Source organism: Borostomias antarcticus, assembly GCF_949987555.1.
Source record: "Borostomias antarcticus genome assembly, chromosome: 15".
In the NCBI taxonomy this organism is placed as follows: domain Eukaryota; kingdom Metazoa; phylum Chordata; class Actinopteri; order Stomiiformes; family Stomiidae; genus Borostomias; species Borostomias antarcticus.
In genome coordinates, this window is record NC_140248.1 from 11,681,817 (window position 1) to 11,753,905 (window position 72,089).

The 72,089-nt window shown below is 47.8% G+C and overlaps 3 protein-coding genes across 3 annotated transcripts in view; 2 read left to right on the forward strand and 1 right to left on the reverse strand.

Annotated features, from left to right (window-relative positions):
• Nucleotides 1-1,901: 1,901 nt before the first annotated feature.
• stk32a (serine/threonine kinase 32A) lies at nt 1,902-57,361 on the reverse strand (the record flags this gene model as incomplete). Its single annotated transcript, XM_084449509.1, has 12 exons — nt 1,902-2,019; nt 2,624-2,688; nt 7,926-8,054; nt 8,864-8,989; nt 9,958-10,074; nt 11,875-11,978; nt 13,253-13,342; nt 17,334-17,371; nt 37,907-38,080; nt 51,936-52,087; nt 52,725-52,780; nt 57,310-57,361. The coding sequence occupies 12 exons, from the start codon at nt 57,359-57,361 to the stop codon at nt 1,902-1,904; spliced, it is 1,221 nt and encodes a 406-aa protein (XP_084305635.1).
• A 3,254-nt stretch (nt 57,362-60,615) lies between these two features.
• On the forward strand, nt 60,616-62,269 carry cytl1 (cytokine like 1; the record flags this gene model as incomplete). Its single annotated transcript, XM_084450231.1, has 3 exons — nt 60,616-60,771; nt 61,556-61,672; nt 62,228-62,269. 3 exons carry the CDS (start codon nt 60,616-60,618, stop codon nt 62,267-62,269), a joined length of 315 nt encoding a protein of 104 aa, XP_084306357.1.
• Nucleotides 62,270-63,257: 988 nt separating this feature from the next.
• Nucleotides 63,258-72,089, forward strand: part of stk10 (serine/threonine kinase 10) — a 42,399-nt gene continuing 33,567 nt past the window's right edge. The window contains exon 1 of the mRNA XM_084449661.1: nt 63,258-63,710. Coding sequence (XP_084305787.1) covers nt 63,552-63,710 — 159 coding nt within the window. The 5' untranslated portion in view covers nt 63,258-63,551. The remainder of the gene's footprint in view (nt 63,711-72,089) is intronic.

Sequence of the window (72,089 nt, forward strand, 5' to 3'; positions counted from 1 at the left end):
CCCCCCCCCCCACCCACCCCTGCAGTGGAGAGCACCTGTAAAAGATGGGCCACGTTTTGAAATGATCACTCTCTCTGCTCTGAAAAGAGCTACACTGGAAAGCAACACAGTTACAGTACGAAGCACGGGCTGTGGTGAGGCTCCAAAGAAACATTGTTTTAAGGCACCTTTATAATCGCTGCTCGACCACGTTCACAGACAACACACACGGTGACAACTAATGACAAAGGAACACGTGTAACAAACCACACAACTCATATAGCTGACACCTCCACTGGGCCCGTGAAACTTCTCCATTTACACAAGAGCTAAAACATCATTTACAGTAGAGAATATTTGAACCCACAATTGTTGTTTAAAAAAGTGCCCGTAGTAGATTAGAGGGTGAATGAAGATCTGATATTGTTATTATGAACACTAAAGATAAAGTGGATGTGTATTGCAGAGAAGGTCAAAATATGATAAAGCTATTGCACTGTAATAAGCACATGAAACTTAAGAATAAGGAAACAGTTCCATCTAATTCTAGGAATATCATTGTCTATATACCCACTATCAGTGTGCCGCAGGTCTAAGGCACCCATGTAGGATCTTTATCGAGGTCTAGGGTTGAGTTTAGGACTCCAAACACAGACAAAACCACAACCATGTACAGAACTGAAAAAGAGATTTCCCATTAAAAGTCATGTTCATGACGGTCAGGTCTACAGAATTAGGATTCACTCACATCTTTATACGCCTGTGCATGAATGCTACATTAATGTTGAAAGCGTGTGCAATTAAGCAAGTTTCTGTGCAGAACAGACAATATTTAGCCATCTACCTACTGTCTATAAAGCTCCCATTGAAATTGGATAGGGATAAAAGGCAATAGTTCACAGCATGGCCATGTTGCCTTAGAGCAGTAAACCTTTTTCAAATCGACAACCCCCTCAAAAATGCTTTGAGTAGAACAGTGTTCTGCGTGGCTCCACCAGATGGTTTTGCCTGTATAAGTGATTGAATTGCTACCCCAATAAGTATCCATTTCCACATTGGCGTGGTACCCATCATCCATCTTTGCTTCAGTGACATGGCAAGTCCTAACCTAATCGTAAAGAGGATGGCGGTTGGTAAAATCGCAGAATGGAGCAGCTCATGCCCAAAGCCTACAGTTGAACTCTTATCTCTTCCTGTATTTCTGTGAAGAGGAGTCTGTGGTTGCTGTCTTATAAACAAAGGACTCTGTATCACAAGTCTAATCTCATATTTGATTTGTTGAGCGTGACGTCACTCCTCCTAACCCTCGGCCAATTGCGAGCCTGCGTGGTGTGGTGCGGTTTTGCATACAATCTCGATTTGTCAACAGGCTTAATTTGCTGTTGTGAGTGAGCTGGTGAGGTGTCTGTCTTTCCTGTCCTCCTAACTGGACTGGTAGGGAGGTGAATTCCTCTCGTGCTGCTGGGCTTGGCCTGCGAGTGGTGCTCCGGAGGTCCATGAAGGCGCACCAGGTCAGGGAAGGACAGCGTGGGCTGAGGGATGCCCAGAAGGAGTCTGGCTCCTGGGGGTGCAGGGGGAGGGAGCGAGGGTCCGCCTGGCTACTCCAGATTCCCCTCACTCAGCAGTCTATGAGCTCTAGTGGTCTGGGAGTGCTAACATGAGGTGTAGGAGGGTGTGTTCCTGCATTGGGTATGAATGTGTGAGTGTGTTGTGTGCGTATGCACACGTGTGTGTGTGTATGAGTGTAATAGCGTATTTGTGCCAGGGTGAGCGAATGTACTTTATGTGTGTGTGTGTGTGTGTGTGTGTGTGTGTGTGTTTGCGTGCGTGTATGCATGTACGTGTGTGTGTGTGTGTGTGTGTGTGTGTGTGTGTGTGTGTGTGTAGGCTGGGATGACAGGGGGAGGGTAAAGAATCAGTTCCTATCCTGACAGGTAGTCTGTAGATTCCATGTTATTGTTCTGTCCATCCTCTATGGCCTTGTTCTTCTCTGACCCAGACAGGTCTGTGGCCTCAGTGTCCACCACAGTTCTCCTTGCCCTGAAACACACACACAATGGTCTTTGTTGACAGCCTGTCGTGAAGCATACATTGGAAATGCTAAATTTGGGGGAGCCCTTCCAGAGGGATCACGGTGAAGACCTTTGTTGTAAATGTGTTTTGTTGCTTGTGGCTCAGTACAGTTACAGCTTCTCTGAAATACGCCAAGTCCCTCCAGTGAACTTTATTGAATGGATGTGACACAATCTTGGCAACTGACTGTGCAACTTGTAGCAAATAAACATTACAGAGCCTACCGGCGAGCAGTGGGCTTAACCACACCTGAGTCCTGTCTCTGGATAGCGATATGACGCGATATGTGGTATATCAGACTATAAGATAATACTCCTGAAATATTGAAGTGTTTTATTGCATCGGAGTCTTGTAATCCTGTGTGGGATGGGCCCTGTGTGTGGCATGACACGTAAATAAAATAAAATATAAAATTAATGAATTAATTAATTAATTAATTAATTCACTCACGCACTCACTCACTCACTCACTCACTCACTCACTCACTCACTCACTCACTCACTCACTCACTCACTCACTCATTCATTCATGCATTCATTCATTTACACGTGTGAAGGAAGGAGGCTCTCACTTCTCTCTGTTGAAGATGAGGAAGTCCCTCTGGACGTTCTCCAGTCGCTGCTGCATCTGTCCGTTCTGCACAGTCAGAGAGAGGTCAGGGAGTATGAGACTGGCTTACGAACACACGTGCGCGCGCACACACGCACGCACGCACGCAAATGAAATCGTTTTAGACATCCAAAGACTTTTCAATGTTGTGACCTATATAATCGCTGGGAGTGCAGTGTAAAAGTGGGGAGTGGAGAGGGAGAGGGAGAGGGAGTGAGCTTCTGCCAACTTTAAAGGGCAGACGCCGTCCGATCCGCACGGACCCCGCGCGGACGCGCCCTTCGGCGGCGCTAATCACGCCGTGACAGCGGCAGTTTCTCCACGCCCCCCTGTCCTCCCGGGCTTGGCGGGTGCCCTCAGATCAGCCGCCAGACAACCCCCCTCCCTAACCCCCCCCCCCCCCCTCAGAAAAGTTCCTTGAGGGAGTGGGGGTACAGGTGCTGTCACAGAGGAGAGGCAGACGCGGGCATCTGGCCAGGGAAAGTAGAGCAGCTGACGAGGGGTGGAGAGGGGCAGGGTGTGTGTGTGTGTGTGTGTGTGTGTGCATGCAGAGAGAGGGAGAGGGAGAGGGATAGAATACTTTAATAATCCCCAATGGGGAAATTCCCTAGACAGAGAGGGATAGGGAGAGAGATGTGTGTGTGTGTGTGTGTGTGTGTGTGTGTGTGTGTGTGTGTGTGTGTGTGTGTGTGTGTGGAAGGGAGACAGATGGAGAGGGCAAGAGATAGAAAGACAGAGAGAGAGAGAGAGAGAGAGAGACAGACAGAGAGAGAGAGAGGGGAGACAGATAATGCGATCTGAACAGGTGAGACTATATTTCACATTCTGGCGGGCAGACGCCAGACGGCTCGTTGGTTGTGCTCTGCTCCTTCCGATGGGGTCCGTCTGGCAGCAGGACGCCTGCTGTGCAGCTCAGACAGGGACTCCAGACCGCCGCGCTCCTTGATTGTCCTTCCACTCTCCACGCCAGAGAGCTCTTCAGGAAGGGCTTACATCAGGCGCTGTGCTGTCACTGGATCTCACTGGCACTGCATTATGGGTCTCTTGATTGCTTACTCTCCTGGACCGAGGCCAAACCTTAGTGTGCATACGCAGGCAGGTACACGCACGCACACACGCACGAACACACACACACACACGCACGAACACACACACACACATGCTAGGGCGCTTTCCAACCTCACAAGGAGGCAGCAAGGTGGTCAGGGTAAGCGCGCCGGAATGGACTGGTGGAGAGACAGCCAAAGAAGCTTTCTGCCTGCCAAGGACAGAGTCTGCAATAACAATGCTCTAACCCCTCCCATCTCTCTAACACCACCCATATCTCTGGCTTCAAACAAGGGTTCAGGAGTTAATTATGTCCCTCTGTTAAATTAAACTTCCCATTTAACACATGGGATCTAAAGGAAGCTCAGTTGGCCGCGTGCCAAACCAGGGCACTTAGCGTCATTTTCTTTCCAATTTTATGATGCATGTTTCCATTGTGTAATACTGTAACATGGTTCTGTCTAATGATGCTACACTGAAGTAATATCTAATACGTGTGATATTATAGCTTGGTTGGGATGATGCCTTTCTCTCCATCATAGCTGCAACCGTCACATGTATAACAAACTAGAAATGGTGCTCAGAGAGCATGTGTTTTGTGGCTCTTTGCGCGCCAAAGTTGAATGGGTTCTAAATTGGCCCATGCTGCATCCCTCCACCAAGTTTCATAGAAATCAGTCTGGTAGTTTTTGTGTAATCCTGGTCCAAAAAATGAATGGTGGTGAATGGCCGGCTGTGTTTGGGTGACTCGAGGACCCGCTGCGTAATTTGGATCTGCTCCAAACCTTAATGGGTTCTAGGCTGACCGCTGCTACACCCTTCCACTGAGTTTCATGAAAATCGGTGCAGTAGTTTTTGCGCAAGTCTGCTAGCAGACGTACGGACATACGGACCTACGTACAGACGCCACCGAAAACATTACCACTCGCCCTGCGCTGTCGCTGGGGCGGAGGTAACAAAAGCACTCTTAGCTGGATGAATGTAGCTAGCCTTAGCCAGGTGAATGTGTTTGTATAGAGCCTTAGCCAGGTGAATGTGTTTGAATAGAGCCTTAGCCAGGTGAATGTGTTTGTATAGAGCAAGGTGAAAGTGTTTGAATAGAGCCTTAGCCAGGTGAATGTGTTTGTATAGAGCAAGGTGAAAGTGTTTGAATAGAGCCTTAGCCAGGTGAATGTGTTTGTATAGAGCAAGGTGAAAGTGTTTGAATAGAGCCTTAGCCAGGTGAATGTGTTTGTATAGAGCAAGGTGAAAGTGTTTGAATAGAGCCTTAGCAAGATGAATGTGTTTGAATAGTGCTGCTAAATAGCCTTAACTGATGAATGCGTTTGTATCGAGCTGCTACAGTAGCTAGCCTAAGCAAGGTGAATGTGTTTGTATAGAGCTGCTTCTGTTGCTAGCATTTGCAGGATAAATTCAACTGTCCATTATGAACAGCCTGCAACCAGAGAGAGGGTACTGAGGAAGACAGGATTGATCGCTGGACAGAAAGAAAGAGAGAGATAGAGAGAGAGAGAGAGAGAGAGAGAGAGAGAGAGAGAGAGAGAGAGAAAGAAATGGAATAAGAGATGGGGAGAAAAGAGGGAGGTGTAAAGACAGGGATAGAACGAGAGAGAGAGGAGGCCATGGCAGAGGATTCCCAGTATCACTGAGTCAGAGGCACACATGGCCAGACTTTAGGGCAGCAGGCTCCGCTCATACAATATTGATTTTCTCTGCTTTAGAAATGCTAAGCGTTGTATAACCCCCCCCTCCTCTCTCTCTGTCCCTCTCCACCCCACTCAGGGAATGAGAGGCACACATCCTCCTGCTCCACAAGTGGTCCCGCATGTCCCTTTTAAGTCAGCACACGTACAGTACACACACACACACACACAGGTTTGTTTTCATGTCCTTGTGGGGCCCCCTAAACCTAAACGTAGACAAAACGTAAACCTAACCCTAAACATAACCATTGACCTCTAACTCTAACCTTAACCCATAACCACCTCACCACCAAAATGCTCAAACTTAACCAGACCCTAAAATCTAAACCTAACCATAGACAAAATATTTGACCCCTAACCCTAATTGTAAAGTAAGCCCTAAACCCTAACCTTTTGATTGATTGATTGATTTTATTTGACAATAAAAAAAAAAAAGACAACCGTGTATCTGAAACAAATTCAGACCCACATTATTGCTTAAACGAAAACTGCCAAGGATAAAGCTGACAGCATATTTCCATTGTCGGCAGCAGGTGTGTAAACAGGCAACACAAAAAATTCAACACATCTAGCATTCGACTAATACCACAACATTAGATCAACCATACAATAGAATAAAACATCCTAGCGACCCTTCTAATCCCCAAAAGTTCTATCTACTCTTCCTCATCTGTTCTATCCATCATGGTTCCCCTCTAAGCCATTTTCACACATGTCTTGAATCTATTAGCTTTGACCCTACAATTAAGCCCCCCCCCACACACACAGGCCCACACGCACTCAGTCATTGTATTCCCCTTTCAGAGGCCTGTTTCAAAAAACAGCTGCATATAGCTGATGTTGTTTACACTCAGTATTTAATTAAATGCTTTATAATCAAGGAGCCCAGCATATCATGAAATATGTCGCATTAATTCCAGGTACATATTGTACTCTTAAGCTAAAGTGTTTTATGGAAGCTGGCTGGCGCTATAATATATGAGATTATATAATTATATAAGAGGTTCACCCGTCTATTAAATGTGAAAGGTGCTTCTAGAGACAACTATCACCATAACAATTCATTAGGATAAAAAGCTTTCTGTTAGTGTGAATACTCTTATTACATTAGCCTGGGAATGAACAATACTGCCTGCACTGTGTCTGTCTAAAGTTACTGTAGATACACACGGCCAAGTTCCACAGGCCGCCATGGGGCTCCATAAAACATTGCCTAATTTGGGCCAGCTCTGGCTATTATTGCCGGCGAGCAAGATTTGTGCCTATGGCCCACGGAATGTTTACCTCTATTGGAAAAGAGTCCCATAAAGCTCCTTAATGCAGCCAATATTGGAGAGCAACCAAAATAAGAAACAACATTTGATTTACTTTGTAATCCCGTCGCGCGCTGACTTCAGACATGTGGCGACTGGAGTTTAGTCGATAGACTCTGATTAGCCTATAAAGGCTCTGATTGGTCTATAAAAGCTCTCCCTCGTTGGTTCGTTCGTCGCTCCCTCCATCCCTCCCCAGAGCGGACTCACGTGAACACACTCATCCTGGGTAAACACATTTTAGTAACTGAACACGGGCCGCTCTAACTCACAGTGAGATGGCTAGGAGGCAGGCGGGAGAGGGAGGTCTGGGAGGGGAGGGAGGAGGAGGGAAGAGGGGAAGGGCAAACGGAGAAGGGAGAGGTGGCAGTGGACGACGGATGAGAGGGGGAGCCGGAGGAGGAGGAGAGGGGAGGACTGGGTAGATGACCGAGCTGATAGGGGCTCGCTGATTGGCTGTTTGTCTTTGTGTCAGCTGGACCGGGCAGGGCGGCCGGCGGTGGCCTGCGGTGGATGAGCAGCTTGGTTAAGTGTCGCCACACCGAACCTCCCCTTTCACAAGCGCAGCCCTTTGAAGCAGAGGAGGAAACGGAACAAATGCCTACTGCCACAAAAAATGCCTACTGCCATTTAATAAAATCACTGACGCAAACATACCCAGCTCCTTCCATTAACACAAGGAATATGTGTGTGTATGCATTTGTGTGTGTGTGTGTGTGTGTGTGTGTGTTTGTGTGTGTGTGTGTGTGTGTGTGTGTGTGTGCGTGCGTGTGTATGTTCTAGCTATCGCTCGTCAGACCTACTTTACAAGGGCATCAAGTTAACTTTAAGGTGCTATCCAAAAGCGCAAACACCCGGAGGACTCTGCCTGATTTATGTGGATGGAGAGAGAGAGACAGAGAGAGAGAGAGAGAGAGACAGAGAGAGAGAGAGAGAAAGAGAGAGACAAAAAAGAAGGCGGTTGCTTTCTTCACCTTGATGAACTGTGATTCATTCCGGTGACGCTGAAGCCCGATTCATTTCCAAAATGGGTACCATTTGTTACAGCGGCTAAAACAAACTAAAGAGATACTCATCTCCTGATACTGAGCCAAATAGCCACGGTCAAGCGGCCTGTACGTCTCTACGAGTCATGAGAGCCACCCAGGGAGGGGCGGAACCAACGCCAGACCGGCGTTTGTTGCGGAGGGGGAAGCCTTACCTGGGGGGACCCGTCGCTGCCCTGCTCTCTGGTCTTCCTGGCCAGCCTCTTCTTCTTCTTGTGGAGCGGCTTGGTCTCCAGGATCATCTCCTCCAGCTCGAAGGTGGGGTCACAGTTGAGTCTCCGTCTCTGGAACGCGGACAGGACGGGGGGGGGGGGGGATTAAGCTTTAATCGTCCGCGGGGGACCGGGGGTCAATGCGATCGATGAGCTCGGCTCGCGTCGGCTCCGCTCCGGTAACTTACTCTCTATCACGGGGCTTAATTAAACACGGCCCCTCTGCCAGGTATTATCACGCTCATCCAATCACGTCTGCCTATGCTGGGAGCCCCTAGCTTCCCCCGGTGCTGTCGGTCTGGTTTGATGACTAACGGCATAGCAAGGGGTCGCAGAGACAGATTGAAGGTGACCCAGATTGGCTTCGTAGCCATCCCCTTGAATTCAGGCCTCCGTTCCTTCTAGACTTCTAGACTGTTCTGCCTGTCAGCTCCGGAGCTGCACGTCGTACATCAACCCGCCGCTTCCTGGTGCCGGACGACCGACTCTGCCGCTGCTGCGCTAGCGGAGCGGCTCGACCACCCGCGTGGCGTGGCGGGCCGTGACATCATTTCCTGCAGGCGGCACATTGGCCTGCCAGACATGATTCCCACCACCTGTGTGGAGGAGGACAGACAGCGTCTTTCTCTGCGACCATGGGAGTGTGCCTGAAGCCCTGTAGTGCCCTCTCAGGCCAGCACGGGGCAGTCTAGGTAGTTTCTTTTTAGGGGTAAAAGTAGAGGAAAGTATAGGACAGAACAAAGTTATTTTCTATATCCTATTCTATTCAATTCCATCCTATCCTACTCTATGCTACATCATTCTGTTCTATTGTAGGGAAATGTTATGGTAACGTTGTGGTTATGCTGTGCTGATGTTAGAGTAACGTCGGGAGATCTCACGTTCGGGATGAAGCCGGGGGGCAGCTGTTTGCTGAGCACGGCGTCCCAGTTGACGTCAGACATGTAGTCCAGATCCTGCAGTTCTGCTAGGCAGGAGACACGCTTCTGCACATCGATGAACAGAAGCTAGGAGAGAGGAAGACAGGAGGAGAATAGAGGAGAGGAGAAGAGAAGAGAGGAGAGGAGAGGAGAGGAGAGGAGAGGAGAGGAGAGGAGAAGAGAAGAGAAGAGAAGAGAAGAGAAGAGAAGAGAAGAGAAGAGAAGAGAAGAGAAGAGAGGAGAAGAGAGGAGAAGAGAGGAGAGGAGAGGAGAGGAGAGGAGAAGAGAAGAGAAGAGAAGAGAGAAGAGAAGAGAAGAGAAGAGAGGAGAGGAGAGGAGAGGAGAGGAGAGGAGAAGAGAGGAGAGGAGAGGAGAGGAGAAGAGAGGAGAGGAGAGGAGAGGAGAGGAGAGGAGAGGAGAGGAGAGGAGAGGAGAGGAGAAGAGAGGAGAGGAGAGGAGAGGAGAGGAGAGGAGAGGAGAGGAGAAGAGAAGAGAAGAGAAGAGAAGAGAAGAGAAGAGAAGAGAGGAGAAGAGAAGAGAACAGAACAGAACCGAAGAGAAGAGAAGAGAAGAGAAGAGAAGAGAAGAGAAGAGAAGAGAAGAGAAGAGAAGAGAAGAGAAGAGAAGAGAAGAGAGGAGAAGAGAGGAGAGGAGAAGAGAAGAGAAGAGAAGAGAACAGAACAGAACAGAACAGAACAGAAGAGAAGAGAAGAGAAGAGAAGAGAGGAGATGAGAGATATAAAGTTTTATAACTCCCCCCACACACATCACATCACACACACACACACACACACACACACACACACACACCAGTGGAATGCTGATATGGGCTCAGGAGTAATGCAAACAGTTTAACTGCAGTGAAGCACTGCCATGAATAGCCCCACAAAGGAAATTGATACATTCATACTGTAATGTTTGCATGTACTGTATTCACAAAACAGATACTAAGGAATACGAATACAAATGGTAGCAATTCAAGCAAGTAACAACCTCAGCCCTGCTCCAGACCTCCACACACAAACACACACACACACACACACACAACTACCCACCTTTCTGAGCAGGGACTTGATCTCCACTGACCAGGCCACAGGGTAACTGGGGTGGACCTTGTGGAACGTCTGAAGGATCTCATTGGCCGGTGTGCTGGACCTCATTACGTACGGCCTCTGGGCAGGAGAGAGAGTGAGGGGAGGGGGGTAGGGGGGGGTGGGGGTGTCAAAGGTTATACATCAACATTATTGCTCTTCTACTCACAGTACGCACCGAGAGACAAGAGGAGGAAGCTAGTCTAGACTGTTGAGACACGCCCAAAGCGAGCCGACCAATCAGAGCATCTCTGTGCAGACCTGGGCTGATGTGAGCTCCCTCTCTCAGGGGGAAGGTTAATGTCCTGCTTTTAGAGGATAAGAGAGGTGTGCATGCGTGCGCGCGTGTGTGTGCGTGTCTGTGTGCGGTGTGTGTGTGACAGTGATTGATGGATGCTTCTGGGATCCTGGACCTGGATAACACCGGGGGTTATACCCAGCAGGGAGGGCTCAGAGGGGGTAAATGGGGGGGAGCAGAGGAGCGGAGACAGACACCGCAGCACCTCACCCTGAGATCATTCACCAAACCGCAGGGAACCGGACGCCGACTGGAGTTAAGGTTCCCTGCTTCCCTGTGGGCCCAGCACATACACCGTACCCAACACGTCCAGAACCAGGGCTGGCTTGAAAGAGGGGACGATATTTAGTAGAAAAATCCCAAGGTCGTACGGGGGCCAGATCTGACAGATGGAGGGATGGTGTTCGTTCTCCTACTTAGAGGGCTATTCTAGGGGGAGATGGAGATGTAGGATGTATTATTCACAAGGTACTGTACTGTGGCTGTGCTGTGTTATGTTGGAGCTGTGTTGTGTTGTGGTAGGGCTGTGTTGTGGTGTGTTGTGTTGTGGTGGGGCTGTGTTGTGTTGTGTTGTGGTAGGGCTGTGTTGTGGTGTGTTGTGTTGTGTTTTGGTGGGGCTGTGTTGTGTTTTGGTAGGGCTGTGTTGTGTTGTGTTGTGGTAGGGCTGTGTTGTGGTGTGTTGTGTTGTGTTTTGGTGGGGCTGTGTTGTGTTTTGGTAGGGCTGTGTTGTGTTGTGTTGTGTTGTGTTGTGGTAGGGCTGTGTTGTGTTGTGTTGTGGTGGGGCTGTGTTGTGTTGTGTTGTGTTGTCGTGGGGCTGTGTTGTGTTGTGTTGTGTTGTGTTGTCGTGGGGCTGTGTTGCGTTGTGTTGTGGCAGGGCTGTGTTGCGTTGTGTTGTCGTGGGGCTGTGTTGCGTTGTGTTGTGGTGGGGCTGTGTTGTGTTGTGTTGTGGTAGGGCTGTGTTGTGTTGTGTTGTGTTGTGGTGGGGCTGTGTTGTGTTGTGTTGTGGTGGGGCTGTGTTGTGTTGTGTTGTGTTGTGGTGGGGCTGTGTTGTGTTGTGTTGTGTTGTGGTAGGGCTGTGTTGTGTTGTGTTGTGGTGGGGCTGTGTTGTGTTGTGTTCTGGTAGGGCTGTGTTGTGTTGTGTTGTGGTAGGGCTGTGTTGTGTTGTGTTGTGGTGGGGCTGTGTTGTGTTGTGGTGGGGCTGTGTTGTGTTGTGGTAGGGCTGTGTTGTGTTGTCGTGGGGCTGTGTTGTGTTGTGTTGTCGTGGGGCTGTGTTGTGTTGTGGTAGGGCTGTGTTGTGTTGTGTTGTGGTAGGGCTGTGTTGTGTTGTGTTGTGTTGTGGTAGGGCTGTGTTGTGTTGTGTTGTGGTGGGGCTGTGTTGTGTTGTGTTGTGTTGTGGTAGGGCTGTGTTGTGTTGTGTTGTGGTGGGGCTGTGTTGTGTTGTGTTCTGGTAGGGCTGTGTTGTGTTGTGTTGTGGTAGGGCTGTGTTGTGTTGTGTTGTGGTAGGGCTGTGTTGTGTTGTGTTGTGTTGTCGTGGGGCTGTGTTGTGTTGTGGTAGGGCTGTGTTGTGTTGTCGTGGGGCCTACCTGTCCTCGGAGCAGCTCGTAGGCCGTGATGCCCAGAGACCACCAGTCCACTGAGAAGGAGTAGCCAGGGTGAGGCCCCTCGAAGGGCTGGAACAGCTCTGGGGCTGGGGAGAGGCACAACCAGGCGAGGTCAATACAACTTCTACACACACACACACACACACACACATACATACTGTACACACACACACACACTTTTAAAAAACTATAAAATTGAAGTCTACAATAGAACAAAGCACCACATCCGACTTCTCTAATGGACTCAAAAAATTAAATATACATACATCTCGATAAGGGGTCTCAGAGGATGGTGAATATGGAAGTACGTTTTACTGTTGAATATTAAATTATCTTGTACCTGTCTGAAATCTAGACCCAAAAGATCAAAATACATTTTCATCACACACGCACACACACACACACACACACACACACACACACACACACAGACTTTATCCACCTCCAATGCTGCCGTTTCCTGCTTCCTCCCTGTCTCTCCTGCTAAACTGACACATCAGTCACGTTCTGTAATCATGTTGGACACAGAGTCCCGGGGTCCTCTCCAGTGGTAATCCTATTGCTTCACATCCGATCCCTCAGAACCAAACTCAGTTTGATCCAACTGACCCCATCAACTTGATAAGGCTGGCTCTCTGCTGACTTTATGCATACGGAAAAGGATATGCTGTAAATCATAGGACAGCATAGTTTGTTTTCATTCAAACTTGAGGTGCACACGGTGAACCAAAAACCTTAAAGGATAAGGTCGCTATTTTGGGCCTGTTCTCAGTCTTTCTAGCCTGATACCTAGAGTCTATAATTCACCTGCCTCACCTCACTGTTGAGCTAGCTACAGTTGTTCTGCAGGCGTCCATTTGGCTGCAATGGAAGTCAACGGTGCCAGTGAAACGTTGGTAAAAGTATGATAAATGTGCTTATCTGAGACGGGAAGCACAGCGCGCTCTCCTGTGAAATAGGGTAGCTGTCACAAACCGAATGCTAAAACAAAAGTTCAATTTGAAACAACTATTTTGCAGTAAACTTTATTTTGCTTTAGTTTTTACTGCAGTACTGAGGCAATCAGGAAAATTATACTCTCTGTGTGTCAGGTTCATGTACATTAAGACAGACTGAGAATAGGCCCTGAAGTCCAAAATAGTGAACTTATCCTTTAAGGTGCACTTGGCAAGTGTGATCGAGCCAATGGAATGATCCCAATGGCATGCCAGGCGAGGTGAATCAAATCGGCCATAATATACTGTATATGACATTAAACATGATTTCCCTTTGGGTCTGGTGTTTGTGCTCTAAGCTACAGTAGCGCACAGTATACAGTAGGTTTAGCTGAGGGGTCTACGATAATGAACATCCCATTTACCCATGTATGGCTTTGTCCCTGCGATAGAGGTGGCTCTCAAGTCCTCTTTGACGATGGCAGCGATGTTGAAGTCCGTCAGATGGACGTGACCTGGGTGACAGGAGGAAAGCCAAGGTTGTCTCACTGTACAGTCGGCTATTCTGAAACCAGAACAATAGTCATGACAGAATTCCAAGGAGCTTCCTTGACCTTCCTCTTCTGGGCCGGTTGTTGTGCTTGACGCTTAGCACAGAGCTGCACCTGGAGCTGTAGAGGGCTGCGTTCAGAGTGAGCCGGTTTCAAGCGGCAGTTAGCGTTTGGACGGCCGGATCCTGGGGGAACAGCGGTCCCAGTGCCCTCCGCAGGCTCTGGTTCACCTTGCTGTGTGATGGCCCGGAGCCTTGGCCAGGCACACTGAGCCCCCTACTTTATTAGCTGATGATAAGAGTGTGTGCGTGTGCGCAAATGTGTGTGTGTGTGTGTGTGTGTGTGTGTACTGCAGAGCAATTGTTCGGTTGAATGGGCGTCCTAATAACCCTCGATCATACTGTTCAGGAGCACATGTGCATACACACACGCACACACACACGCACACACTTTAAAACCCTGAGTGAATGTATAAGTAGACCACAGCTGGACATAGCAAGGGTTTATTAAGTGTGTATTTGTTTACACAGAGATGCTGCGGCTCGCAGATAAGAAGGAAACCAGAGAGAAGCCAGGACAGAGCTGAGGAAGGTGCCATCTCTCTCCCTCTCTCTTCCAATCCCCCCCTTTCTCCCTCTCTCTCTTTCCCTCTCTCTCTCCCTCTCTCTCTCTTTCCCCTCTCTCTTCTTTGTCTCTGGTCCTTTGCTACACTCTCCATCCTCCTCCCCCTCCCTCTAACCTTCTCCTTCTTTTTAGCCTCCCTCTCTCCCTCCCTCAGGGGACAGTGGAAGGCAGCAGAACCATCTAGGCGTCACCACTTCATCGAAGACCCCGCAGACGTCCCTGGCCAGTACCTGCCGCGGAAGCAGTGGACAACCCTCAATCGCCTGAGGACAGGCGTTGGGCGCTTCGGCGGAGCAATGCAGAGGTGGGGCCTCGTGGACAGTGCCCACTGTGAACGTGGAGACCCCCTACAGACTGTGGAACACGTCATGACCAGCTGCCCCAAACACCGGCCACCGAATGGCGATCTAGGTCTAATTAACCTGGACGATGAAACACTGGACTGGCTTGCTGCAACAGAGCTGAAGGTCTAAAGGACATACGCAAGAAGCCTCCCTCTAGCTGTTTCCATTCTTATCTTTCCATTCGTATCCCCTCCTGCATCTCTACTCTCCAGCTACGCCTCTCATATATTCGGCACAGCCCCTCTCTCCCTGCTTAGAACATAGAGCGTAGGCCTGTTGTGGTTTTTAGGCTGTGCGCATGCGTGCTGGAGCAAGTGGGGAAGCTATTTCGTTCCGAAAGACGTTTCTAAAGATCATATTACAGAGGCATGGGAACAACCACAACAGGCCTACGCTCTATGTAAGCACAACTAGCGATTCATAAAGACAGATTGATGAAAACAACCGTTTCGCGGCAGAAAATTTTTTAGAAACTGCATTCTCGGTGCCCCCACCACCGCCATTACATGGATATACTGGCTCTCGCTGGATTTTACATTTCTTCTACATGCCTCCGAACTACACCAAAGTGATCTCGGTGAGTCAAACGTCTTATAATATGTCGTAAATAAGGTCCAGGTTGTCAAAAACGAGCATTGTCCCTTTAAGCTAAGATAAGTTGAGGGAATGTTAACGTTGGGAAGGAGGCAACGGATAGTTGGATCGTTTTCAGCACTTTGAGATTGTCTCAATGAAAAGTGCGTTATAAGTATAATGAATAACAACAATAATAACAATAAATATTATTGCTATAACAATAATAGTTATCAGTATTGATATAATAATAATAGTAATAATAATAATAATAGTAATAATAATAATAATAGTAATAATAATAATAATATTATTACTATATTACAATTACTATATTATTATTATTATTATTAGGTGCTACTGTATAGAAATACACTTTACTTTCACTCTCTCACCACTCATACATTGTGTATGTATGTATGTGTGTGTGTGTGTGTGTGTGTGTGTGCACCTGCACAATGCATATTCACATGCAGAAACACTGGAGTGCTACTTAGCTAGCTTCTAATGACGTTGCCAATGGCAACGTGCCGTTTGGCGAATGCTCTTCGGATAAAAGGCTCTTCTTGGTCTTCTTGGAGAAAAGTACTCCGGGCTCCCAAAGTCCATTAAAAGGCCTTTACTTTAAGTGGCCTCGTTAGGAGGAGCGTCCTCTGGGGTGAGATGAGAGAGGCGGTTCAGTGCGATGTTCTCCAGCCCCGCTGGTCTCTCCGCTTGTTTGTCTCCCCTGTGTAGCCTACAGGATGCAGCATTAGGCAGGGAGCTGGGCTCATCTCTCAGGGCCCCCGACGGAGCCTAAACCTCGCTGGAGCGTTTGACACGTCTGATACAGCGCGTTCTACACCGGAGGCCAACCAGCAGCGGCGGGCGAGCCGGGCCCCGGGGCGTTCTGTCACTCGCAAGACTGCTGCACTGTGCATGTGTAAGTGTGTGTAAGTGTGTGTGTGTGTGTGTGTGTGGGTGGATGTGTGTGTGAGAGAGAGAAAGAGAGAGAGAGAGAGAGAGAGAGAGAGAGAGGGTGTGTGTGTGTGTGTGTGTGCGTGTTGGAGAGAGAGGGAGAGACAGCTACATCGACATCTACGCACGCTCAAATGTGTGTGCATTTAATTGTGTGAGCGTTTTTTTTTTTTTATTCTCTTTTCCTATTCGAGGGTGTGGGAGGAGGAAGGAGGACCACACGCATCTACGGGGGTACATGAAGGGTACCCAGAGGGACCGTCTCCCTGAGCTGAGAGATTCAGCCGGAGGGCCCGTCGCCAGCTCACCATTGCGTGAGTAAACTGTTTTGCCGGGCAGAAAAAAAAAAAGAAGCTATTAACTCCAGAAGGGAGTAGAGATGGAAACTTGCCGGGGGGAATTGTTGTCCTCTGAAAACACATCGTCTGTGTCGCCCTTTCCATCGTGGCCACGGGTGAAGAAAGTTCAGCTGAGGAGGTAAACTGGAGGTCTGGGACCAGGGCGTGGCGGTGGTGGGGGGCAGCAGCGGGTCACGGAAGCAAGGGGGGGTGAGCGACGTTAAAGACGACGGGGCCGAGTCACCTCGCCTCTCCTCCGCGTTCCCTCTCTCCCTCCCTCCTTCTACCACCCTCTCCTCCGCGTTCCCTCCCTCCCTCCTTCTACCACCCTCTCCTCCGCGTTCCCTCTCTCCCTCCCTCCTTCTACCACCCTCTCCTCCGCGTTCCCTCTCTCCCTCCCTCCTTCTACCACCCTCTCCTCCGCGTTCCCTCTCTCCCTCCCTCCTTCTATCACCCTCTCCTCCGCGTTCCCTCTCTCCCTCCCTCCTTCTACCACCCTCTCCTCCGTGTTCCTCCTCCCCCCCCCCCACCCTCTCTCCTAGTCTCTCTTCATCCCCTCTTCTCGCTCTTCATCCCCTCTTCTCTCTCTTCATCCCCTCTTCTCTCTCTTCATCCCCTCTTCTCTCTCTGCTCTCTGCCAATGTTGTGGCGGCGGGAGGGTCAAAATAGCCCCCAGCCCACTGAGAGGCTGCCCAATACCCTCTGCAGACTGGAGAGAAAGTGTGTGGGTGTGTGTGAGTGTGTGTGTGTGTGTGCGTGCGTGCGCGTGTGTGTGTGTGTGTGTGGTGTGCGTGGGTGAGAGTCAGGGAAGGATCATTAGGTATTCCGAGCATTAATATTCATTTCAATCACCATACTGATGAAGGATTATGCGGTTTATCTGCGTCACGGCACGTCTGGCTTGATTCCCCCCAGCACCTGTTGTGGCTGCGTAGCGCCAGAGCGGCTATGATTCAATCGCTCTGTCGCAGAATGTCGCATTTCTGACTCCGTACGACGCAGCCAAAGAGCAGCTCGAGCGCAGAGGCTCGGTTAAAAGCACGAGACTCCGTCCGGGGACACGCTAGGTCACCAAGTTTAAATCCCCTTAATGGGATCCGGTCGGCTGATGGATCTTACCGTATTCGTCCAGAAGGATGTTGTCTGGTTTGATATCTCTGAAAGACGACAGACACAGAACACACAGACAGAACAGCGTTAGACTTCCGCCAGACGCCCTCGCCGTCGCCATGCCGCCACGCGGTTCTGCCGGATGTGCCGGTGGCGAGCCTTGTCCAGGGAGAGAACGAGGAGATAAGTAAGTAAGTAAGTAAGTAAGTAATTAAGTAAGTAAGTAAGTAAATTCTATTTATATAGCATTTCTCACAGAGAGGACTCCCAAAGTGCTTCACACAGGTTAAAATGCACACAAAGAATCTACAGAATTAAACACAGGAAACAGGACAACAGTCATAAACATGTAGTCAAATTACTTCGACAAACTCCTGTCTAAACAGAGGCGTCTTTAGCTGCTCCTTAAACATGTCCACAGAGGCCGCAGCGCTCAGGTCCTGGGGAGGAGCGTTCCACAGTCCAGGTGCCACAGACTTCGAGGGACAAACAACAGAGCTTGGTCGGCAGACCTCAGTGACCTGCTGGGAGCATGCGCATGGAGCAGGTCATGAGTATTTTAATTATATGTATTTAAAATATGTATTTTAATTACTTTAAAGTATTTTTTAATTTGTATTTAGCTTGAATTTTAAAAGTAATTTGTATTATGTAATTAATTACACATATAGCCTGTATTTATGTATTTTAAATACATAAAATACATGTTTTTATTTTATGGCATTTTATTCTGAAATGACATGTTTATCCTCCCCTTTGAAAAAAACAATTATATATTATATTATTATTATTTACTCATGTCTGATTGGTTTAACTTACACCAACAAAAATCTCATGCCTCGACATGTCAAATCTGAACCAAAACATCCCACCTATCAGAGGCAGAGTAGCGTGGGTATATTGTCTGGGAAGCCTCGAGTTGCAGTCAGCTGGAATTTCTCCCAGAGACAAAGGTAGGTCTGTAGCATTAAACTAACTGTATGATCAGATATTGTAGGCTATGTTAAAGCAAGCTTAATGTTATTGCATGGCACTAAAATGCCCAACAGAGTGATTTGAAATGTGCTTTAGCTGTCGCTCACCCGCTCACTACTAACGTTAGCCTAGCGTTAATGCTAATGTAGCTAATAACGTGGTTGAAATAGTGCTAGTAAGCTAGTGGTGTCTTGTGATGTAGCAGTTTGGGACAGGGGAGCTTCATTGGCGAACCATATTCTTAATGTTAGCAACTTCTCTAGCTGATGACACATTTGTAGCATAGCACAAGTGAACCGGTTAACGTGCACCCGTTAACGTGAAGCGGGATGCAGGGGGGTTGGACTGAGTGACTGCAACATGTCGTTCCTCTGAGCCACTTGTTGCACAGTAGCTATTCGCCTTATTCACCTGGCAGCCATATTGGTCAGTCTGGGGTGCAAATGCGGAAGTGCCCGTTGACTTCAATGTTAAAAGTTCGCTGTAAAAACACCACTTCAAGAACCGAAATAGTCAAAATAACAGGCTGAATACACTATCGGGGTTACAAACTCATCATTACCAGACTCTGATTGTTTTTCACTGCCGTTGTTTTTGCGTTTGGAAATACATGAAGGTGAATGAGCCATAGTTAGCCGTCAGCTGCATTCACTCCGATGTATTTCCAAACGCGAAAACAACGGCAGTGAAAAACAATCGGAGTCTCTGCTCTCTCTCTCACTCTCCACCAAGTCTCAATCATTCATCACTTGAGAATGGCTGACTATCTAGCAGACAGAGACAGTGGCAGATTTCCATTAGTGTGCAAGTGTGAGAGAGAGATAGAGAGAGAGACAGACAGACAGGCAGAGAGACAGACAGACAGAGAAAGACAAAGAAAGAGAGAGAGAGAGAGCAGCAGGTAAAGCTATGGGAACACCTCACAAACCTATGTGAGGGGCCAGACAGCCAAACAACCAGCCAGCCAGACAGACAGACAGACAGACAGACAGACAGACAGACAGGTGTGGCCTGACAACACCATGCAGCAGGAGAACTATACTGAGAGATCACACACTCAGATCAAACAAGGGCCAGGCAACATGGCCAGCAGCCTCTTGTGTCTCTGCCCTCTGAATTCCAATGTGAAGCAGACCTCTGTTCTTTCCTCCATGGCTGGGAGAACACTGGCTTTGAACTAGAGTACAGCTAACTTTATTTGATAGTGAAAAAAAAACTTCAGTCCAGCCTTTCATGAAAACATGAAATGAAACAGATGGGAAGCAGCCTTGCGCCACCTCAGTGAAAACGCCTGTCAAATGTCATATTCCCTATGTACTCTAGGCTCGCACGCACACACACGCACATGCACAAACACAAAAACACACACACACACACAGACACACACACACACACACAAAAGCACCACCAGTAAATCAGCCAGGCCGCGAGGACCCAGCGCCCAGTCAGGTGATCATGTCCACTTCCCCGCCGACCTTTGAGCTTGCGTCCTGGAGCCTAATTATCCCCGGCCGTCCTATCAGATGCCTGTCGCGGCGTGTCCCTGGCGTGGGCTCAGGGGGGTGTTGAACAGGGCTAAAAGGCTAAACGTGTAAGCTTTAATTAGTTGACATTTGCCTCAAAGGGAGTTGGAGGGAGGAGGGGCTGAGGGAGACGCCTCACAATTAAAGGCCACGCTGCCGGCGCCGGGCGACAGGCCGGGTCGGGGAGTCGGCTGGCGGGCCGAAGATCAACGGTCGATTGTCATTATGGGACGCCGCCGGTCTATACCATGACGACGGCCCACCGAGTGTCACAGGCCGTTCTAAAAGCGGCCTGGTGGCTCCGCGGTTCTGTTCAACAGGACTAGCCCGCGCCCCTGGCTGTCCCATTACGATCGCGGGATGAGATCCACCATGTCCGCCCGCCCGAGATAAGGCTTTTCCGGTGCAATTACCTCGGACCGCCAACTGAATATAACTTCAGGAAGTTGAATAGAAAAGTCTGATTTGTGTTCGTCTCTCTCTCTCTCTTTCTATCTCTCTCGTCCTCTGTCTCTTCCATCCGTCGGACTCGTGCGCTCTCTCTCTTCCTCACGCGCGCAGGCGGGGGGCCGTGAATGATCATCTGCCAGCGTGACTGGCAGCCCGGCGTCGGGCCTCCTGCTTCCCATTCATGAGCAGATATAGCTGTAATAGTCCGGCGATTAGACCGGAGCGACGGAACGCATTCATTAGCAACAGCCGCACTGTAATGCTCCAGGAATTAGACAGGCGCAACATATGGACGTGCACCTTCCATCTGTTGCTCCTGCCTAATTGCTGGAGTGCCGTGACACTGACACACAGCCAGCTGGCTAGTTTGGGGGGGGGGGCTGACTGTTCAAGGTGACACGTCAACTTCAGACATTCGCCACTCTCGGCCGGATGCCGTCGGAGGTGGCGCGTACTGACGGCCAGATCCGTCTGGGCACTCACAGCTCACAGCGTGGCCCCGTCGGTGCTCGGGGACGGCGCCTTGGGAGGGGGTCTTACGCCTTGGGAGGGGGTCTTACGCCTCATTACGAGGTGAGCCGGGTAACAGACCTGCTGTGTTTAGGACTTCGAGCCAAGAGAGAGGCTTGCGGCGTTGTGTGGGCAGGTGTAAGCTGATCTCCGGGGTGCATGTACCGCCTGACCGCCCCAACAACCTATTAGCTGGATCTAATGACCTCATTACACCAGTCGTCAGGAGGAGAGGGGTAACCGAACCCTCCACCTGGTCAACTGATACCCCCCCCCCCACCTCCCACCTCCAACTGTTGTGATTTAATTTGATTTAGCTCCCCTGCATTTTAATCATGTCATGATATTGTAATCTTGTTCTACGTAACCAGAACGTTAAAGGCTAATCTGCTCATGAGGGATAGTAATCTGTAGAAAATGGAATGTCCCCACTAACTCAGCAGGTTAAGAAAGCAGCTGTAGGCAGGAAGAATAAATGCGCACCCAGCCTGAGCATTCAAGATGTTTTTTTCTCCTTCCTCACCTCCTGCCAAGTAGCCAGGCCCAAAGCAGTCAGAGATATAATGCTGACTCTGCAGAGCACAGCAGTAAGGTCTCTTTTCTCTTCCTGTTGAATTCCTTCTCTTCCCCTCATCTCCTCCCAAAGCAGCCAGAGAATAGTGCTGATTTATGCAGAGAATTATAAGTATTTTCTCCTCCTCCTGTGGGGGGGGCAGTTGAGATTCCGGAAGGGCCCCATTTCCTCTCAAAAAGCAGACAGTCCTTCCACCCAGGAAGCTGGGAGGGGGGGCACCCAGGAAGCTGGGAGGGGGGGGGGGGGGGGGCACGGATGTAGGACATATATGGACATGAGTTATTTGCTGAGCCAGCAAGGAAAATGGGATGTGGTCAAGGGTGGAGGGGAGTGTTTGTAGATAAGACTATAAAGGGCAAGTAGACAAAGGGAAAAGTTGTTCTTTCCCGGGGAAGCTCCTGACTTATATGCTGTTTGTTTCTGAAAAGCATTAAAGTCAAATCGCATTTGGACTCTTTGTGCCTCGAGTTGTTTTTTCTTCTCGGACTCTGAAGTTATTTTGGAACTTTTAAACCAATCTGGACTTAGATTTATTTCTTGGAATTTGACCTAAGACCTAGTAAATTATTTTACACGACAAATGGCGAGCCAGAATCCAGGAGGAGGAGGCATCCACTACCCTACGCCAGGACACGGACCTGTCCGCGTCAGACACACAGGGCCCTAAATTACAAGGTAAGGCAGAGCCATTTATAAAGTCTGCTAATTCATTTTAACGTGTGTTTGACGTGGTCAAGATCCGCCCGGGCTGCAGGTAATTAAAACGCCCCTCTTCAAAGAATCTAGAATAAATCTTACTTTAAATCAAGTTTATCAGATTTGGTCCATTTAAAACATCAAAGGCACCGAGAATCCTATGCGATCGTTTGTCATAAATGTCGTATGTGTTTTATGCTTTATGCTTTGTGCTTTATGTGCTCTGCATGTGTGAGCGGAAAGTGTGAATGAATAGCAGTTGGCTTTTTGCATGACTAGCTCAGCCATGCACAGGCTAATAATTCTTGAGTACCGTAACACCAGTGTTGAGAAATGTATAGTACAGCCAGAGTTACAGTATGTTGAAATAGTACGAGAGATACATTTGTAGGATTGATACTTTTGAGGAATAAATTAGCCTAGTCAGGTTTAAATTCCTCCTCTGACGTTTGGTTAAAAGATAAATAGTGTCTGTGTGTACACGTTTAAAAAGTTACCTGTTTGAGTAACTAAGATTAATAGTGTCTGTGTGTACACGTTTAAAAAGTTACCTGCTTGAGTAACTAAGATTAAAAGTGTCTGTGTGTACACGTTTAAGAAGTTACCTGTTTGAGTAACTAAGATAAGAAGTTACCTGTGTGAGTAGCTAGATAGAGCCTGTGTGTGCTCTTACAGTAGGCGACGCGCTGCCGAGAGGGCAATAAATCTGATCAGAGAAGTATTTGTAAATAAGTGTAAATAAGTATGCCGGCGGAGTAAAATAGTATGAGAGTCGCGATGTATTGTGAGAATAGAATAATTTTGGGTTGTGGGTTGTTTTTCTTTACCTAAAAAGTGTAGCGAGTGGTTCTATGATTTAAAACCGTATGTAGTTTATAAATAAGTGTTACTATTGAGTTCAGAATAGCGAGGCCGTAATTTACTATTGTAAAGGGCCCAACAGGCTTTCATGTATCGGTAGCCCATAAATTTAAGCAGATAAGAAAAGACAGTGAAGTGAGGATCACGGCCCACGTGGGGCCCAGCCATCATGAAATAAATTCACAAAGTAGAAAAAGGAATAGCGGCCGTGACAGGATGGACTAAAAAAAAAAAACCAAGCAACAGGCACCATAAGCAAAAACAAGCTGTTGAGCGTATATAATACTGGAGAGCAGGCACTTTATTTGCATCGTCGCAGTGGTTTGGTCTCTGGTTATTCTGTTGCTGTAAATGAAAGTTCTTTGATTTGTTTAATCTCTCTCTCTGTCCCAGCCCTCATCACATAAAGCGAGTTCAGTCCACAAGACACACACACACACCCGCACGCACGTAGCCTACAGTAAATCACCACACACACACACACACACACACGCTTAAACCAGACACACATTCCACAACATACACACACCTACACAGCAAGTACTCCCACACACACACGCACACCATACTCACTCATACAACACAGAGCATACATCACACACGCACACACTCAATACAGACACACATTCACTCTCATACACTCACCCTACACGCCCTCTCACACACTCACACCACACACACACACATACACACACCCTATACGCTAAAATCACCACACACACACACGCACCCTCCTACGAGCACGCCACACACACATACATACACACACCCTATACGCTAAACTCACCACGCACACACACACACACACACGCTTAAACCAGACACACATTCCACAACATACACACACCTACACAGCAAGTACTCCCACACACACACGCACACCACACTCACTCATACAACACAGAGCATACATCACACACGCACACACTCAATACAAACACACATTTACACACACGCACCCTCCCTCTCACACACTCACCCTACACGTCCTCTCACACACTGACAACACACACAAACATTCTTACAAGCACACACACACACATGTGCCCTCTTACAAAGCACACACACACACACACACACACATGTACCCTCTTACAAGCACACACATACACACGCACACGTACACAATACAGGGCAAGGCAAGTTTATTTATATAGCACATTTCAGCCACAGGGCAATTCAAGGTGCTTTACATAAGACATTAAAAGTATTATACAGAGAAACATAACTTCTCTTAGAGAGCAGTGCCAAAAAGAAAAGACACAGACACACATTCACAATATAATCACATATACACACACACACACACACTCGTGCCTGGTATGAGAGGGGTAGAGACAAGATTTGTCAGTAGAATAAAATAATTGTATGTTTTGTTTTTGCCTCATGCTTGATTTTTAGGTGATAAAGACCAGGATAGACTACCGTGCCAAGTAGCCTAGATGAAAGAGCGTTCGTTACACGGTTGATTTTTAAACTTCGAAATTGTCTACTATATAAGAAAACTATCACTGACTAACAATTTCTTTGCACTTCTCCTCAGATGCAACCTGGTGTCTGTTCTGAAGTGTCCTCTGGCCAGAGCATTTCTTATTTTGGGATATATAGTTTTCTTCCTATTTCAAAGTTCACCAGTGTGGTTTTGAGGTTATTACCCTTTCAAAGGAATCCATTACAATTTGATGTCAGAACAAGGAATGCTGGTCCGGGCGAGGGGCGGCGAGACGCGCGGCACCGTCAGTCTGATCACCCCGCTAATTAAGCGGCTTTCAACACTCACCGGATTCACAGAGGCTGAGTAACGAGAGGGACGGCCCGGTGCTCCAGTCCTCCGCCCCACCCAGCATTTCAATAGAAACAAGTATTAAAAAAAAAAATATATATATATATAAAATGCACCAAGAAAATAATTGAACATGCGTTCTATTGGTTGTTTGTTTTATTGTTTGTTCTACTGTTTGTTAAACTGTTGGGGTTTAATATTTTGGGTCTTTAGTATAGTAGGCTACCTTAGAGGCACTGGTGTCTATAAGCCTACTGTAAACTAACTAACTAACTAACTAACTAACTAAACTAACTAAACCAAAAATAATAATAAAACTGCAGTATAGGAACTTCAACGTGGTTGTTGTAATAACCGTTTTCACAGGGAAAGCGAGGTACTGAATATTAGTCTGTTTTTGTTTTGTTTTGTCAGAACTGACATGTTCTATGTGAAACATACTTTTATTATGAAAGAGTTACTCTAGTCGGATCAAGTCATGTGACACGTGATCAGGAAATGTGTGGGCATTTCATGATGAATCATGCGTCTTGCAGCTCCAGTCTTTATCTTGTGTTGTAAGTCCTGACATTAGTCTACTCAAGTTTCTCTGTATTGTTGCAAAACGTTTGTGAGAATGTTATCAATATGAAAGTAGTGACTTCTATAGTTAGAGTCATTCACATTATTTTGTTGGGATAAGAACAAATTATGAAGTAGAATAAATGAGAGATGAATGGATATTTCCACGCGGGGGTATTGAAGCGATTTGCATATGTTAAATAACATGAGAAGCATTCAATTCTGTGTAAGGAAACTATTTTCCTGTATTGTCTTTGTACTGTTTCTGATTCCAGAAAAGGAGATCAAAATGGTCAACTGTACTCCGACCACCGACACGGCACATCGAGGACAGAATGAACTAGTTGATTTATAAGCGGATCAAGTGTAGGACTTCCTTGTGTTGAATTATCTGCTTGTTTGTTTTAGTTATTATTATTTAGGGGCCAAGCACGAAGGTGCGAGGCACCTATTGTAATTGTTAGTGTTATTATTATTCATCTGCCATGGGAGCCTATGGCTGGCCCCATTGGTAGAGGCTTAGGGCCTGTAGCCGTGAAGCAAGTCTCACATGAATTGGCCAAAAAGGCGTAAAATGCAAACTTTGAACAGCCATAACTTATCCCCCTTTGAGCTAGAGGCATGACACTTTAAACACATTTGAGTCTAATTATGGTGAACAAATTTGCCTCAAGAACCCGTAACTTCAGGTTATGTAGATTTCTGTGATTTTAATTTATTGTAAAACGCTTAAAATCTATCTCCTCCTAGGGAGTTTTATCAATCTACATGAATCTCAGTAGATGTAATCTAGCATTGAATATCTACAATTCCATCTCGGCAAAAGTTGGAAAATATGAATTGAACAGCCACTATGAGGCAATGAAAATTGCAGAGGGCGCTAGAGAGCTCACTTCCTGTTTAGGCCTAACCGCCAGGCCAATTTTTCCAATTCCTGGTACAACAGTACCAGAGCATATCTTAAGGCAAGTTGGAGAAATGTGACGCAGATTGGCCACAGGGGGGCGCTACAACAAGCCAAAATGCTTAAAAATGGCTGAAACACAATTGATTGCTGTGGCACCCCTTGTGGCTAGATGGGGTTTATATTGCTTGTTTGGGTAGTTCATGGCATGCCCTACAACTTTCTAATTGGACGCAAAAGCATCAGATTCTATTTTGATATTGATATAAGCGTTGTTGTCAATTGATACAATTGCAACCCCCCACAACAGTTATTATCAGCTATGGCCTACATACTTCCACCCATGGAGAGGGTAGTAGCCTACATTCTACCCACTTCATCAATGGATAGGCTAGTAACCTTAAACCTGGGAAGAGGGGAGTGGTCTATAGCTTACACACTTCAACCAGGGAGAGGGTAGTAGCTTTTAGCCTAAACAATTCATCCTGAGAGAGCGCAGTAGCACATAGACTACGTAGCCTAAACACACCAAGTGTAGGGGGGCATTCTTCTGAGAAATGTTAGGTTTAGAGAGAAATAAGAGTTGTGAGTATGGTTCACAGATAGCTGAATTATCAAGCTATCCCCACACTGAGACTTGATGGTAAATGTGTGACTTCCAGGCAGGTGGAAGGCCTGGAGAATAACCATGTGGCCTGTAGACATGTAGACAAATAGGTCCTAAAAGATATGTCCCAAAAAAAAAAAAATAATTAATGTAATGAGATGCTTGAAAAAACCTGACACTCGTTTGACGCCTTCAGATGAATTGAATGTGAGTGCAGTTGTATGATGATGATGCTGTTGCATGAATTTAACCTGATTTCCCTGGTCAGAAGACACAGACACTTATATGCATAGCTCCAATGTGGCTATGGCATGTTTCGCTTGTTGGCTTTGATGCGTGAGTCGCGCTTAGCCCTGTTATTGCTGCTTGTAGCTATATTTTCTATTTGTTTTCATGTGCCTATGGACTATCTGGGAACGTGGTCCTGGGTTCATAGATTGAGATGGTCGAGGGTGAATTTACATACAGTGCACAATCTCAGCATATAAATTGTTTGTTTACTCTGTTCTGCACCACCACTCTCTGTTTCTTACAGTAAAATTAATTGGGCCATAAACTCCCAAAATTGAGAGCAAAATTGACCATTGAGGAGAGGGAGGCAAAGCGAGCCTTATAAAGTTATAACACACAATTTTGAGAGAGAAAGCAATAAGCATGAGCGAAAAATAAATAAATAAATAAACAGGGAATAACTAAGAGAGTAGATAAGGAGGAAGACGAAGATGTTCAGGAAGTGGAAAGAGCAGGCAAGAACTAGGCAAGGTAAGCAGCAGTGGGAAAAAAGAAAACGGGGATGGGGTGCACTTTCTCTCATCCGCAGATGCCAGCCTGCAGTGCCCTTTCCCGCCTACTGCCGTGCCACAAGACCGGTCCAAGGCCAGCTACCCTCCACCAGCGCAGCAGGACGCCACCCTACCACCACCATACCACACCCACAGCACACATCCACACCAGCGAGGAGACGGAGCAGGAGGGTCAGGAGCGCAACTCCGACAGATCCAGTCACAGACCTTCCACTGGCCAGACGGGGGGGGCCCCAGCGTGGTGTGCCAAAACCAGAAAAGCTACGTGCAACCGCACGTCATCAAATGCTGGCATTGTCACTAGTGGGGTCAGCCCAAGATGTCACAAAGGTGACCCATGGAGGGGCTACATCAGACATTGTTGAACAGATACGAACATTCTTGGCTGAAAATCGGACGCCCAGACGAGCGGCCATACAGACAGAGACTGAGAATTACAGCAGCCACGGGAGTAGTGTGACAGTGACGCCTCAACCCTCCACAGCTCAAACCAGGAGGGGGACAGCCTACCAGCCCACTGAATCAATCCAGGCTGGACGGTTTCCAAATGATAGAGGTGCCGAACGTGTACGGAGATCCTACACAGCAGCAGAAATCATGAAGCGAGCACTGACGCTGCCCAACCGGCAGGAGTGTGGGGGAAAGTTTGTTGGAGCGTTCCACGACCGATATAGATAGAAAGATACTTTATGAATCCCTTTGGGGAAATCCAATGTATCTAATAGCTCACGGCACAACATAACATGGAACGACACAGCAATAGTATTAACAGAACAAGAGACAGACAGCAGAACCAGAGCGGAGACATCTTCAAGACAAAACAATGAGGGCCAGGAAGACCCCATAAAACTCTCTGTGTGCACTATGTGGTAAATTTGGACACTGGAAGAATGAATGCCCGGAGAACTTTGAGGGAGGCCAGGAGCAGCGCCATCGCTACTGACCAGCGAACAACCCAAATGCAAAGATGTGGCACCCGGCAAGCAGACGCAAGGAATCAAAAACACGGGAGGAGGGGCACTGGCGGGCGGCACGAGGCGATGGGGGTGAGTTCGTTCCATTTTCCCCTGATACACAAGTATTAGTGCAGAATAGAATCACTGATTTAGAAGCATTGCTTACACCACTCACAGGGTGCGATGCCCGAGATACACCACAACTAATAAGCTCGTTACCGGGAGTAAACCTTAGTGAAATGGTGAAATGGTGTCATTTTTAGTGGACACAGGAGCGAGCATCATAACTCATTAACAAAGAAAGCTTAAAGTATCATCCTAAAATGAGTGGCAAACTAGAAACCTAAGCGGAGACAGTTTCATGTTTGCTAGTGTAGGTTCAAATAACATGGTGGAGAGGGAATTAATTTAGGCATTTGAGCGTCACATTATACCGACCCCAGTGGGCCTGGTACTGAAAAGTTAAAGACTTAAAAAACTGTCCACGAGTCAGAGAGGGCATAGAGAAAAACAGCCACTGTATGTATATTAATGGTTGATCACTTCTCCTACCACTGATTTGCTCTCTCATGCACGCACACGCTTAGGGGAGACACTGAGCTTATGTTATAAGGTGCACCGGCTCATGTGCACGAGGGAAGGGAGAGCAGATTAGAGGAAAGGTGGGAGGAGGAGCAGATGGAGACAGCGTTAGGTTTGAGCTACTTGTCGGCAATGGAGCCAATTGTGCCGCTTCTGTTAAATTGACTGAAACCCAGAAGGGTCTATTTAACATGCCTGATTCTTCTCCTCATGTGTCTCTAGTGAAGCGCCAAAGGATCAATGGTGCGATTTGGGGCCATGGATACGAGGGTGTCATGTGATACCAGACGATTGGTGGTGCAACTCATCAATCCTCCCCCATGTACAAATGTTCAAGCAAGTGGGGAGTGACTGCCTGTTTAAAGAATTATGTGAAGTTACCTTTGACGCGGCTAAGAGCGTCTGTTTTGTTGTCAAATGTAACGAAGGGAGTTGTCAGATGGTGCACAGAACTGGGAGATGAGGAGCGTCTTGCTACCCTCCCAGATCTGTGAACAACAGGGAAAAATTATGTGGGGTTTAGTGAATTTGGCCCCACCGGTTGTTGTTTCACCCAGGTGGAAGTATCGCCCTTGTCTGAAACAATACCCGGTCAAGCCTGAAGCATGGAGGGCAATTAGGCCTGTGTTTAAAGCTTTGCTTAAGAAAGGAGTAATCAGTGAGTTACCCATGGGCAACCAGGTGCACACACCTATCTTTCAGGGAAAAAAGGTGCGGGGCCTGAAGAACTGACAGAGTGGAGAGTTAAAAATGCTAAATGGTTCACAAGTGTAGACCTCTCGAATGCATTAGTTTCCATTCGAGTCCACGTGGACAGTCAATTCTGGTTTGTAATTAGAGATGCGCATGGTATTGACCATTGCGCCAGGGGGGAGGTGAAACAGTATATGGCGGGTACAGTAGAGATTTTTTTCTTGGCGGGTACAGTAGAGATTTTTTCTTGTTTAAAATCGTAATGAAAACAAATGTGTTAGTGAGTCACCACAATTGTATTAGGTCCAGCACCAATGTGCATGACAAAAAGGAAAAAAAGGAGAAATCAATAGGCCTATTGCCTAGGCCAGAAGACTAACAAGCACAAATGTAGGCCCAACAATTCATTGGGCCTCCGAGTCTTTAATATTATAGTATTTCGCTGTATGCTATTCAATGGTTAGCAGCACGGCACATTGCCACTAAAGTGTGCTTATATTAATTAAAGTAGCCGAATAATTTGTTTGAGTAATAGCCGAATAATTTGTTTGAGTCAAGACGTGACAGAAATATGTGCAACAATATAGTATGACTAAATTCCAATACTCAAGCGTGTTGTAGAAACTTGAGAATCTTGTTTTTGACTAGTCGTGTTATCAGTTATAAAATCACCGTCTAATCGTCAATAAAAGTAGTCGCTGCGCACATCCCTTACCCACGCCAGGACTAGATGCTAGGTCAGTGGCAAATAATTCTATAGTTCTGATAATGGACGACACTTTGGGGGAATCATGGTCAGAGTAGCATTCAGAATGCTAGGAATCAAGCAGAGATTTGGGTGCGCAGTCAAGGATGTGTAGAACGAGCAGATGGTAGGCTACTCTAAAAGCTATTTTTCTCCTGCCATGTAGTAAGAATAAAAAATATAAAAAAAAAATAAAATAAAAAGTCAATAGACTAAATTTCCGCAGTATTCATTCTTTCCGTAGCCTACCAGCTGGGTTTTTCTATCTCTCTACTCTGACCGTTTGGAAATTGTGTTTTGACAGGTATAATGCATAAAAGAATAACATAGAACAGCCGAGAAAAGCAGAAGATATTCAAATCAAACAGCATATCCGAATAAAATAAAATATAGATAGAGCGGATGTAGTGGTTGAAAGAAAGTCAACGTCTGACATTTGGCATTGTTTCGGCTACCGAAAGGCAAATGTAGTAAAAGCCTGGCGACAGCACAGGTAGCAATTAGCAAGATAAAAGAAGATGACTAAAACCAATCGGGAGCGTCCCACGCCGGGTTTTACATATCGCCAAATATATTGGAAAAAAGTGTATAGCGGCAATGTATGTTTCTGTCAATATCGTGCAGCCGCAGTAAAAAGCCTCTAATATCCCTATTAGGGTTCGACGAGTGTACCCCTACCATCTGCCTCCTACCGCAACCGATGGGCAGCAGGTAATATAGAATACCCCCATCCACAATTAGCGTCTAATTCATGGGGAATCAGCAGTCCTGGCAACCCATAGGGCCCCTAGGCAAGGCCAGTTCCCCACAGGTCAGGATGACTCTCAGGAGGGTCACGCACGGGTCTAGAGTGTTAGATGAGATGCCCCATGTAGAGATAGAGCAGTGTACCCCCTGGGCCTACTTCATAACCCCCCACAGGTCGTGTAGCCTGGGAGGAAGATGCAGCTGTCCCAGGACCACCAACCAATCCTCCTGCCTATGAGATACGCCGTGCAACACCCTGAACCTACCGGTCCTCCAACCCTCGAGATGTGCCCGATGACCCCTGATTCAGCCTTCAGGAGACACCGTGCGACACTCTGGCCATCCACTACACCAGCTAATTCACCCACCCGGTTCAAAACCCCGCAGTCTGCTCCCGGTCATCGATGATGACTCCCGTCCCTCAAAAGGAATGGTCACTCCCAGGTGCCAGTAGCAGCATCATCACTCATCTCAGCAGAAGCACCATCAAGGGGAGAGTAGACATGCAGGGCACGCCTAGAGTGGTGGTACCCCAAAGCCCGTTTGGTCCCATCGAGGTGGAGCCGCTGGCCACACCCCCAGAGCGCTCCAGGTCACGCAACTGGTCGGAGAACAACAGCTACATTTCCTCAGAGGAGGACATGGATCTGTCATGGTTTCCCTGCACCCCTAGCACAGAGGAGCGCCTGGGTAGAATGCCGTTGGCCAGGTTCAAAAAACTTGTTGATAAGCTGCCCGCCCGTCAGGATAAATCAGAGATGCGCCGTCTGCGCCGTGCGGGCCAGCGTCGCATCAGATATTATCAGGATCAGTCTATCCCCACGATGACGCCCGGGAGGAGGCTCAGCACGAGGCAAATCGTTGAGGAAAACCGCCGTCACTTGTTCTACCTCATCGCCAGAATGGATGCCCTAGGAAGCAGGCTCGACGAGCTGTAACTGAAGAGAGACCCCTGCGTAGGGGGTTATGTGGGATCAATATAACATGTATAATCAAGTGTACCCCACAATAATACTTGTAAAGTGATCTGAAGTAATGTATACCACTGTAGTAAGTAGACTTGGTCACTATACAATCAACATTATAACCATCAAGAACATACTGTAACTAATGTTCTAGAAATAGTTTTCAGTTTTTATTGATGTTTTAAGACGGTCTTTTTGTACTACTGTTCCTGCACCCAAAGTGCTGTTCGGCCATAACCATTTCCAAATAAGACAAACAAAAGGATGAAGTGGTGTTTATCCAAGTACTAGAACCTCAGTTACATAGGCTTAAGTGGTTTATAAAGTTTCTCGCAGACTGAGTTATTTTAATACACAAGGGCGGTATTATGTTGGGCAATGGTGGGGTTTTAGGAACTCAAACCTGCGGAACATCCCCTTGTGTTAATTTACTTAAGGAGAACTGGTAAAAGGTGATTGCTATAGGTGAAGTAACTATCCAATTTGCCGTGTTCAGTTAATGGTGACGTGGCTTGTACTGTGTACTGTGTTTTTACTCTATTTGTGTGTTGTGTAAACCATACACCTACATAAGGTCTTGTAATATAGCTGAAGATATGTAGAACAAACTTTGCCGAATTGAGCAGGATCTCTATGGTCAGGAGACTGATAAAACATGTGTGAGCAAGGGAGGGGAATGTTGTTCGGGTCGTCCAGCCATAAAGAGCTGCGTATACGTGCGGTCTATAACCGTACTTTCATATCTAGGAGTTGTTGTTTATGTTGAAATATTTAATAAGTAATATTGGGAATTTTGGGTCTGAATGTGACTAAGTTTTAAAGTCACAAAGTGGGGAATGTTGTGATTTAATTTGATTTAGCTCCCCTGCATTTTAATCATGTCATGATATTGTAATCTTGTTCTACGTAACCAGAACGTTAAAGGCTAATCTGCTCATGAGGGATAGTAATCTGTAGAAAATGGAATGTCCCCACTAACTCAGCAGGTTAAGAAAGCAGCTGTAGGCAGGAAGAATAAATGCGCACCCAGCCTGAGCATTCAAGATGTTTTTTTCTCCTTCCTCACCTCCTGCCAAGTAGCCAGGCCCAAAGCAGTCAGAGATATAATGCTGACTCTGCAGAGCACAGCAGTAAGGTCTCTTTTCTCTTCCTGTTGAATTCCTTCTCTTCCCCTCATCTCCTCCCAAAGCAGCCAGAGAATAGTGCTGATTTATGCAGAGAATTATAAGTATTTTCTCCTCCTCCTGTGGGGGGGGCAGTTGAGATTCCGGAAGGGCCCCATTTCCTCTCAAAAAGCAGACAGTCCTTCCACCCAGGAAGCTGGGAGGGGGGGCACCCAGGAAGCTGGGAGGGGGGGGGGGGGGGGGCACGGATGTAGGACATATATGGACATGAGTTATTTGCTGAGCCAGCAAGGAAAATGGGATGTGGTCAAGGGTGGAGGGGAGTGTTTGTAGATAAGACTATAAAGGGCAAGTAGACAAAGGGAAAAGTTGTTCTTTCCCGGGGAAGCTCCTGACTTATATGCTGTTTGTTTCTGAAAAGCATTAAAGTCAAATCGCATTTGGACTCTTTGTGCCTCGAGTTGTTTTTTCTTCTCGGACTCTGAAGTTATTTTGGAACTTTTAAACCAATCTGGACTTAGATTTATTTCTTGGAATTTGACCTAAGACCTAGTAAATTATTTTACACGACACAACCCCCTCCCCTCTGAGACGATCAGGACAGCTGAGACTCAACCCAGGAAGCACACACACACACACACACACACACACAGGTCAGATGTGGCTGTATTGTACAGCGGGCGGTTCACACCCGCACAGAGAAGCAAGCCGCGCCGCACCAGTATCCTTCCTCCCATTCTGCGGATGGATTGTGAGAGGGTTTTCCAGTCCTCAGTCCACCGAGCCTAAAGAGGGTTCTCTGTTGACCGGTCCATGGTCATCAACCGCCCGCCCGCTTGCCCCGCTACAGATCAGCGGCTGTTTGGGGGGTGGGGGGGGGGGTGGCTCTGCCTATGTCCTACAGCGGACCACTGTAGCCCTCCCTCCTATCCTCCATCCCTCCCTCCATCCCTCAGCCCACAAAACCCACATCCGCCGGGCCGAGGAAGCTCAGATGGGGCCAGTACCAGCCAGTCCCAGACGGAGCTTCGTCGGCCGCTGTGTGATCTATTAGATAAGAGCGGTCCTGACCGCCGGTAGGAGGCGAGGACAAGGCGGAGAGGAGGAGAGAAGGAGGAGTGGAGCCATCTCTTATTCATAGCCACGCTGTTTTGCTGTGAGAGATGTGAGCTCCGGTCTACTTTGGGCTAGTTTGGGAGAGAGAGAGAGTGCGGCGGGTCCTCCGAGAGCAGCTCTGGGATTTTTGAGAGACGCCACTTTTAAGACACGGCAAAAACTTACATCAGTTATCACCGATTAATTATTTACTGTACATAGTCGAACACACAGTGAGGGAAGGAGAGAGAGAGAGAAAGAAAGAGAGAGTGTACTGCCAGATAAAAACAAATGGTTTGCAGCCCTCTCAGGCAAGGCGAGTGAAATAATTACTCTTCCCCTAGAGGCTTCTGGGAGAAAACGCTGTCGTGTCCACAGCGTAGCACTGCCCGCTGACAATTAAATTTGAATAGGTAGCTAAATAAAGAGGACTTCACATCCGTATTAATCTGACACAAGCGTCACTACCAAGTCTTCCCTCCTGCTGGGAGAGGGAAAAGGCGACGGGTTGCGAAAATCGGACTCTCTGTGAGTACAGAGCAGGATCAGCAGTCGGGGCCTCCGCCAGATGCTCTCGGCTGAGCAAAATGGCGAGGCTCAGCCTCGGGCCGACGCCTGGGGGGGGGGGGGGGGTGGGTGGGGGAGCTAAGCCAAGCGGGAAGACGGATGACAAAACAGCAGATCTGGAAAACAACGTTCGTTCGGAGTCACATCACCGAGAAGAGGGAACTACTGAGCGATGATGAGGGAACACGGTGTCGGCAGGGAGCTGAGCAGACAAACGGGCTCTCATCTCATCTCCACCTCCATCTCACACAAACAAACTAGGATGAGAGAGAGAGAGAGAGAGAGAGAGAGAAATAGATGGAGAAAGAGAAGGTAAGAGTGTAGGATAGAGAGAGAGAGAGAGTTCATAAAAACAAGCAACTCTGTGATGCAACATGGTTATTAATTACATTAGGACGATATGCCAAAGTAAAACCCTAGGTGAGAGCAGGAGAGCAGATATGAGCTCCCTGAGACCCGTCCCTGGAGAGACCCGTACCTGGAGAGACTCACAGTGTTGGAAATGAGCATGATGCAACACCTGGGTCTCCCAATGCTTCATTTGATAGGATTCTAAATTAACACACACACACACACACACACACACACACACACACACACACACACACACACAAACAGCACTGGAAGTGACTTCTTACTGCTTCCAATAACAGCACACACACACACAGGAGCACACACACAGACACACACCCCTACACACACATATGAACATTTCTAAATAAGTGATGATTTGCATTCAGCTCTGTTGCCTTTGCAGGTGCAGAGTTCAAACTGTACAACCGCTTCTCTGTAGAGAGACAGCACAAGCTGTCTGAGTGTGTGTGTTTGTGTTTGTGTGTGTGTGTGTGTGTGTGTGTGTGTGTGTGTGTGTGAGAGAGAGAGAGAGACAGTACAAGCCCGGAGGCATCTCTCTGTATGGTCTGGATCAGTCTGGCTGGCAGAGGGCATCTCCTTAACCTCCATCTGTCCGACTCTGTGTGAAAGCAGACACTTCTAGAGCATAGCCGTCTACACACACACACACAAACACACAAACACACACACACACACACACACACACACACACACACACACACACACACACACACACACAATAAACCACAAACTACTCAGTCCCCTTTTCAGACCTCCCTCCCCCCTGCCCCTTTCCAGAACTTTCCAAAGAGGAAGAGTCTCAGAAGAAGCAGCTAATTGCGAATGCAGTCAGGTGTTATTAATAATCGAAGCTCCCCAGTGAAGGTGGCGTCAAAATACCCCCAGGATAGTTCCCTGGCTGTTGCTGGGATTCAGGGCAGGCGCCCATCTCATGAGGCAAAGCCAAGAGGACACTATGAGGTTTTGTACTAGTGGGATCTGGATGTATTTTGGAAGACATTTAGTAATCTATATTACGTATACTGTTGAGTAACATTACTGTTATTATCATGAGTCACCACCAACGTATGTATTTATTTAGCCTTTACTTACCCCTATTATTTCACATATAATAATAATAATAATAATAATAATCATCATCATAATAATCATCATCATCGTCTGTATTCTCCTCAACTGGTTGAAATACAGTAGTCTCATCTACAGAAACACACTCACGCATGCATGCGGGCAGCACATGTAAACGCGCGTGCGTACATGTACACACACGCACACACACATACAGACACACACGCGCACACACACTAACACACACTGTAATGCGGTCTCTGAGAAGAAAATATGTATTCAATTTCCATACAGATGAGATGACATAAAGAATGGCCGCCTTTGTACCCTTCTCTCTCAATGAATGCAGATTGCGAGGTGACGACTTCATCAAAACACAGCCTCTCGCACATCTGCATATCCCGTCCTTGACGGGGTGACGGAGATAGAAAATGTTCAGATCAGTCAGTGAAGTCAGAATGCCTGGTGAAAATCTATTTCCCCCGACGGGGGGGGGTTAGCATGGACAGCTAGAAAAGGTAGTAATCTACTTTTACAGGAAGCTCCGATGCTAAATGATGTAATTTGTTACGGTGGCTTCGATTAATTGCCACTCTCTCTCACTGTGAAGTGCAGCATTCGTCCTGGTCGGGAAAATGCCTTTCTCCCAAATGATGCGCCCGCCCTCCTGCAGCACAGGCCTGAAGAGGGGTGCTGGAAGACTGGAGGACTGCGTATGTGGTGTGTGTGTGTGTGTGTGTCTGTGTGCGTGTGTGTGCGCGCGTGCGTGCAAGTGTGTGTGTCTGTGTGTGTGAGTGTGTGACCTGACCTTTGAGTGAATGGTCAAACTCTCTGTGACTTTCTTACGTTCCTACTATCAGTCCATCTAAACTTACAGTAAGTACTACAGGTATAGTGTTGGGTGGTAGCCATCAAAATGTTGGCTGAGTTGTTCTGATTCTCTGCCATACTGTAGCTGCAAATATTTCTGCCCAAGAAGCACTTACTTACGTGCATCCCCAGATTGAATAAGGTCTCTACCGTTTCACAGTTTGTCTGTGTGCGCTTGCTGTGTATATAGCTGGAACAGTGTTTCCCAAAGATCCTACTCAGCTAATCCCAGTAATCTGTTTTTGTCAGGCATGCCCTTGGAAGACCCGTAGAAGCCGCTGACTAAGCTTATACTGCATGTCAATCAAAGGCCCCCGGCTGATCAAAGACCATGTGTGTACAGTAGCAGAAGTGGTTTGGAACCACTCTCTCATAGCCTGAGACTACAACCCCAGTTCTCTCCCTCAGACCATGCCGATGCCCTCTTGGTCTAACGGTAGATGTTTGAGTGGACAGGAGGAGACTGGAGTTGGATCCCTGGACAGTTGAACACCTGCGGATGCTGCTGTTGATGATGATGATGATGGTGAGGATGACTTGTCTCTCACCTGTGGATGATGCGTTTGCTGCACAGGTAGCCTAGGGCCAGGGCGACCTCGCAGATGTACAGCTTGACTGTACTCTCAGAGAAGTGCACGTTCTGCTGCAGGTGGTAGCGCAGGTCTCCTCCCAGGAGAAGATCTACCACCATGAACATGTCTTCCTCATCCTGGAACGAATACCTGGAGAGGAGAAGAGCAGAGGAGAGGAGAGGAGAGGAAAGGAAAGGAAAGGAAAGGAAAGGAAAGGAAAGGAAAGGAAAGGAAAGGAAAGGAAAGGAAAGGAAAGGAAAGGAAAGGAAAGGAAAGGAAAGGAAAGGAGAGTTTACATTCAAAGGTTAGTTTAGAGGTTCATTCTTTACACGACAGACAGTCTTGTTCCTAACATGAGAATGTTTGATTTATGCCAGTATTATAATTGTCTGATTTATGATAGTATCATAATTGTGCATGGTTTTATAATTGTTTTTGACATTTCAGTGCTTGACCTTCTTTGAATGGTTTGAGGAGCTTTTATGTGACTTCCTGGCAAAGTGCCTAAACCAACCACATGTCACACAGCAGAAAGTGAGGACACCTTAAAAAACACACCTGTCAACATCATGACAAAAGAAGCTGAAATGTCTATTCACACACAGTGGAAGTTTAATCACAAAGACTGTCAAGGTCTTAGAGGCTGTAATTCGTGCCCAAAAGCACGACAGTCCCTTTAAAATGCCAGCGTAAAGCTCAGACACAATGACAAGCCAGAGCCAGGGGCAGATCTCATTATTCTCATCCCTTACAGCCATTCGTCAGTGGGTAGACACGGAGAGAATCAAATTTCATTCTTTGAAAAAGACTGTATAAATGTTCTGTGCATGGAGCCAGACAAATGGACGTTGTGTGTGTGCGTGGTCTGACTCAGATCAATAGCCCTATGCGTGTTTGTGCTTGTGAGCGACATGTGTGTGTGCACATGCAACTTCTTGAGCTCCTCCCGCATCCATCCATCCATCCATCCATCCATCCATCCATCCATCCATCCATCCATCCATCATTCAAGCCTTATCGTGCAGAGCCAGACTGAATCAGCACACTGGCCGCAGCTCTCCCATTTGAGATGCCATTGAACAAATCACCATTGATTTTACACGCTGGGCGCTCCAGTCGTCCCACGCTGGGCTGACATCGGCCTCCTAAATGTATGGCTAATTAGTCTACTGCATAGTAACGCCACTTGTGCCAGGAAATATTTCATACAGGCATTCCCTGACTTGCCTAGGGCATGCGTCCGCCCGGAATATCAAAAAAAAGAATGAGAAAAGAAAACATGCAGCATTGAACATTCTGGTGTTCCACTTCCAGTTTTTTGTTTTTGTGTGTTGGCTGTAAGCCGACACACCAAGGAGAGGGAATCCTTTTTGTCTGTGCTTCTTTCTCTCTCTCTTGCTGTCGTGTTGTTGACCTGCAATTCCATTGCTGCTACCACAAGAGGCAGTAGTCCCAGAACATCAAAACCAAAAGACTCCACAGATTTCCCAGGTCAGCAGTGGCTGAGTGGATAGTGCTCTGCCTATCATGGCGAAGGTTGTGAGTTCGATCCTTGGTGTGGACATACCAAGGTACCATGACATATTTTGTCACTGGATGTTGTAGAAGTTATGTAACGAGCGTGGGTCATATTTGTTAATTATAGACCCTTTTACAGCCTAGTCAGCACAAGTAGCCTATGCGCGTATTCTTGAAACCGTAGCAGAGGAAGACAGACGAAATCGCCATTATTAAGCGTACGGACTGGACTGAGGAAATCATCAGAAATGCCTGCGTTTGCGGTGCCCATTTTATATCAGGTAAGTTATTTTGACTATCTGGTTTCACTGGAATGTCTGGTTGAAATGTAGCCCTTCTCAGTCACTTACCTATGCAAAAGAAAGGGTCTATTTTAACAAATGCTGGGTTGAAGCTTCAAAGCATTGCCACCACCACAGAAGAAGACTACCTCGGAAAAATAATTTCACTCAGACAGAACGCGTCTAAATAAGTTATTTATTGGTAGCGCCGAGACTTCAAAACCCAGCATTTCTTAAAATAGAGCGTGGTTCATATTTGTTCATTATAGACCCAGCTATGTATGCGCGGGCATTCTTGAAACAGAAGCAGGTGGAGACAGACGAGTTCAGAGCGAGCCGTATTTTAAAGTTTAAAGTTTGTCACTAGAGCGCCGATTTGTAGCCTAGCCTACACCCGTAGACGCAACAGCCAGACATATTGATGGTATATTATTTCCTGCAATTTCAGATTAGGATCTAAATAGTAAAAGTACTAGTACTCTGAAGTGGAAGTGTTGAGGCATTATGGGCGGTCTCCTTTTATTCCTAATCTGAAATTGCAGGAAACAGTAGGCGTATAGGACAGTTTAGAGGGCCTTTATTTTGAAATGCCACATCAGAATGTCCTGAAAATCACTGGGTGACACCGTGAGGTGGTCTAATAGTACTCTAAAGTGGAAGTGTTGAGGCATTATGGGCAGTCTCCTTTTAATTCTAATCTGAAATTGCAGGAAACAGTAGGTCGTATAAAACAGTTTAGAGGGCCTTTATTTTGAAATGCCACATCAGAATGTCCTGAAAATCACTGGGATATACCCAGAGCCAGGGGTGGTCTTCTAGCTCTCTGGATTGGAGTAGGGGCAGCATTATGGGCGATTTCCTTTTATTTCTAATCTGAATATTAAGGAAATATAGTTATGACAATTTAGAGGTCCTTTATTTTGAAATGCCCACCACAACCGCCTCTCACTTCTTTAATCAAACCATAGTTATTTGACTTCACTACCTGTTGGTGAACGCGACGGTGGCAAGTCCTTACAAGAGAAAAAATTATTTACCGTAATGACGCTAATGTTTGCGCAAAGGGGAATTGGCTGTGGCCCACATGACTTGTATTTCCAAATTGAAGGCTGGCTTGACCGCAGTCGCAAAGTTGTGGCGACAAAGGGCCCTCCCCAAAGATGACCCTCCTCTCCCTCAGTTGAAGGATCCTCTGTTTGTGAGCGGTGGTGTTTTATGAATGGAGATCTAACCTGAATCCCCAAACGCTACGACATTTTTTTTTCTTTTTTTGTATTCTGGAAGTTGTTTTTTCAATGATTTCTGGGCTAATATCCCATCTGCATTTCTCTGGCGAGTTTAAACACTTGACAGTCGGGTATCTTACTGGGAGTGCGTGCCTCCCTGCCTTCTCCCTACTGTACAGGCAGGGCTATAAATCAAGTAGAGAGCATAGCGTACATCGGACGAGGGGGGGGGGGGGGGCAGATTAACGAGCAGGCTCTCCTGACAAACATCTTTTTGGAAACGCGAGGAGAAGTGCTCGCCCCACCCGCTAAGCAGCTATGATGCGCCTGACTGGCTGTGCTCGTCTTGCTCTCCATCTATCTCACAGACGCCGGATGATAAGTTGGCGAGGCGCGCGGAAGACGTCGCCAATGTGTGTGTGTGTGTGTGTGTGTGACCAGAGAATGTGTGTGTGTGTGTGTGTGTGAGACCAGAGAATGTGAGTGCTTGTGTATGTGTGTGTGTGTGTCAGAGAGAGAGAGAGAGAGAGAGAGAGAGAGAGAAAAAGTCCTCTATAAACATCAAAAGAAGGAGTTCATTTCTGTGAGTGATGAACAGATCAGGGCAGGAGAGCAGCTGACATGAGTGTGTGGGTGTGGGGAGGGTGATGGCTAGACTGAGGCTCCTAAAGTAGTCAAAGAGAACTGAGATTAAATATATATAACCATCAAATTAGCATCAGATATATTCTTACTGACAGTAGTACAAGGCCTACTTAGGTTCCCTGTGCCTGTGGTCTTCCCCCCTCCTGTCTCTTTCTCTCTCTGTCCCCCCCGCCTCTCCCCCACCCTCTCAAAATGCCCTTGGCTCAGCCCCTAGTTCGGCCCAGCTGAGCTTGACGAGCCGAGAGGCTCTGGAAGCTGTCAGAAGCGTTTACACAAACGACGCCACATTAATTGCTCTTTTACCCCGCTGGAGAAATAGTGGTTTCCTCCTCGGCCGAATGAGAAAGGAGAAAACAAACGGGTTTTATTTCCTTTGAAATAAAGAATTGAGTTGAGCCCAACCGCTGCCAGAAAGCCACAGTCTAGTCATGGAGGGAAGAATATGGAGTAGGGGAAATGGGAGTTCAATCAGGGAATCGACCATGCACACACAGTGTTCACAGCAGCTTAGTCTAGTAAAAAAAACCTGCCATGCTTGGCTGATGCTTTCTTGTTCTTGTTGTCCGGGTGCACTCTATTAATGTGGAGAGCTGGTAAAACCTAAGCACTAATCCTAGTGGGGGAAATTGTTCTGACTTCTGCTGGGCTAGTGCATTGGTCGCTGCTCACTCAATTCTTTTAATCCTGAAAGTACAGCGCAAACATTGCGAATACGAATTGTATTTTCCCTATATTACTAGAAAGCGCAGTTTCTCAGCTTTCAGGAACTGTTGGAATGGATTTTAAAAGCGTAAAGCAAACCAATAAACATGTGCGCACCTGCACACACTGTAATTCCTATACCTTAAAGCAATACATAGCATTTTCTCTGGTTTTCTCGGAACTGCATCCCCACAGGCTCTGCGAGTAAGTGCACTGTCGTACTGTTGTAAAGTTATCAGATTGTCTTTTTCTTTTTCTGGCTTCCTCCGTGATGTTTCGCTTTGGTTTTCTCACCTCTGCCATGATATCATTGAGATAAAAAACTCATGATATCCATAGACGCCGGAATAGTTATCTACTACTGTGTTGTTTAAGCATCTCCGACTGAATGCTGTGTCCCGGGGGCGCGAGTTTTAAAATGTAATAAATGTCAATGTATTATCTTTCTGAGTAGACTGTTTGGACGATTCAGCTTACTTTTAGTAAATCCTATTGGAGAATTAGCACCAGACATGTTTGTAAAGGTCCAAATATCGCGATGTATTGCTTTAAGGCGAGACGAGCGCTAAAACATCAAAGACAACATCAGTCAATGACTCAATCATCGTCCAAACGACCCTGTGTCGCCTTGCTTCAAAGTTGCCCTCCAGACAGTGTTGACTCAGTCAGGAAGCTGTCTGCCAGCTCATCAGCATCCCCGTCCCAATGATTAGCCGCGAGAGACGGGGGCGCATCTGAGCTGAGGTAGGCTAATGGCACCTCGCCTCAGGGCCGCTGGCTAACGATGAGCTGCTCGGAGGAAAACAAGCCTTCCCTCTCGTCCCTGACTCGGTATTCTGCTGTCTCTGAATATGGATGAAGGGCCTTCTGACCTCACCTGTCTCTACACATTAGACCCAGCGGTCACTTGGCCACTAAGTATTACAGGTAGAGTCTTATCACAGCAGACAGCCAGGTCACATAATACACTAACGCTGCTACTGTAAGGCCGTACTGTAGCTCTATAGACGAAGCTTCTGAAACAGGGCTGTGTGCGTGCGTTCACTCCACAGAAACGTGGATGGGTGAAGTACATTCATCAAAAAGCTGTCATTAAAGTAATTTCAGTAAAGTTATGTAATGGCTCAGACTGCTCAATATCTTGAAAGCAAGGTTGGTTCTTGTAGCTGTTAGGAGGATTGAACACTATATTTCTGACACCGATTTCTGAAGTGATTACCTTCCAACAAGAAATAACATCCCTGAGTGGAAGTAAAATGTGAACCAATTACACATAAAGAGAGAGAGAGAGAGAGAGAGAGAGAGAAGGAAGGAGAGGGTAGAGAAAGAGAGAGACAGAGGGAGTGAGAGAGAGGGAGAGAGAGATGGCTTTGGCCACCAATTAGTAAATAGCTTGATATTTTTTCCATTACGGCAGTGCTACCTTTGACAACCGTCTCCTCATGGCAAGAACGCTGCCTCAGAACGGAGGTGTGTGTGGGGGGGGGGGGGGGGGGAGGCACACGAGAGGGGGGGGGGGGCACACAAGAATGCACATTCTGCCGCCGGCATCGCCAGCGGGCCGGGAGAGTGGCGGTGCCACCTGGACATTATTTCCAAGCGCAGAGGTTTTCATTAGCTTTGCTGGCATGAGTTCTCTCGGGTTTGTTTGTTCTACTATGCATGCAGTTCGGCGTGACCCTGATTCGCCCTCCAGGACGCTCTGAGAGGAGAGCATCTATGTAGCGGTAAGCTTTCAGAGAGGCGCTATTATGGCGCATGACCTGGGAAATAACAGCGAGGAAACCCAGGCTCCAGGGGTAGGAGTAGTGTACCATAACAAATAGTTTATCAGCCAGGACTGCAGATGAAAAACACTCCCTTCTAGAGAGATGCTATTTACCAAAATCCTCGTAAAACTGATCTTGCGAGCCCACACTTTGTCTTAAGAGAAAGTGAATCAGTGCACTGCATTCATAAAAGGATGTTTATCCAAAATCTAATTGTTTTGTTCAACGCACTGTAAAGGATGAAGTCACCACACCTGTTGTCAGCATCTCCTAACGCACACACATACACACACACACACACACACACACACACACACACACACACACACACACACACACACACACACACACACACACACACACACACACACTCACACACACTAAACCTAACACAAAGCCAGTATATCTCTGAAGCACTGTCCTTGATCAAGCCCTGCGTCTATAGGACAGATGTTCCCCCATACAAAGCATCAATATCACCCCCCCCCCACACACACACACACACACACACACACACATTCCCTGAACCTCCCTCTACCACCCCTCCTTGACTGACAACTTCTTTCAGTCAGAAGCGAATGCTCCGTCAGCCGCTGCTGATGCCTCCCACTCCCCCATACTCCCCCCCCCACCCTCATCTCAATGAACTTGTGGTGTGAGGACTCATTGTCGATCGCATCTCAATTTCAACTGTCAACTGTCTCAGTGAGCCAAGATCTCCTCAGCCTTTCTGGCTGCAAGCTCAGCCAAGCCCAGCCCATCTTAGGACCAGCCCGCCCTGCCCTGCCCCGCCCTGCTCAGCCCGGCCCAGACCAGCCCAGACCAGCCCCGCCCTGCTCAGCCCGGCTCAGACCAGCCCAGATCAGCCTTGCCCTGCCCCGCCCTGCTCAGCCCGGCCCAGCCCAGCCCCGACCAGCCCACCCTCGCTCCGACCAAGGTAACGTGGTTTGCTGTGCTATGACCTTCCTCTCCACACAGCTGACTTGACAGCCTGCCAAGAGAATGACAAGCTCTGTCTCTAACTGTATGTGACGTATGCATGAAAACAAGGACTGTGTGCACAGTGCTGAGTTGTTTTGTACGCTGTTAGTATGTGTGATAAGGGGATTTGACGGCAGCTGCCTGTGTCATTCAATATACAGTATATACAGTGCAATATACAATATACTGTAGTTTATCAACAGTTTCCCCCTGGTGAACAATCAAGTATCTATCTATCTATCTATCTATCTATCTATCTATCTATCTATCTATCTATCTATCTATCTGTCTGTCTGTCTGTCTGTCTGTCTGTCTGTCTGTCTGTCTGTCTGTCTGCCTGTCTATCGGTCTATCTATCTATCTATCTATCTATCTATCTATCTATATATATATATATATATATATATATATATATATATATATATATATATATAGCTATCTAGTTAGCTACATGCATCTATCTATTTAGCTATCTACTGCCATTGTAGAGGTAGAAAACAGCTAGGCTGCTTAGGCTGTAGTATGGATTTGAGAAATGGGAGGTTTGCTGCAGAAGTGAATGCTGTTTAACATATTGAGAAAACTACTAGAATGACAATGTCAAGAGGTTCTGAGTTTGCCAACGGCGAACCTAATTTTGAATGGTTCCGAGCATTTCGACCAAAAAGAAATGAGTTCGGGAACCCGAAAGCTGGTTCCGAACCGGCAAAACAAAATAGTAGGTTTTTCAGTGCGAACCGTGACGACATCATGGGCGTGGGCTGACGTACAACGGTTCGGCTCAAAACTGGTCGAAACGCGGGCCCGTTCTCTGGACAGAACCAAGGTTCCAGGAATTTTGAAACGGACCGGTTCACGAACCAGAGTTCCTTTAGTGGAAAAGGGCTAAGAGTGCCGTCCACACAGGAGCTTCCTGACCGGGCCGCACGGCAGCCAGAACAGCAGCCCGACGGAAAACCCAGCTTCAATAACATCTCATCTGTCATTATATAAGCTCCAGCCAGATCGGTAAACACACAAAAACACACACACATACGCACACGCACACACACACACATGCACGCACGCACGCACACACACACCCACAGGCACACCCACACACACACACACAAAATCTCCAGCCCATCTTAACCCAGGCCATCCCAGCCCAGCTGTCTTCCGAATAACCCCCGGCTTTGGTCCGCTCTAGTCGGCCAAGACTTTTCAATCTACGAGGGGAAGTGAAAGAGAGAGGGGAGAGATTAGTACAGCTCACAAACTGTCAACTGTGTTGCAGTTGACTCTCAAAGGTCTGATCTTGGCAAAGAATCTGTGGTTCGAGTCTGAGCTCCCTGCCACTCTCCCTCTCTTCCCTGGCTTCCCCTTACAGATTGGCACTTAAAGCCCTGCGGGTACACTGGCTGCCCTGGGTAGCCTTGTGAGACCATCCTGATCCAGCTAGCTCACATCCAGTTTCACTCCGCAGATCAGTCTGGACTCACCCCTATCTCGAATGTTTATTGGGAGTATAATTTTGGGGAGCTGGGAGTACTTGCTTTGACCTCCTTCAGCCAGTCAGCGTAGCAAAACTTTTGCCAAATCTAGTTGGAAGAACGGTGAAAACGTCCTTTCCTCTGAGAAACTCTCTGCATACTCTTGTTCTTGTTTAATTATTATGAATTAATAATTATTAATTACATACGCTACAGCTGCAGTATGACCAACCAGCTATCGAACCTTGGTCTCCCACGCACCAACCCAAAGCTCTACCATTAGACCAAGAGGACAGAGGTCTTTACCATCATCATTCCAGCAGAGCCACCTCTGCTTCATTTACGTTTTTGCAACGATCAGGGAAGGTCTGTGTTTGCGTGATGCTCCTTCTGGAGACCTGTGTAAGTACTGTCAAATTGTGCATCTTTAAAGGGACTTGTGAAAATGAAACTACAGTACAACATGCAGATGGAAAAACAGCTAGCAGATGGGATGCCTGAGAGGCTCTGCGTTTGAGGCACTTTGCTCCGCTGCATGGGGCTGTAGCACGCCGGGGCGGATCTGGTGCTGTCTTCACTGGGCGCTGTTCTTCAACTGCCTGATAACTCCTCGGCATCAGATGTATTTGCGTTTTACCTCCCAGGGAATGGCGTACGAATGTACCAGACTCCTGTTTGGATATGCGCTCGCCTCCAGGACCTTCTCCATTTGTGTGGAGACCTGGGGTTTGCAGTCAATTTGGAAAAGAGCGCTCTGTGACCTGCCTGTCAGAGCGTGTCTGTCCGATCCAGGCACGACGCTGGAACAACGCTGGCACAATGCTGGCACAATCCTGGCACAACGCTGGCACAATCCTGGCACAATGCTGGCACAATGCTGGCACAATGCTGGCACGACGCTAGCACAATGTTGGCACAATCCTGGCACAATGCTGGCATAACGCTGGCACAATGCTTGCACAATGCTGGCACAATCCTGGCACAATGCTGGCACAAACCTGGCACAATGCTGGCACAATCCTGGCACAATGACACCGGAGACGCTCTACAGTAGACACCGGAGGCCCTCTACAGTAGACAGTAATATCAATGCTGGCACAATCCTGGCCCAATGCTGGCCCAATCCTGGCACAATGCTGGCACAATGACACCGGAGGCGCTCTACAGTAGACAGTAATATCTGCTGTCTTTTAATTGTCTTCGGAGAGGAGAGCTGCCGCTAAGCTTGGTGGCTCGTACACACGTGAGCTTGGACTGGGTGGCGGCGAGGGGGGGAGGGATGGGAGGGGGGTGCAAGGGAAGACTCTCTATCTCTGTCTCTCTGCGTGAATACAGCTGGTGCTGTAATCTCCGGCACTCTGCGTGACTTTCAGTCGAGACAACGGTAACCTGCGCCAAACCCGCCGCAGGGGGCGGCGTGGCGTTGTGGGGCAGGTTGAAGCTGATCAAAGCACCCCTCTCAGGGAAATGTCCCTTAGCTCCAGGTACCTCCAGACACTGCCAAATGCATTAACTTCCCAGGCTGTTTTTATTGGATTTATTGTCCCACACAGCAGGCGGCTGCAGCAGTGAGCAGGTCCATTCTTCTCCCCCGGCCATCTCAGGGACATTTCTGCTTATTGTCCTCAAAATAGTAATTAAAAGATTGCTATTGATTCCATCACAGACGTAACCAACCTGCCAAAACTGCCTGGAATAATGGAATGTTTACCAAGGAGAAGAGATGTGTGTGTGTGTGTGTGTGTGTGAGAGAGAGAGAGAGAGAGAGAGAGAGAGAGAGAGAGAGAGAGAGAGAGAGAGAGATGGACCTGGAGAACTTCCACGTCAAATATAGGGCAACCAATTGGAATCAAACTATTTGATAACAACCTCTCAAGCAGTCAAATCTGTGAGGCCACATTTCTAAGGGGCAAAAATTCATTAATTCATTATCAGCATCGATCGGAGGAGTAGGCCCAGCTAATTACCAGCGTGAGAATCCAAAAGAGGCCAAACCACCATTTGGATCATGCAGACTAAGTATGGCAGCTATTCATGTTCTTTAGTCAGTCTATCCCTCTTCCTCCTGTCCAGGTTAGTGGTCATCTCTCCATTTTGGGTGGTCCACACTCTGTGGTTTTATAGTCAGAGGCCCATCACTATAAAAGCAGGATGCGGAGGAGATGGCCCTGTTAAAATATTCCCCTTCTCATGAATGCACTATGCGGATCTGAGGGAGAATACCACCAAAACAGATGACTAGCCTCACATTATTGACCAGCCTTGTGAAGTCATCTGCCATCCCCAGAGGCACTGCAGCTGAGCTTTAAAAGTTAAAGTACAAAGCAGATACACACCAGCCCAGAAAAACCTTTTGGAAAACCTTCAGATTCCAAAATCTTGAACAGCTCAACTGCAACTGTTTATGAAGAATCTCTGTTCATGAAGAAAGCCTTTGAGCTGTGTGAGGGCATTGCCAAAGACCTGGAGAAGAGATGTCACCCTGGGGCCAAGGTTCGCCCCTTCTCAAAAGTCTCTAAACAGGCTACTGGTGAGACCAGCATCCATCAGACTTCCAAGAACATGGATAGTCCTTGATAGATCAACTTTGGGAATTTTGATTGACTTGGAATCTTGAAACATGACCATCCAAGTTCAGATAACGTAGTAATACGTAGTACTTACTTACTTACTTACTTACTTACTTACTTACTAATGCACACCCAAAAAATCTCAAGTCATAAAAAGCATAAAGCATCAGTATTTACATTCATATTCATTCTTTATTCAAGGACTTCATGATACAGTGCATTGTCTACAATTCAAATAACACATGAAGATGTGATAGACTAGTGGGCCAGCTTGCATAATGTGAAAGAGGCTGATAAAACAACAACTATCTGCCAGCCTTACTTCTGCAATTAAATTACCACTGTTTCATTGGTCTTCTAGAATGGAGAAGTAAGACGCCTTCTTCCCTCCACTAGTCTGGGGGGTCCACCTTGGGCAAGTGGTAGTACCCCCCTAGCCCCCCTACCTGGGGTTACAGGTAAAACCCCGGATGAGAGAACAACAAAGAGGAAGAGAGACCCGGCCCGGAGGAAGCCCGGGGCCCTCGTCTGGAGCCAGGCCCAGACGGAGGGCCTGCCTGCGAGCGCCTGGTGGCTGGGCTTACCACGGAGCCCGGCCGGGCCCAACACCATCTCATCCTCCGTCCCCTGGATCCACCACCCACGGGAGGAATTGTCGGGGTCGGGTTCGCTGCCAACTAGGTGGCAGTGAAGGCAGGGGGCACAGACGGACTGGACCCGGGCGGCAAAGGCTGGCTCTGGGGACATGGAACGTGACCTCGCTGGATGCTGAAGGTGCTGGGTGTTGAGGGGCTGTCTTGGTTGACACGCCTCTTTAACATTGCGTGGAAGTCCGGGTCAGTGCCAAAGGAGTGGCAGACTGGGGTGGTGGTCCCAATATTCAAAAAAGGGGACCAGAGGGTGTGTGCCAATTAAAGAGGCATCACATTACTCAGCCTCCCAGGGAAAGTGTACTCCAAGGTGCTGGAAAGGAGGGTCCGGCCAATAGTCGAACCTCAGATCGAAGAGGAACAATGCGGATTTCATCCTGGTCGTGGAACCACCGACCAGCTCTTCACTCTCGCAAGGATCTTGGAGGGGGCTTGGGAGTTGGCCCAACCTGTCTACATGTGTTTTGTGGACTTGGAGAAGGCTTATGACCGGGTCCCTCGAGAGGTCTTGTGGAGGGTTATGCAGGAGTATGGGGTGAGGGGGTCCCTACTTAGGGCCATCCAATCCCAACACCCAGAGCGAGAGCTGTGTCTGTGTCCTCGGCAGTAAGTCGTCTTCCTTTTCGGTGGGGGTTGGCCTCCGCCAGGGCTGCGCTTTATCACCAATCCTGTTTGTGATTTTCATGGACAGGATATCGAGGCGTAGCAGTGGAGAGGTGGGTTTGCAGTTTGGGGGATCGCGTCGCTGCTATTTGCAGATGATGTGGTCCTGATGGCATCATCTGCCTGCGACCTCCAGCACTCTCTGGATAGGTTCGCAACTGAGTGTGAAGCGGCTAGGATGAGAATCAGCACTTCTAAATCTGAGGCCATGGTTCTCAGCAGGAAACCGGTGGTCTGTCCACTCCGAGTAGGAAATGAGTCCATACCCCAAGTGAAGGAGTTCAAGTATCTGGGGGTCTTGTTCACGAGTGAGGGAACCATGGAGAGGGAGTTTGGCTGGAGAATCGGAGCAGCTGGTGCGCTTCTGCAGTCGCTTTACCGCACTGTTGTGACGAAAAGAGAGCTGAGCCAAAAGGCAAAGCGCTCGATCTACCGGCCTATCTTCGTCCCCACCCTCATCTATGGTCATGAAGGATAGGTTATGACCAAAAGAACGAGATCACAGATACAAGCGGCCGAAATGAGTTTTCTCCGGAGGGTGGCTGGGGTCTCTCTGAGAGATCGGGTGAGACGTTCAGTCATCCGGGAGAGACTCGGAGTAGAGCCGCTGCTCCTTTGCGTCGAAAGGAGCCAGTTGAGGTGGTTCGGGAATCTAGTGAGGATGCCTCCTGGGCGCCTCCCTAGGGAGGTGTTCCAGGCATGTCCGGCTGGGACGAGGCCGCGTGGTAGACCCAGGAGCAGGTGGCGGGACTACATTTCCACACTGGCCTGTGAGCGGATAAAGATTCCCCAGGCAGAGCTGATTGATGCTGCTAGGGAAAGGCCGTGGGGCTTTCTTTCTGGGGCTCCCTGCTGGAACTGCTGCCTCCGTGACCCGACCCCAGATAAGCGGATGACGATGGATGGATGGATGTTTCATTGGAAACATATTCATAGGATATTGACTCGATGGGGTGTGCTTTTATTCAGAAGACTCTCTGGTTACAATAGTTGTCCTGTCCAAATTTACATTTTCGCTTGTGTCCTCAGAACACCCTTTGAACTATTAATACTAGGAGCTCATACAATACTACGCCACCTACAGTTAATCCTGGAGGCAGTCTGACAACATGGAAGCTTCAAAAGTAGGGATGGATGAATATTGTGTTGTTTTAGTTCTTGTGCTGTTGAGCACAGGTGGAGAGAGTCTCTGATTTTACAAGGACTTGAACAATAAACTAACCACACTTTCCATATCGACAAAGTCTGGCGGAGGGCTTGTTTCAACCCTACTATTGTTTGTCCTCCGTTCTAAATATCAAACTCTTCAGTAAACAAACATGCAGAAAGCATTGCTCATTCAATCAGCAGTGTGGCTGTAGAGCCTAAGTCAACAGTCTGCTCATACCTTTCACACAGGAAGTGGTTTCTGACTGAGCATTCGCTCATGCATGCTTATGTACACAGTGCACTCACATACTGTACACACGCACAAGCGTACACACACACACACACATACGCACGCACATGCACAGCATATGAAGCTTACCAGAAGTTGACCAGGAAAGGATGTTCCAGGTTCTGCATGATCTGCATCTCCTTGAAGACGTTGCGAACTTCGTTTCGTTCCACACACTTGAGTTTGTTCATGTACTTCATGGCGTACATCTTCTTGGTGTCTTTCTTCTGCACAATGCAGACCTGTGAACAAACAGCATCTGTCAAACACATGCCACCGTGTGTGTCTGTGCATATAAACAGTCTACATACACAAATATCACTTTTTAGTGTCAAAGGCCGACCCCTACATTTGCCACATCACAGGATTCCTTCATGTGTTTTGCATCATGCGTCTCTGTAGGGGATCTAATCATTTGGAGTGGTGTTTAATTGTAGTCAATACGCCAGTAATTACAGCTGTAAGAAAGAGATGTTTCATCAGGAAAGCCCTGATTGAATCTCGTTATTGAGCATCTAATGTACCATTCACTTTAATTACAGTTCTCATCTGAGCTGGTAGAGCTGAAGTATTGCCTAAATACAAGTCTCATAAAGCTGTGTCCGAGTACAGCAGGCGAGGCGGTTGAATGCAGACCTGGGTCGAAATAATATGCTTGAAATCCTTTCAATTACGTTATTGATTGCTTGAGTCTGCCCGGAGTGTCATGTGGGTTTGGTTTGCATTTTTGGGAACAGACCATTGGTTCCATTGTATCAGACAAGAACAATCAAGCACAGATAGAGTAAGTCATTGGAATGATTTCAAATAGTATTTTGAGCCAGGTCTTGGTTGAATGATAAGATGTTGAGTAAGTAGGCGGTAATCAAATAAATGTACCTTCCCGAAGCTTCCTTTCCCAATAGCACGCAGAATCTGGAAGTGGTCAAAGTTGACTGTGGAAAAAAGGAGGATAATCAATTTTACCGTCATGGTGTGGTACATAATTTTCCTGAACGAAGAATCATTTGTATGAGAAACATCAATCAGCAAAAAAAGCACACATTCAGCTTCCTTTTAAACAAGAGGGACAGGGGGTTATTATCTGAAAATGGGAGAAAAAAAATCTCAATGTTGAACGTCAGCCTAGTTGGGTAAGCGAATTCCTTTCAGTTCATTTCAATAATGCCATAATCAGTATGAGGCAGTGGGTCTCTTGATGTGAAATGAACTCCTGGGCAACAATAGGTCATTTACATTATATCCCAGAGAAGGACAAGAAGCTTTAGCAAATGGACGTTTTATTGAAGAAATATATTTTCCTTTTCCTTCTATTTTTTTTTTTTTTTTACTCTAAGACTTTTTTTTTTTTACCTAAGGCTTTCCTTGCTTCTCTCTCTCCCTTTCTCTTTCCTTTTCTCTCTCTTTCATTGCTCTCTCTTGCTTTCTCTCTCTCTCTATCTCTCTCTTTCTTTCTCGGCACTTAGCCTTCACTCACAGCCTGATCACAAGCTCACCTACTATCTGTCCAATCTCAGAGCATATTTATCTCAAATCAGTTGAGGCCTGTTTGCTGCTGTCAGCCATGGTAATGCAGAGAAGAGGTCATCCTTCTCTCCTCTTCACTGGATCACAGGATATTGTGCAGCTGCCACCCACTCCCTGGTCCCATCATCATCCCTCACACACACACACACACACACACACACACACACAAACACAATCCCATGCACACGCACACCCACACACACATGCATGTACACACACATGACCACGTGACCAGGCTGGAGTGGCCCCGCCGAGCTGTGACACCTCACCTTCCCCTCCCTGATTGGATGGATGGGATGCGACAGTCAATGATGTGCTCTGTTAGTCACGTATCACTGCCGCTTCCCCTCTCTGAGGCAAGTGTTTACCGGAGCCGCTCTGAGGGGCCCCATACGAGGCCCTGTCTCCGGGTAAACCATTCCCCTGGGTGACCGGGAGACTCGGTTCTGATGGGTTTTGCAGCGGGGACAGCTGCGGCCTGGGCTGATAAACAAGAGCTGAGTTGTGTCATATCAGGAGAGAGAGAGAAAGAGAGAGAGAAAGAGAGAGAGAGAGAGAGAGAGAGAGATGTACTGGCAGAGGAAGTGATTCAGGGACAATGCCAGAGACTAGCCGCGGACGCAGACAGACAGAGATGGCCTTTCAGTTTCAGGGTCAGACTGTAGTACTTCTCTCAGTTCATTAGCCCAGCTCCTCACAAAAACGTCCCCTGTCTCTCTCTCTCCCTCTCTCTTTTTACCTGCCTCCTCTCTCGCTCTCCCTCTCTCCGCCCTACCCTCTCCTTCTGTCTTCCCCCCTCTGCCCTCTATCTCTCTCTACCTGCCTCCTCTCTCTCTCTCTCTCTCTCCCTCTCTCTCTCCCTCTCTCTACCTGCCTCCTCTCTTCCTCTCTCTCTATCTGACCTCTCTCTCTCTCTACCTGCCTCCTCTCTCTCCCCCTCTCTCTCTCTCTATATCTGACCAGTCTCTCTCTCTATCTGCCTCCTCTCTCTCCCTCTCTCTCTCTCCACCCTACCCTCTCATTCTGTCTTCCCCCTCCGCCCTCTCTCTCTCTCTCTCTCTCTCCCTCTCTCTCTTTCTCTCTCTCCTGTGGTGATCACTGACAGGAAGCTCCATTGGAGCCCAATTGCCAGTCATGTGGTTGCTGTGGCGACAGAGTGAAACAGAACCCATGGGCCCCCGTGCAGGCGAGGTGTGAATAAGACATGATCAGCACACGGACGCGACCATTAGCCAGCGCCGGAGGCCCCGGGGGAACAACGGGACGCGCATCACACGCACGATTCTCAAAGGGAACGTCCAAAGTCAGGCCCTACCACAGTGTACTGCATGTGGAGCATCACGGTGGGCCGATGGGTCAATCCCAACGATCAATGTCACATGCAACCCTACTGTGATATCAGAAGCTAACTGATTCCAGTGACAGAAGTCCGAGGAACCGGTTTCATTCTGCCATTATTTCCACGGCTGTGGGACAGGCTGATGCTTTCCTGAGGTACTGTACCCTGAGCTGATGAGTTGATAAATAACGACTGTAATTTGAATCTTTGTTGTTGTTGTTGGCTCCGGCCAGCGACCGCTGGCGGAGGGTATATTTTCGATCGTGTGTTATTTTGTTCGTTCGTTTGGTCACATAGCAGGATTATACAAAAACTACCTAAGCAATTTTCATGAAACTCGGTGGAGGGGTGTAGCATGGGCCAAGTTAGAACACATTCAATTTTGGTGGGGATCAGAATCACTGGGCGGATACATGAATTAAAAGAAAACATTTGCCATACTTGGACCGGCTTCCTTATCTTTATATTTACTTCTTCTGTCAAATTTCGTATTCTGCCAGTGGCCGAGCGGTAATGTACCAGTCATCGGCCTGGGATGATTCCCTGGTGTGGCTTTTGATATCAACTTTTTTTTTTGCAGTTCACTCTAAATATTGTCTTATGTTTCTATGCATTTAAAACAAAATCATATCTGACTCAAAACAAATCAGATAAACACTGTATTAGGAAAAGTTACATTTTCTTAGCCTGGATCCTGTGGTATAAGCCTACATATAAATCAGATACTAACTGCACATCTGGGCTGAGATTTTACCCCTTGAGTGTCAGGTTTCACTAACTGTTCTTTTTAATTTGAGTGTTGAAGCAAACGGAAAAAACAGTATTATCCGTCACATAGCAGGATTATACAAAAACTACCAGAGCGATTGGAACATCCCATGAACTATTTTCTACTAAATGAACTCTGATATCATATGAAAAAAGACAGGGACAGTCAACGATTTTCACGAAACTCGATGAAGGGGTGTAGCATAAGCCTCCCAGAGGCATGGACACTGGGCTAGTGCCCCTCTACCCCTCCCAGAGGCATGGACACTGGGCTAGTGCCCCTCTACCCCTCCCAGAGGCATGGACACTGGGCTAGTGCCCCTCTACCCCTCCCAGAGGCATGGACACTGGGCTAGAGCCCGTCCTTTTTACCCCCCAGAGGAATGAACACTGGACTTAATTTCTGTATATAGTTTTGTAACTTATGTCTTCTGTTATTGTCTATAATGGCTGAGTGAAAAAATTACACAAGTACACAAGTATGTTCAGTTGTGTTCATACATGACCACCTCTCATAAACACCACAATCAGTTACACCACCAAAAAGCTTACTCTTCAATGGTGCAAGTGTACTATATTTATACTGAGGAGTGAGTTTAACCATTTCAACTCGATTACACCAACAAAATACATGAATGGGCGGAGCCCTGTGCTCTCTGAGCACCCTTTCTAGTTGTTGTTGTTGTTGTTGTTGTTGTGGGGATGCATGTCCGTTGTAAACAGGCACACACCATCCCCAATTCCATTCTTAATGGTCTAGTAAAACAGAGCTGTTGATGTGGCACTGTAAATCAACATTGGTGTGATTACCCCTCTACTACAGTACATCCCCGCCCCCCCCCCCCCCTCTCTCTCTCTCTCTCTCTCTCCTGGACTCCAATTCCAGTTCCAGGCGTCTAGGCAGTACTGTACGTACAGTATGGGGTGCTGGGAACAATCAATAGCGAAGCCGCTATGTCAATGCCACAACAACAATGTCAAGAAGCACTCTAGCTCTTTTGACCTCGAGGGTTTATGAAACGGAGTCTGGGACTTTTCAGAAGCAATTACTTTGTTACATTGTCACCTCTGCTCCAAAATGTGGATGGAAATTAAAACAAAAACTCAAATAAAAGCAATGAAAAAGGAAGCAGGATAAATAAAGTATGATCACTATTCTAAAATTCAAGATGTGATTTTATATTTTTTAAGAGTTCAACATTGTCAAATATCCTCCTTTTCACATTATTTGCAACAGTTGTCAGGTCAATATGTAATTGGTAGGGAAACAATGTAAAATCAAATCATACAGTATTTTCAGTCAAATCACTTCAACCCTGAATATTTTGATGCAAAATCCGAGAGAGAGAGAGAGAAAGATAGAGAAAGAGAGAGAAAGGAGCTCAAGTCGTTATGACCATAATAAGCTGATGAAAATTACAACAGCGCCCTGGGATGACAGACCTTTCTTAATGCAACACACACCAGAAACTCTAATGGCTTTAATTAAAAGCAGATACTGCGAGAGCTTTAAACCGCTGATCTTACTTTTCTGGCGAACTCCTTGGATTTTTGCCAAAGTGAGTGCATTTGAAAAGGTTTCCTTGCATTCAACAAATCCTCATATTGTCTACTGTAATAATGAGCCTGAAGCAGAAATAGCTAAACACTAAAAACATGAATAAACTGTAAAACATATTCCTCTCCATTTATGAATCCTGTATATTAATCTGTTTGGGGTTTTAACATAATAGGCTATCTGTGTAGATACTGGAAGCATTATACAGACACCATAGAGAATTCCCAGTCATGGTTGGAGAACATGCTTGTATCAGTGTCCTTGTTACTCACCCTCCTGTGTGTCATCGCTGACGGAAGCCTTGCTGGACTGTCCAAGCCCCATGTCTGTCTGTTCCTGATCCTCCACGTCCCTCAGCTCAGCACAGAGAGGGACACATGCCCCCGTCCACTCTACCCAACACACTGGAGGGCTTGGCTCTGACGAGGACACTGCTGAGCAGTGCGTGTGTTTGTCTCCAATAGCGTATAGCACAGTCTCTGACCCCCTCCTCTCACCAGGATTCTAACCTATAAGGAAGATCAGAAAACATGATACATCATAGTCACATGGGTGTGTGTGTGTGTGTCTGTGTGTGTGTGTGTGTGTGTGTGTGTGTGCGTGTGTGTCGGCGTGTGTGTAGGCTACAACAACACACCAATGCCCCTTAAAGGTAATCATACTTAGCAAATAGCCTAGCCAAATAGTCATCATGCTCAATCAATAAAAAACCCAGAGGAAGAACAATGGTACATTGTATTTTAGCTTTGATGAAACGGGTATTTGATTAACAAAGTTGCTCTCCTGTTCAAAACTTCACAACGTTGCTGCCAGCAAAGTGATGAATTCCTTTTTATTTTATTTTCCTCTTTTTTTACAAAGAGGATGAAATTGGGGAACATTACTGCAGATCCATTACTTTGATGTATAGTGATGGTGTAAAATAAATAAACCCCTTCAAACTGCCTGCTGTAGTGCCTGGGGCACAAACAGAGCGGAGGGCGCCAAGTCTACAGGCAACCTTGCAGCGTTCAATGCCATGTCTCTCAGCGCAATTAAGTCAAAGGCACAACAACACTTTCTAGCAATAGCCTACTGACTGGGTTGGCACTCTCAATCATCTCTTTAACATACAATATCCTGACCATACCATTTAAAAGAAAGAAGCCTATATAAAAAGCCCATACATTCCGGACTAAACGTGAGTTCGTAGGCTACCTATAGGCTACCTACTCGGTATGCGCAGCGCAAAGCCGGTAGGCTAAGACATAACAAGAGCTACTGCATTATGTCCCAGGCTCACAAAATAACTGATAAGAAAAAAGTCTAACCTGTGGACTGTGGAACTACAATTAATGAATGTAGCCAATGCTGCCCAATGACATTTTAACTGTAGCCTACCCTATATCCATTGCTACAATGTCCAGCCGGTCACCGGTCATCTCACAGTCAAAACTAGGTGAATGTTGAAGTACACAGACGCTGCATTGCTGGCTCTCAGGGGGGATGCACTTATAATCCAGTAATGAAACTGACTATGTGCCGCATAAAAAAGAAGGAATTCGGACGACCAGACCCAATTCTGATAACCTACCTATCAACGTCGCCGTCGGTTCTGTGTAGAAAGGACATCCTATCCAGTTTGGATGAAAGACAGGACTTGCTCACGCATCTCTTGCCTGTCGTTAGGACGACGCATCCGGCCACCTGCCCCGAGAGCGACTGCCTGAACGATGACTGCAGGATGAGACGCGGTTGAAACAAAAGTGCGATGCGAGTTCTCGTAGCCTATTTTCTTGGACAGACAGTTGAATAGAATTGCTTCAATCGAGGAAACAATAAAGAGCAAAATAGAAAAGTATATTGTGCGAGAGAAAGCGTGACCTCCAGACTCGCACGCACACTGTCCACTGTCTTTGTGGTGCTGCTTATCTCCCAAGGCTGCCCCGCGCATCTGCCGACGCACGTAGCTCAGGAGGCTATGGCAACTGAAAAGACCTAGGTAGATTATATCTCCACATCTCATTTAATGAATCATGTCCAATGTTGCAGGGAAAATGCGCCGCCTAATAAGCTGCACCGGTGTAGCATAGCCTACTGCTACAGTATATTTGAACACTTTAACAGGAATGTAAACTGGAATTAGGTGTTCAGAAACTGAGATAGCTGAGCCGTTTAGGCTACACTGCTCCCTAAGCACTCTTTTTCTCTAATAGGCTATGTTTTCAGTTCCCCAGCAGGTGCTAGGCCAATACAATCCAATATCTGTCATCTGACTTTAGCTGGCATTAACTAATGAGACTATAAAGTGCGTCCATCCATTAAGAATCGCATGGCAGGGCAGCCGCCTCCTAATGACTGCCAAGCCAAGGTCATGGAACTGCTGCTTGGTGCGGTATTTGCTTACGATGCACCCTCTCTATTTCTACAGGCAGGTCGTGCCCCTCAGGGCAACTATCATCGCTCAGAACCAGGTAAAACGTCCATTAAACACTTGGCACACCCGGACGTACTGTTTCAGATGGCGAGGCTATCTAATGGCCACACCTGTCCAGTCTAAACAAGTGGTAGGCCTATTTATTTTTCTTATTTGCTGTGTTTAACCAATAATTTCTCTTTTAGTAAAACGAGGAGAGAGGTTAGAGTTCAGCCCTCAGCAGCTTACAATTCACACCGCGAGGAGTTATGCTTTACATTCACCGTCAGGCTACAGGGAATTCCCTCCATGGGACTGTAGGGTTGACGGGGCAGACAAAGCCATGTGTGTGGAACTACCCCCACCTAATGGAGGGACGTCTAATAGCATGCCAGCAAACCGCCACCACAGCTGTGGACTGAGAGAATCAGAATGTGCACTGCAGAAATCCTGAGGGAGCTCGTCGTGTGTTGGATTGTGAGATAACTGTTCTCTTTACGGGATCTCTGTTGTCCTACCTACAGTATGCTATGTGCTCCGTTCTCTCTTCTGCTGTCAGCTGAGTGAGATCTATCATCCCTCACTGGCACGGAATATGTATTCAGTTTCATGGGGGAAATTTACAGGCTTATCTTGGTATAAGATACACCCTACTAAAATTTCACAGACTGTGATAAGCCTGATTTAGATAAGCAGATAATACTGATATGGGGATATTATATATCCTGCTTTACTGTCAATACAGTAGCTTGCAGATGAGACAGACACACCATGGTTAGTCTCTGTTTTTCATGGATACTGTACCTGAGGCCCTTTTGCAGCTGAACAAAAGGCAGCGATGCAGCACACGACAATGGCTCTTAGCCACAAGGCACAGTTTCTTCGTTTCTAACCATTCTGGAACTTGATATCGTAATATGTCATATTTTGTTTTGCAAGAGCAGCCATGGAACTACTGATAGAGATCTGCTGTCTTTGATTAGTGATGATCGCTTCACTCCCCATTGTGCGCATGCACACACACACACACACACACACACACACACACACACACACACACACACACACACACACACATTGGATTCTTATCTGGTTGCTCAATATATTGGAGTAAACATGATGATAGGCGTGTTGTGCATCCTTGTCAGAGAGCTGCGCAGCTTATTATACAGTACAGTCAACCATGGTCGTGTTAGGGCACACCCTGCTGGCACTGGCCCTGGTGCCCGTGATCCTGGGGTACCAACCCATGCTACCCATCACATGCTACACCACAGTGCTGAACATGGCACGGAAGCTCACCCTGCACGCGGCGGAGCTGAAGACGGACCCTGAGACTGTAAGTTGACTTAAGACCCCTGTCTGCTGATGGTTTATGGCATGGCATGGACGTGACACAGAGCCCTTGGATGTGCATCTCTGGCTTAGACTGTAGATAGATAGATATAGATAAAGATAGATAAAGTTGTATTTCTGTGTCATACGCCATATGGCGCCCAGCCCATATGGGCTTACAAGACACAATCCATTCAGATTCATCAAAACAAACAAATTGACAAGTCAGCAACAAAATGTATATCAATACAATTACATAGTACAATCAAATAAACAAAGTGTCACTGTAAATGCATAGCTTAGATAATTCCTTCCCTGTTGTAAGAAGGTATACCAAGGGCTAACTTGTATTTGTCCCATGCTACAGAGCCGCTGCATGGCAAACATTCCTGATCTCTACATAGACGTGCACGCAAGTATGACTGCACGATACAATATATCTCCCCAGCGGTCACTGCTCTGGCCTCTCTCCATGTGGATGTTTGGACATGTTCAACTAATGTATCCGTGCCGCATTTCAGGTCACCGAGTGTTAGATTTAAAAAAGCCCTCTATCTAAAAGATGAGATTGACAAAAGTATTACGGATGTATAACTAATGTATGTATAACTAATAACTAATAACTGCAATTTCAATGCTTGAGTCTACAAAACAGACACAGTAAGCAGGGCTCCCTTGAAAAAGGCATCTCTGTCCCAAAGGCAAGGGGACCCTCTGCATAAATAAAGGTTCAACAACAGCTCCTCCTTGTGTTGACAGTGCGTGATGTCTTAGATGCGGACCTACAGTACGTGGCCCTGGTGGAGGGCCTGCGCGAGCGTCACTGTGCCTACACCAGGGAAGTGAGACGGCTGGGAGTCACCATGCGCCAGCTGTACATCATCATGTCCCAGAAGTGTCGCGGGGTAAGAGGCTGACGCGGGCGAGAGAAATGTGCCCAGACAGACGTGCTCGTTACGCCCTCCCAGAGCCTGCGGTCTGATGAAACAGTGTAGGCTGGAACACAACATAGCAAGCACGGCTATAAAATGGATTAGTGATGACATCTAGCTTGATTTTGTGCGCGCGTGTGTGTGTGCGAGTGTGTGTGTGCGTGTGTGTGTGTGTGTGTGTGTGTGTGTGTGAGAGAGAGATAGAGATGGCATCAACACAGGGAGTTTATTTTATGGGTCATACTACTGGTAGTTAAAATGGTTTATGAAACAAATTATTAAAAGTCCAGGCATTTTTGTGCCTCTCTACCTCCACAATTGCCTTCCTAGAGTCTGACATGACAGAATGGTTTTATCCTCCACTCTACACCTTTTATGGCATAGCTTCTACCTCACACCCTTATTCTCAGGGCAGAAAGCTATGTTTTGTATGTACCAAAACTTCATTGATCTTGCCTAATGTGATGTGAAGAGCTTTATAGGGTCCCTGTTTTACTGCACTCACACGCCTCATATTTCTGTGTTTAGGAGCTGGTCTTCACCAGTGATGACTGTGCAGCTTTGGAATGAAGACGTGCTGGAGCCTGAAATGACAGAGTCACTGTTTATGGGAGAGAGAGAGAGAGAGAGAGAGAGAGAGAGAGAGAGAGAGAGAGAGAGAGAGGGAGAGAACAGTCTACTGCATTGAGGATAAGGAGCTTGGACAAATCTGAGCAAATTGTATCTAATTATATGAGGCCATGCAACAACTATGACTTGTTCATGTTACCCTTTTACTCAATTTACACATGCTTATTTACAGTTTGCAATTTAAGTCGGGAGTTGTGTACTTATGTAGGCTACTTCTTGCAGGGGGTTCTGCTGTGAATAAACTACACTGATCTCTGAAGACTTACGAGTGAAATGAGTTGATTTTGTAAATAATTTAGCATAGGCCTACTAATATCTGGTGGTAAAGGCAAATCAAGAAAACGCTCCATATAAAATGTAGCCTACTTGTGATTGCCACTAAGTGGTGCTAGTGAGCCGAAATAGAGGGATATAAATCTCAATGCATTCCAAGGCAATAGGAAAGCTATCAACTGTAGGGCCATTTTGGTATAATGTGCCACTTCGGTTTATGACAATAAGGATTAATAACCTTAAATGTGGGGGTGAAGTATGAAGGGATTTCAGACTGGCTGGCATGGTCTGGCCTTTCAATTCGTATGCTATCAAATCACTTATGTTTTGCAAATGTGTACAAGCCGACTCGATTATAACTTTGGACTTAGGGTTTCGTACCAGTCCTACCTGTTTATGACAGCTGTTTCCGTCGTTTAGGCTACCTGTCAGCAGCCACATGGAAGGTGTCAAGGCAATATGCAGACACGCCCATACAGCTGGGAGACCGAGTTCTTTTAAATACTATCGCCTGTGTGCCAGATGAGGAATCTACTTACGGGGAACTACATTTATCATGGCCGTGGATGAGCTGTTTAGCAACAGGGTGGGGCTTTTTACACTGACTAGCAACAAGTTGTGCTCACTGGCGTTTACTGTATGGGTCGGAAGCAGCAGGTGGTCAGCGTCCGGAGGACAGACATGTGAATGGAAACATGAGGCTGTTTCATCAAGACAGCTGGATTTTATGACAGCGCGTGGACTGACATGGACGACGCGGAATAACTATTTTAGTAACCTATATTTTCTGAACGTTTAATTTCATTTTTTTTTTGAAAGGCGTGAAACATTGAAACTTAATTTAGCGCTCGTGGACTCTAGCTTTAGCGCTCGTGTCGCGCATCCAGAGTTTTTGACCGTTTGGGCATTTTTACTTGTACTTCATGTAATTTTACTTCCAAGTTGAATTATGGCTTTCGCTAAATTCAGTAAAATACTTCGACTTTCCTCTTTCGACATCAAAAAGAAAGTAAAGCAATATGACCATGTTCACCGCGACATCAATCCCAACGACATTTGGGAAATTATCGGTGAATTGGGTGATGGGGCATTTGGAAAAGTTTACAAGGTAAGTTTGTAGGCTAGGCCATATTTGGATGCACACTGCACGTATGTGCGTCTTTATCTAGCACTCGTCTGTCTGCGAGGATCAGGTGGTTGCGCAACTTGTGATAATATATGTGACGACTAGGCTATACCTAGGTTACTGCATGCGTGGCCCTATTAGCTGTTAGTTCAGGTAGGTAGTTGTCTGTGTAATTATGGTAAAAGGTCTGATCAAAACCTGTTCCTTCACAGAGAAATCAACAGTATGTCGTGCAAAAGAGCGTTACTCAAATAGTTTCCAGATAGCACCTGGCTTCATGCACCTACAGTATATGGCCAGTTAGGCCTACATTCTCTGCAGTGGAGCAGTGAGGTCAGTGGTTAGTGGACTGTCCTTCACACCGCCTGTCGTGATCGAGTTTAGGAGCACGAGTGTCATGGCTTTGTATCAATAGATGGTTACCACACCTTACATTCCCTCAGACCGACTACTAAAGTACATAGATACACTAGGTGTGTCTTCAAACAGTGACGACTGACACCTCACTAGGCTTCACTAGATCCCTCTGATCAAAGTAAGCAAGCACATCTGTGCTGCCTATCATTTTCTACACTGGATTGTGCGAGATAAATGTCTCTTGGAATGGGAACACTTCTTGATTTCATGCCCCGGCCTGCTGTGCTTCTGTAGCTCTTGAGTTGTGGGTCTCATTAGGATTTTTCCCCAGAGGACATCATCGTTTGCGCTGTGTGCTCCTTCCAAACTCTAACTCCAGTGTGTCAGAGGAGCTGTTTAATCTGGACCACTCTCAGACCTTACTTTGTGACATGGCAACAGGAGTGTTTGCTCGTGCCCAGGCCAGGGTAACACAGTGGGGGCTATTGACTGCAGGAGGGAGGGCCTGTGGAAGAAGTGAGGCCTGACTAGGAGCTACGGACTAAAGGGCTACAGTGAACAGTCTGCTACCTTGTGAACAGGCAGCCATGTGAGAGAGCATCATGTGGCATGCTGACAGCATCGGGAAGAAAAATAGCAGGGCGCCTCGCTTAATAGAAATTCCATGGGGACATCAGGACTCGCCCACTTCACTTCTCATTTCTACGCCTTAAAGGGTTTTTAGTTCAATCATTATAAATTAAATTCTTGAGTACTTAATTATTTTTGGTTTTATGAGGCCAAAATATTGTCTCCTGAAGTCTTGAGAGACATTTCTGCATGTCTGCTGTGTTCTTCTGAAGCCCCAGTGTGTTCCACTCTGGCTGTCCTATCTTGACTCGGAGTGTGGCGGACGACTGATGTTCCACACCTGGAGCTGTCGGGGTCGGCCTGGAGGGACAGAGAGAGGGGAAGCTGTGGGCAGGTGTCAGGGGAGCACTTCCTGTATGACTCTCAGGCCAAAGACTATTAGCTGGTCTGTGGGAGGGGCCTCAAGACTACACCAACCACAGGAGAGATGAAGGCACATGACAGACACTGTATAGTCATGCACATTCAAGCAAAACGAATTCCGCCTGGCCTAGTAGGGGGAGGAGCTATTGCCGTATCCCTTTAACATCAGCGTCTGCTTCATGTCAGAGGTTAGGGGTCAGGCGTTCAGAGTTGAAGAAAGAGTTCAGGAAGTCTGTATTTGACACTTGTAACCACGGTTCAACGACCCCAGTAGGGAGGACACACCTCGCCCCAGTGCTTCTGGGGAAGACCTAGATCTAGTCAAGATGTGTGCTGTAACCTACAGTAGTGTTTACTACAGCTGTTAAAGGAATGATCAGGTCCCACACTGATCTGTGAGGTCATCATCATCAGTCTTGAAGGTTTCTTTCGAATCTTTGTTTGGGTTAAATTGGCTTCGTTTGGGTGGATGTGTGAACATCGATGGCCTGGATCCTGGAAACAGATTAGCCGAATTCCTCTGCAGACTCACCGGAGATCCTGCTTCGTGAGTGATTTACTGTAACTTGGAAGCCTCCGGAATCTGCTCAACAAACAAGCTGAGCCCAGGGTGGATGGATGCACCATTTAGAGAGCGTAAACAAGGCCCGGCGCCGTGTGTGGTCCGTAAACGCCCGGTAGGGGACGGGCCGCGCCGTCGACACGCTCAGGTTTTCTGCGTCACCGGGCCGCACTATCCCTCTCGGGTTAATGGCCCTTCAGTGTCACTATCTGGTCAGGACACCGTGTCTGTGTCACGCAGATGGCTGTATTTAAAGATGCACGGGTGACACCGGTGCCTAGGGGTGCATTCAAGATGTTAACTGTGGAGTGGAGTGGAAATCGAGTGGTTCCAAGCCGTTAGTCGTGAATCAGGTTTATAGTTGTCTGCCGTTGATGTTGTGCCAGCGTTCGCAGAGTTTAACAGCGAGCTCGTTCGCAGACGGTGGATGTTGCACTGCTGCAAAACCGAGGTAAACCTCGGCGTCGCGGGACGCGTCCCAGGTGTCAGGCAGCAGTAATTAACGCCGAAGCGGGAACAGTATCCCGGTGTCAGCGGGTGTGTTTGAGCCATCAAGGGAACCGTCCATCCACACAACACACTCCGGTCTGTCTGCGTTTACTCTGGAGACCCGAGACTCTCCTCCTCGCGAGGCCTCGGCTCGGCCTGGGTTCGCCCAAATCCGTCCGAGGCTCGGCGACGTGTCCCGCCCCCTCCTGCTCCCCGTGACGCCCCAGACGGGCGCTGCTACTTCGGTCGGGGCGAGTTGGACTGTGTGAATCCGGAGTGTGCCGAAAGGACGGCTTCACTTATTAACGGGACACGAGTCGCAGAGCATGCCCCCCCCCCCCCCCCCTCCCACACACACACACACAGTCAGGGGAATTCGCGCCGTCCCTGAAGTCGCGGATCGTATTACCCCTCTAAGTAGTCCCCGTAGACGAGGCCTGGTTCATCCTTTCTCCGCCCATGCGCCCGTCGGTGTAGTAGTCTCAGCCAGCGACGCGCTTCATTACCCTCTAAGATTTAGGCTAATCTGTAAAAACACCCGTACGCCGACTGTGTCGGCATGCTAATCTGAAGCCCGGGTCTCAGCTCTGGGGCTTAAAGTCAGCCTTTGGGTCGTGGTTCATTACATCACGGCTGGTTACGTCACAGTCGACTGCGCCGGTCGCTCAACCGACTCTGTTCTAGGAGCACGTTGCTGCTGCTGCATTGTAGAGGCCCTGGTACGCTGAGAGAACACAGCCAGGCGGAGTTCCAGGGGAGCCTGGGGTTTCTAATCTCAGGGCCCAGCTGGACTCGCTCTGCCTGATAAGGTCTCTCCTCGGTGGGTGTGGAAGGAAGCCACCTTCCATGGCTCTCTGTGACGAACACGCGCACGCACGCACGCACGCACACTCACACACACACACACACACACACACACACACACACACACACACTTTTGAGCTAAACACACCAGCAAGTGTTTTAGGGAACTTTCACAACAGGTTGTGAAACTTCCTTAAAGACAACTTGCTCTTGGGGGTTAAGAATTGGAACTTCCCTGTGCATGAGTGTGGCTCACACCCATGTTTTGCAACTCTGTAAATGAAGTTTAACCCCCCGTCTTCCTCTTGGGTTACGTTACTTAACCCAGAGCGACCCTCCTTGGCAGAAAGCATCTTCCTTTGAGAGATGCAGGCTCTGACACACTAATGCTCATTCCCGCTCGGGCCACAGCTGATTAACTGGAAGGGGGGAGATTAGTGTACACTAGCCAATCCCCCGCTCCGTCTGTCAGCCTGGCCCTCTGTCTGTCTGGAGGGGGATTTCGTAACCGACCCTCCCCCCGCTCCTGTGATCATATGATGTCCTCTGACCTAACCCCTGACCCTTGACCCTTGGCCATAGGTGGCCTTAGTGGCCTCAGCAGACGGTGGCTCATGGTGTCCCGCACACACCAGGGGTCTTAGACAGGGTGGTGTAACGTTACCAGTCAGATATAATGTCCCACAGACAAAAACAACAACCTGATTTGTTATTCCCATTGTAACCAAGAGCGCACCTAATACGTCCGTCTGTACCAAATACATCTGGCGCCCCGATACTTCGAGGTACTGTACCCCACCACAGCTACGCTGACGCAGTGCAATAAGTGTGTTCGTTACATAACGCCTCATACATTTCGTCCGGTTTTGAGTCGCGCACATGTCTGCTGATCATCAGCAAGGTCCGGGGGATTCACTAACACTATTAGCACATTGTAGACATGACATTCCTTGTCCACGGAGACGCAGAGGGCTGCAGAATGTCCGGGCAGAGGTCGACCACACACATTCCCCCAGGAGGGGAGGGGACGGGAGCAGAGTCCTTTCACTTACCCGCAGAAATGTGTGTGTGTGTGCGTGCGTGCGTGCGTGCGTGTGTGTGTCTGTGCGTGTGTCTGTGCGTGTGTCTGTGCGCGTGCATTTTGTATGCGCGTGCGTAAGTGTGTTAGGCGCGTGTGTGGAAAAGAGCATAGTTCACTGCCTGTGGAGCCCCCGTGCCTCTCCTAGTTGATTTAGCCTGCAGGTAATTGACCCCTGCCTGGCAGGTGGAGTCATCTTCCCAGCGGACCCTGTAACCCGGCCCCAGGCTGTATTTACGGCCTACATGTTCGATTTGGACAGATTATCTCCTTAAGTGTTTCAAGCTGCGCAGTATACGGTACATGGGCGTGATGAGAGGGCGTTTGATGGAGTCAGGGAGGGTGTGTGTGTGTGTGTACAGTGTGTGTATGTGTGTGTGTGTGTGTAACACACACTGTACAGTGCGCTCACGTATCTAAGAGGGGAGTAGGGAGTAATAAGCTGATCCTGGTTTTCCAGCTTTCTGGCGCTCTGTGGGGCAGCGGTGATCGGGGAGTAGATGAGCGAGGTGTCCCTTCCAGGGATGCTGGCTGTAGCCAGCGGAGGCTAGCGGTGAGCCCCAGGCTAGCAGAGGGCTTGGTCAAGCTGTAGCCAACGGATGCTAGCGGTGAGCCCCAGGCTAGCAGAGGGCTTGGTCAAGCTGTAGCCAGCGGAGGCTAGCAGTGAGCCCCAGGCTAGCAGAGGGGTTGGCCAGGCAGTAGCCACCAGTGGAGGCTAGCGGTGGGCACCAGGCCAGCTGCCAAGCTAACAGAGGGGTGGTCTAGGCTGTAGCCAGCGGAGGCTAGCCTATCGGACCCCGTACTGGCTGCCAGGCTAACAGAGGGGTTGGCTAGGCTGTAGCCACCAGTGACGGCTAGCAATGGGCCCCAGGCTAGCTGCCAGGCTAGCAGAGGGGTAGGCTAGGCTGTAGCCAGCGGTGGGCCCCTCAGACGTCCATGGAAACCAAGGGGCCAAACAGAGCGGTCAGCGCTGTGCTGCTCCCTCCAGGGATGACCGGGCTGAGAGGACGGTTCTGTTCCCCTCAGCTGGGATGTGAGAGGCTGCTGTGTTCAGACGGTTTCGCAGACGCCTTTTTTCCACTTTGTATAATTCCATTAGGTTGGCGTGATGGCCGGCTCCAGGAAGTCAGGGGCCCCATGGGAGGACAACAAGGCATTTTAGTGTCATTTCCTTTGTGTACAGTAATGGCACATGAACACACACACACACACACACAGCCACACACACACACACACACACACACACACACACACACACACACACAGACACACTTAGACAGCCAGACAGACTCACAGATGTGAATATGCTCAGTGCTTCCCCTGTTGCCCCCTAAAGCCCCCCCAAAGGACTCACACACACGCACACGCACACACACCTAAAGCCCAGAAGCACATTCCTGAGCCTTGTTACTGTATCACTGGGTCTCGGGGGGGGGGGGGGCGGCGGGGCGGGGGGGAGAGGAAGAACAGACAGAGGGAGGATTGGAGAGACAGGATGAAGAAGGGGTGTGAAAGTGAGGCGGCGTGTGCGTGCGTGCGTGCGTGCGTGTGTGCGTGCCTGCTCTGTGCAGGCTTGTTAAGCAGGGCCTTGATGGAGCGTGCCAGCCTGTTAACACGGGGCTTTTCCATGCTGGTGTTTGTTTCAGTTTTTGTTTATTTTGGATCCCCATTAGCTGTGGCAGAACGACAGCTCTAATCTTCCTCCGGATAATTAAAAATGACATCAAGACGTGAGACACATGCACACATAAAGCATAACAACGTGACTAACATCACATAAAACATTTATATTATTATAGCCTACACATAAAGTCACTAACATGACTGCCATGACATCACATACACGACATGACTAACGTCACATAAGACGCTCCACACGTCAGGACGTCACAGCATGACCGACATGACATCACACACGGCATGGCTGTGATCGCACGACATGGGCATTTACGCAATATTAGAGAAAGAAAGGAAACCGCACACTCAAGCTCTCGATGCCGAGTGATTCAGACAACACATCGGACAAAGGCCTCTACGCCGATAGGTTGTCTGAATAAATCACCCGGCATCCAGAGCTTGAGTGAGCGGTTTCTTTTCTTCTAGTATGTTTCACCCGTTACCGGCACCTCTCCAAGACTACGGTGTGCGCTTTCTTCTTTTTCCTCGACCATTTACACCATATAACATCAAGCAAATAGACATGTATGTGCATAACACTACTGTAAATAGCAGGCCATGACAACAGAACATGTTCATGTTTAGACCAGACGGCTTCCTCAGGGGGGAATCTCACACAAACACGCAAACGCTCAGTGACGCCTCGTCAATCTGGAACTCTGTGTCAAACGATACCGTCTTAGCTGGTCCGGTCCTGCTAGCGTCATCTCCTCTGTCCAGTACGGAGCGCCGCCTGGCCTGCGACCGGCCCGCGTCTGTCAGAGTTCGGGCAGGCCGGCCTGTGATTGGCCGGCACGTGAGTATGCGGAAGCGTGCGCGCCGTGTTTACCCAGATGTTTTCTCACATCCCCCCCCAGGCCCTGGCTGGACCCCAGCGGGCTGCTGAGTCTGCCTCCAATCTACAGATCAGCGGCAGGAGGCGCGCACACATATACATACACACACACACACACACACACATATATACACCTGCACACAGTGAAGAGGCTTTGCTATCCCATCCCAGCTCATACAACCCCCCCCCCCACCCACCCACACACACGCACGTACGTCCGACACACACCTTCCATCAGATCCTCTCTCACCCTCGCGTCCTCACTGCTTCCTCTCTCTCTCACCCGCCTTCCTTTCTCACCCACCTTCCTTTCTCATTCGCTGCTCTCCACCGTGGCTCCTCTCGTCGACGTCTTCTCTCACACACACACACACACACACACACAAACACACACACGGTTTTGGAGGGATACCACGTTGCCCCCCCCCAGTCAGCGTGTAGGTTGTAATTAGTGTTTACCCCACATTCTCTCTCTCTGCCGTTCACCCCGCATTCTCGGAATGTTCCGAATGACTTCCTGTCCCGTGTGGTCACCGGCTGCCGTTGACTCAACCTCCTGTTTTGACGGTTTTGACTCAGGATGACTCGCAGGGGGGGGGGGGGGGGGGGGGCATGCAGGCCTACACTAGAAAGACACACTGAACAATGGTGTTTACAACCATCACATTGTAGTAGGCACTGAAACGTGTGCGCGCGTGTGTGTGCGTGCGTGCGCGTGCCTGTGCGTGTGTGTGTTAGGGCAGGCTTCAGTGGTTCCTCCTAAGCTCTCTCAGGGTGTGGAGTTACCCTTCCTGTTGTGCATTCTGAACTGTGGTTACAGTAAGCAACACTTTAATTAGACGCTGGTGTTTCTGGCTCAGTTTGGATTCTGATTGGCCTCTCTCCTCGAGAGACTGTAGCCCAAGTCACAGAGGCCCAGAATAGTTCACTATAGTAGACCGTGGCCTTCGTGTTCTGTTGTTGTTGTTGTTGTTGTTGTGTGGAGAGGGTATCTGAATCAAAGGACAAGACTGCAATATAACTTTTGATTATTCTTCAGATGCCAACCAACAGAAGGCCTTGGTGGGGTAAATGTGTGAGATTTGTACAGTATGTTTGACCTTTCTGTCATAGACACATGGCAGTGCACAGAAGTGGAACCTGGAAGTGGAAGTTTCCGTTCACACTCATTGGCCTAGTTGAGGACCCACCCTTGGGGTTTTTACTGATTACCCAACATGCCCCCCCTCCGCCCACCAACACCCCCGTCGCCTTGCATTTCCTCCTATGGGCGTATCTGACCTCAGCCATGACCCGGTTTGACCCTTTACCATCAAGTCACCGCTCCCGTTGGAAGTGGCCAAATGTATTCATTTCTATTTAAAGGGATATGCGAACTCATAATATTGTCTCATTCACTAAATACAAAAAGGCCATTGCACACATTGCAACGGCAGTAGAACTTGACATCATCACACACCCACTCAATCACCACTCCAGCCTGCTTTCATCTGGGCGTAGGTAGAGAACACTGAGGTGCAGAAGGGCTCGCTTTGGGAAAATGCCTGATCCTCGCAGACACAGCTG